At 42.9% G+C, this 60948-nt stretch overlaps 1 protein-coding gene across 1 annotated transcript; it reads right to left on the bottom strand.

Moving 5' to 3' along the window:
* Positions 1-2124: 2124 nt before the first annotated feature.
* Positions 2125-31260, bottom strand: LOC144941095 (ras-related protein Rab-3C-like). The gene is made up of 5 exons (XM_078867574.1): positions 31050-31260; positions 23434-23669; positions 10483-10601; positions 8351-8475; positions 2125-5224 (listed from the first exon to the last, which is right to left on the bottom strand). The coding sequence occupies exons 2-5, from the start codon at positions 23656-23658 to the stop codon at positions 5022-5024; spliced, it is 672 nt and encodes a 223-aa protein (XP_078723700.1). The 5' UTR covers positions 23659-23669; positions 31050-31260; the 3' UTR covers positions 2125-5021.
* Between the last annotated feature and the right edge of the window lie 29688 nt (positions 31261-60948).

Raw genomic sequence — 60948 nt, 5'->3', positions numbered from 1 at the left:
AAATGAAACTCTATCATTCAAAATGTAAACCCCCAACATGCCAGGAATCGATTCTTTGAATCGCACAAAGGACTAGTCGAAGGTTGTAAATTACTTTAGGATCGTGCTTCCTGTTTAATATAAGTTGCTTATAGAGTTGATATAAACTGCTACGAATGGGAAATATCCGGCCTTGACTGGGGCAAAAATATAATGGTGAGGGCGGTTGTGAGTGGCGATTGTGAGTGGTGATTAGTGAGTGGTGAGGGGAGGTTGAGTGGTGAGGGTGAGTGGTGAGGGTGAGTGTTGAGGGTGAGTGGTGATTGGTGAGGGTGTGATTGGTGAGGATGAGTGGTGAGGGAGAGTGGTGAGGGAGAGTGGTGAGGGTGAATGGTGAGGGTGAGTGTTGAGGGTGAGTGGTGATTGGTGAGCGTGTCATTGGTGAGGATGAGTGGTGAGGGAGAGTGGTGAGGGTGAGTGGTGAGGGTGAGTGTTGAGGGTGAGTGGTGATTGGTGAGGGTGTGATTGGTGAGGATGAGTGGTGAGGGAGAGTGGTGAGGGTGTGATTGGTGAGGATGAGTGGTGAGGGAGAGTGGTGAGGGTGAATGGTGAGGGTGAGTGGTGATTGGTGAGGGTGTGATTGGTGAGGATGAGTGGTGAGGGAGAGTGGTGAGGGTGAATGGTGAGGGTGTGTATATATGTAAGGTTATTAAGAAATATATTTTTCACCCGGGCAACGCCGGGTACTTATGCTAGTCATATAATATAACCACAATAAGGTGGGTCAGGCAATATCAACCATGGTCAATCCACTGCTGGATGACGCCCCCCCGCCCCCAAATCCACATCGTATCTCTCGATCCAGCGACGTAACATTCCACAGGAGCTTATTTCAGCGATCCAAATTATTGGTTGCGGGGGGCGAAAACCAATCTTCCAACGTTCCATTCCTTGGCATTCACTCCGTAATCATTTTCGACCATCGTCCATCAACACCGTTCAGTGACTGAGTCACTGCCCAAGCAACACCACCGATACTTTTCGCGAGTTTTAATATCATAAACCCGCGCTCTCATCCGCGTTCCTCTCTTTGTCTCTGAATGTAATTCCCAAGTGTGCTGCATATTTCCATGTTTTTGCTCTGTTTGTTAAGAAAATGTTTTTTTCTACGAATGATCATGTGTCGTTAGCAGGAGACAATTTCTAATCAGTGTGCACGACCGACTTGCTTACCTGTCGTGACGGCGGGTGATTTACCGGAGCGGTAGGGTCCATAATGTCTATTGATAACCTTTTTTTTAATTCAGCTTTATTGGGGGTAAGTTGAATTGCGGAAAGACTATACATGTACGCACTATTGCACATTAAACACTTGGCACCCACACATTACAGGCTGGATTGAAGACTTCAGAGAATTCAGAGGGGGGGCGTGAGGGGGTCCACACGGAATAACTGATCAGTAAAAGTAAGCAGCGGTACACGTTGAACTTGAACGCCGAACATGCCTAATACGACAACACCAAAACATTAAGGCAAATAAAGACCAATGCTAGGTCACAGTAAAAATACAATACATTTGGCTCATTTTTAATAAACATACATACACATATATACTAATGTCTAAATATTATTACTGTGTTTTTTTTTTTACAATCAGTAGGCAAACAAAACATAAAACCGTTGTAATTGTTTTATACTTTTAAATAAATAAGCAGACTTCACCGATACTGCATTTGGCTCTTTTATAACTTCTAACGTACTTATAACATTACTCGTTTTCTGAAATTCAATATATGTCTTAATTACAATATTTTGCTTTCTGTATATTCAAACATATATGCTCAATGACACTGTTTTCTGAGAATGCACTTTATAAGCTCCATGTCAAATTGCCTCCTACATAACCCATCTCTCTGACAACCGTTCAGGACACTAATTAGCAAGCAGGTAACAATACACCTCTCTGCGATTCGATGAATTGTCATTATTATTCATCATCGCAGTTCGATTTAAGGACCGATTATTTTCTCGTTTTTGCCATCTCTATTGTATTGTTTCACATTTCATGATCTCATTCATAAGTTACCTTTTGTCCTCGATGTAACATTAGCATATCGTTTGCATATCACGTCCATAAATTGTACATTCTTTTTTACAGTCCGATGGGTATATCGTGTGTCGGGTTGCCACCCGTCCTGATTTTTCGAGGATCGTGTTCTCATCGAGGTAGCGATCTTGGGAAATCTGTAAGTCTTCCCAGGCCATTTAAATTCCACGTATTTGTCAGTTGTGTAATGATCCACCTTTCGAGACAATGCATTTGCATGGAGTGATCCCCCTTGTGGTATTGCGCGATCGTACTCTTCCCATGGTTGTCCTGGTGTTTTGTACCTCAGAGGTGGCAACCCCGAATTGTGAGCATAAGAATCTATTTTGGTCCAAGGGCCAGAGCTGATATCGGTACCACTCATGACAGGAAAACTTTAGTAGTGCCAATTCTTTAATATGGCTCAAAGGAGTGGGTTATTTGTTCACCCAGTAATTTCAAGTGGTTATCATACGATTAACTCTTATTGGCCACATCAAAACATTCAAACCACTAAAGTACCGCCAAGTGAAACATTATATAGTATTTCAAACCCGGTTTTGAACCGGGTGACCTTTTGCGTGTTCGGGGAAAGGAAGGAATGACCGCGACGAATAACCATTACAAGGCAGTGAAATAACTGGTCGGGACTCATGGACTCATTTAATCGATACCATCGTTACATCACCGACCAGTTAATCAGTGGACTAGCGAGTGGGCAGCGAATACAACCACAAGTAAATTTGCCTCCGAGCGTTCTCTTTCCACCCTGAACAGTTCAGTGTCAGGGTTTAACCAAGCCAAGAGGTTATAATACCTGCTAACAGTGGGTCCGAGCGAAATACTAACGCGAATCTGGTCTGCACAAAGCACGTCACCTTTGCCAGTGAGCCACATGTGGTGGTGTGTGTGTATATATATATACTTTCTTCTGGGATCATTAAACTCGGAGCCAGTCGTAAAAATCCAGACAAAGTGATCCAGAGTGCGTTTTTTTCTACGTTGGACATGACAGGTGTTGCCAATTGAGGCAATTGCAAGGAACTAAGAGTGCTGTTTTTAGCTCAATTCAATCGGCTGTTCCTGGCACAATCAAACTTTGGGAAAGCCAGCCGTTCGATAATTCCATATTAAATATGGCCATCTGGATTTCATGCCTGGAAGCCTTGCAGTGCTGCGAATTACTGCTTGAGTCTATTAAACGGGGAGTGGCTCAACCCCACATCTCATGGACAAAGCAGTCCCATCTTTGCACGTGGACGATCACGTGCACACCTTTCCTCAATCCATTGCTGGATAAGGGCCTCCCCACGCCACCATGCGATCGGGTCATGGTAAAGTATGGTCACATATCTCCCATGCAGGTCAGTACATTTTGGTGAAGAGGTGGGAGGGGGGGCAAGATCGGTTCAGATACCACTCGGTACTGGGAATTGAACTTAGGTTGCCGGGTTCATAGTGCAGTGCTCTGGTCAGGACGAATTAAGGCAGGAAGGATATATGTGGGAGCAGAGTAGAGCACAACAGTGGAGTTGGCTGCACTGCCCTCTGCTGACTGCAACATCACCCCACAGCAGCCTATAACACCTGTGCGATGGAACAGGAACTAGCATCGACTATTAATCTGGGTGACGGTCATATTATATATTTGTTGATTTCCTGGCTTAAGAAAACGAACCGTGATTGGCCCCCAAAGTTTGCAATTTGTCCATCCCTGATATAAGCAACGCACATCACTTTAGGTCGAGTTTGGCAGTTGTATTAAGAGTTTACGAGGTTAAGTCTGTAATGGCAGGAGTATCTGAGTCACTGAGGTTAGATATGCTTTATGCACATATGCATTGTTTTTTGTATATAATGGTATGCATGTATGTATCTATCGCCTTGCACGCAACATGTGCTGATATCACAAGCCAAAAAAAGACATCAGCACACACCAGTAAGAAAACATCTTTCTGGTCTCATTAGACTCCAAAATGAGATTCAGCTTAACCTGACAGACAGCCGATGTGAGGTTCTAATTAAACTGGTAAAAGCACATTTTTGACTTTGTACGATTATAAATTTTACACATTCCGACTCGGCTGAAATGCTTTACAAACACCAATTAAATCTGTGCCCACCAGATCTCTCACCTATTATACCAAGCTATTTAAAAAGCTATAAATACGCACAGCTGACGCGAGTGACGAAATCTCACAATTATAAATTCACTCTAGAGTAATGATTTTAGACATTTCTTTTGGTGGCATGTGAGTCACAAGCCACCCCCCCCCCTCTACCCACCCCTTGCCACCAAATCATTTAAAACACAGTTACCATGATAAGGGCAAGGGTTTGGGGAAGGGACACATATCATCATTCTGAGCAGTCAGGGGAAGGTGAATCTCAGTATTGTTACAAGATGGGGTGTTTTTTTTTAATTAGGGTTGCCGCCATACCCTCACACTACGATGCATCGTACACGATACATGAGCCACGAGAGGGGCGTCGTCCATTTTGTAAAATATCGTGATTATCGTTGCTCATGTGACTTTAAAAAAAATATTTAATGTCCTGACAAGCACACATTTATGAAATAACAAGCACTGTAATTGAATTTCATCTAAATAAAATAGCTATTACCAATTCAGCATCAGAATCTTTATTTAGACTGGAGTAATCAATCTAAACGAAATTCGTGCTTTGCAAAATAATTTTCCGGTAGAAACTGACGACTCGGCGGTTACGAATGAACTTTTACGTACTCTTTATTCCTGCTGGAAGTGCAGCGAAGAAGAAAAGCAAGACAAGGTTCAATGCCGAGTACAATTACAAAGTTACAGGAAACTGATATCGCGACGACCGTCGTCATGTCGCTGAAATTGATACCGTCTCGTGAAAAAGTGATATCGCGGCAACCCCTAGCGTTCTCATTTTCCCGCTGGCATATCTGTGTGCACCCCCTGGAGGCTTCTCAACAGCCGCAGGCCTGGGAGGACTGCGGAAGGCTGTCTGTGAGGCGCGTGCCCTGCTTGCTTCCGGCGGCGCCAGCCCCCGCGGCGGCTCCGTCTCCGTCCAGACTCTCGGACATCTTCTCGCAGATCACGTCCACCAGCCGCTCGAACGTCTGCTTCACGTTGATGTTGTCCTTGGCGCTCGTCTCGAAAAACTCGAACCCTGCGTCATCACGGGGCACGTTTGAAGCAGTGTTAATTCAGCCAGAAATGTTTTTTTTCTTCATCAGTCTCGTCCAGTGGTTCCCAACCTCTTCAGACCCACACGGACCACTGTGAACCTTTCAAGGAACGTCTTTTTGAGGACCACCATACAACAGCAACAACATTTTTTTCCAAGTTAAAATAACTCTAAAAGCACTGTAAATGCCCGATTAAAAAGCGAAAAAAAACAATGAGTCATGAATGCAATCTCAACAATCGTGCAAGGGTCAGTAAAAAAAAGTGTTTTTGCGACAAAAATATAGTAGTACTCTATCAGTAACAGTCCTGCCGACCACTTCCCTGGATCAGGCGGCCAAGCCAGGGGTATGTGGTCCACAGCTTGGGAACCACTAATTTAGTCGAGGACAGCCTGTGGGAATTTTGACCAAGTCTCCGTCTGTGGATTCGGTCTAGTTGACTTAAAGCGGTTAAGCATTCAGTCCACCCTTCATTATTAAATGTCGGTGTGAGGGGTGTGCGATTTCACTACCACCTCCCCCACAATATTATTTGATCAGCCACTCAGTGAACTCAGTAAATGTGTTTTTATACACACTAGTAGAGGACCCCGTTGCATTCGAAAATAAGAGACAGCTGTCAATATCATAATCCTCTCACAATCCTGTACTCAGAGCACTGCAAGTAATCAGTAATGGCATACAATGCAATATTACGTCGTAAAATGCCAACATAACTTGTATTGTGATGTTCGTTCAAATTCTCTGAGATTTGCAGAATATTCTAGTTAAATAATTACATTAATAGGAGACAAAATTTAAACTTGAGTGATATTAAATTAGCCACGTCAGTCTTCTGTATTCGTTGCTCCCACATTTTCTGTGTCACTATCTATTTGTATTATTAGAGTATTATTATCACAGTATTATTATTACATCTTCCGAATTTCTTATGCTCTTTGAAATTCAACGATTAATTGTTACACGTAAAATCCCGTGTAGCCAGTTACCCAGCTAGTTCTGGTGGCAACAGCTCACAGCCAACGAACAACTACAAAGTTATTTGTTGGGGTGGAGAAGAGTCCAGCCAGCAGGCAAGCCAGGAAACTCGAGACAGATTATTTTTTATAATTATAGGGTTTTTCCCCTTTTTTCTGGCAACAAAACTGAAACCTTTTTACAAGGATTCATGTCTGCATTAACCACAATACTAGCAGTCAAAATGCAAACAAAAAACATACTATGATAATATATGCATTGTCCTTGAAACTGATTGGTAAAGAAAGCCATCCCTGGTGTGGACCAATCAGTTTCAAGGACAATGCATATATTATCATAGCATGTTTTTTGTTTGCATTTTAACTGCAAGTATTGTGGTTAATGCAGACATGAATCCTTGTAAAAAAGTTTCAATTTTGTTGCCAGAAAAAAGGGGAAAACCCCTATTATTATATTTTGGTACTGGCAAAGGAGGTCTAATGATGTAGATTATTTTTAATCGTAGTATGATAGAGCCAATTGATATCTTAGGTGTATTGCTGTCACTAATAATGTTACTAAATTATATTACCCCACATTTGCATTCAGTCAGTCATGCTTTGGACTTTGGTTGTAGTCTGTCATCATGCTCGATAATTTTGTGTCCACTAAGTCATTGTTGCCGAAAACATGAAAAAACCTCTTCATTTATGAATATTTTGGTCATAGTTTGCATCTTTTAAAAAAATACCACTTGTTTGAATGTCAAAATAAATAATAAAATCCCAAAAGGAATAACAAAAAAACCTACGAATTGAACTTCATCTATTATTCTTTAAGGCAAGAGTAAATATGAGGGATCAAATTGTGCATTCAATCAATATATACTGTATTTTATAAGCACACAACCGTTTTCCAAGAAGTGAAAATATAAAAGAATGATTACATTTTATTCTTGGAAGAAATCACATTTATCCTAAACCCAAAAATTATTTGCTGGAATGCTAACTGCAGCCGAAAATAAGTAAACTTTTATTTAACCACGAAAACTACTGGAAGCTGCGAAAATTTTAGAAGATGTTACAAGAGCTCACAATAAACAATTGTCTCACATAATACGCACACAATATCCACTTATTCTTCCTATATCATCTGCGCTCAGTACACATGGGGCACCTGAATTTCTGGCTAAATCTAGAACAGGGCACAGCTGGTGGTGGGGGCACTGTTGGACAGTTACCATGGGCTTCCGAATTTTTTTCCACAACAAAGAGCAGGTGAGCTGTTCGCCACCCTTCTCGGCGAACGCGTGCATTTTTCGCAGACTGATCACGTGCGTGTACGTATGCACGCAAGCCTCTTTTTTCTCTCTCTCTGGCGACTTGTTTTCTCTGCCTGTGTCCTCTCTTTAGATTGTTCACACTTAAATTCTAACTTAGCAATCTTTGAAATACGTAATCAACCAGGCTATGCGTTAATTGTGTGTTGACCGACCCTCTGTGTTGTATTACATTACATTTCGATATTTTACTAGGTTATTTAATTTTAGTGTGTCCTCCTGATTTTCAGGCTTGCTTGCCGTGCCATCGCATTCGCAGCACCACGTCTGTTGACCACTCATTGATATGCTAATTTTTTCTCTAACCCTCCTCCCTCTCTCTGTCTCCGCCCCCCCCCTCTGTCTATTTAAGGCCACCACACAGAGACGATCACCCCTCTCTGTTACCTGTGTTGCTCTCGCTATGTATCTTGGTGATATCTGTCTGCTAATATGTCTGTCTATAGTTTTCTGGTTAGATTTTATGTCGCTATTTCATTATACCTGATGATGATTGCTTGTGTTGCAATCGAAACGTCGTATTCTATTCTATTATTTAATTTAATTTATTATTTTATCTTTAGACGTGAATAACTCCAGCGGCGTCAAAATATCAGACGAGCGTCCCAGAGGGCCCGCAGAAACACATCTGAAAGTGCGAGATGCGGTAACCGTCTTTGTTCGATGGCTAACCAAAAAGCCGCCGCTGCAAGGATGACCGGAGTTCATGTCATGGTCAATGCTCCTTGACAAGATCAACAAAGTAGTGTGGTTCATGTGTGGCGAGCGCTTGTGCAAGAGGGGGCCACCATGAGCGAGAGCGTGTACGCACCCAGCTGCTCTGCGAGCTGTCGGCCCTGCTCGGTGGGAACCATGCGGTCGTCCTCCATGTCGCATTTGTTCCCCACGAGCACGACCTGGGCGTTGTCCCACGAGTAAGTCTTGATCTGCGTGGACCTGGGGTCAAGGGGGAGGGGGGGCAGCCAGATATCTCAGGAGTCATCCCCACTTCGCAATTCTGCTTAATATTATTGTCATCGTCATCACAATTTCAACTTGTAACGCGGCGCCCGCCGCACAATGTTTTCGCTCTCTCTCAAAGAGAGACAACGACTCGGAGGAGTGATGAACCACAGACGAGCGGGAAAGCGAGCCACGCCACCATGAGTCGGCGCCAAATTACCCACCCACCCCCAAGCTCTGCAGTAATCTTTAAATTAAGGGTGTCATCGGCCATTTCATGGGCGTTTACATGTGGAAGGAAACCACAGTACCGCGAAAAAATATGCACGTGCGCGGGGGCAATAGTCTATCCCATAGATGGAACAGGGAAAGTCTTTTTCCCTGCCACCTTCTCCTTGCAATCCAGGGAATATTAAGGATGAGGATTTGCATTTATTTGGTGCTCGAGTGCCTCGATGCTACCACGTTGTAATTTGTTAGCAACCCACACTCGTAATCCAGAAGTCGCCAGTTCGATTCCATTTTCCGGTTCAACAGTTGACACAATGGTTAAAGTTTCTCAAATCTCCCGCACCGCCACTATCCACCCAGCAGTATTAATGGGTACACGACAGTTAATTAGTAGGTCACACGTGGTGGGGCAAAGTGTAGGCACTCATACCTCTTCCAGTGTGGAAGAGTAGGCAGAAAACATTTCTAGTGCTAACAAGCAATTGCACGGCTAAGCATTTAACTAAACCATTCCAATATGTTGCTGTAGTCTGCTTAGCAAAGGTGACCCCCATGGCAGCTGTCTCTGTGCGAGTGTGTGGCTCAAAGTGAAAGTATCACCAGCCTACAAAAATGGCATTAGTCTGTCCATAGGGGAGGACATGTTTGCTATGTGGCTTTTTCCCAACTTAATAATTTTCAAGTGATTGATCAAATTTGGAAAATTTGGACCACAACACAGGCACGAAAGGCTTAGTATTTTCCGCTTAATGTCACTCACGGGATTGTTAACATCGCCACAATACACGTATAGAATCATGCATGCAGGGAGGATACCCAAGTGTCCATTTTTTTTGTCCCTTTTACCCGAATTTCATCCCGATTCTGCGATCGGTACCAATGGTACTAAACAAATAATCCATTGGGAATTCTTGCAGAGTAGAGAAACTATTTAAGTTGGCGAATGCCCCCTGGAAGCAGATATCACAAACTACTTCTAAGATCCCATCAAGTAACCTCTGGTCTACACAGCAGGGGCAGAAATTTCCCATCTCACCTTGCTACTGAGGGTAGTGTTCATCAGGGTAGTGTTCATCACTACCCTCTGTCAGAGTTGGAAGGTAGTCAAATTAAGTGCACAAACAAATTTAAAGTTAAGGTGTATTGTGCAGCGATTGGCGACTGAGCGGAGACCATCAGCGATGGCCCAACACATATTTCAAAACTACCCCAAACCTAACTATAAAGTAACATCTATTGCTACGCACGTATCCCTTGAACATATTGCAAGTGGACCAATCTCCATCTGTTTTCATCTGTACAGGGATTGAGTGTTGCTTCCTAGCACATGTGGGTTTTCTCCAGGTGCTCCGGTTTTCTCCCACGTGTACAAACACTCAAACTGAGCGCGTGCCCGCATGCGCGTATGTATCTTGAACTTTGTTTGTACCGTGCGTAGCCTCCTGCGCTAATCGGAGGTGCAAGGGGAGGACAACAAACTAAACACAAAAAAATCTATTCTAAAGAAATTAGTTTTCAATTTAGACTTAAAAGTGCATAGATCTAGTGGCTTACTCATGTCGGAAGAACATTCCAGACGGCCACAGAAGCGTTCCATGGCGAGCCAAAAGCGGGCACACATCTTTAATTTGAAAGCCAATGCATAACCCTCCTGAAAAAAAAGAGTCCATATACTCAGCGTGGCTTTCCTTAATAAATAGATCATTATTATTCGGGGTTCGGTTTTGCCACAAGCAACGCCAGCTGAGAATTGCCACCGATGGTACTCACCAGTCACTGACGGCGTTAAAGGAGTCCTCATTGGTGATGTCGTACATGAGGATGAACCCCATGGCACCACGGTAATATGCCGTGGTGATGGTGCGGTACCGTTCCTGTCCAGCTGTGTCCTACACACACACAAACACACGGAGACAATAGGAAAAGACACCTACCACCCCCTCACCAATACCGAGTCATATGGACCACATGTGCAAAAGCTGTGAAGCTAGCGAGCATCTACTTCGGCCAGTATAGTGCACGCAGTTATGGTTGCGGGGGGGCGGTGACCAGCGCCTTTGCCGGAAACCTCACACCGGATAATAATTTAAGTACGAAGTCAACCTACTGGAGGTGCTACACAGGTTTAGATGGCACCTGCCACTGGTGCTCATGAATGGGAACAGTACAAAGGTCACTGAGATCGCGGGGCTAATCACCACATCGCTACTTTATCCTCTCTCACCTACCACCCACACGCAGATTAAAAAGCCTCTCATCCCAATTAACCTAAAGGGGGAAAAAATGCCTTCTCCGAGCGATGATCTTTACTGAGGCTCTCTCGCTGCACAGGAAAATGCAGTGAGCCAGTATCATTGGCAGGTGCATTTCTTTCCGTGGGCGAGTGTACACACACACACACACCGCAAGAGTTGCTCATTTGTCATCCGAGTTGACCTAATGGACACCCAGGCCAACTTCAAACACCAAATGCATCATTGTATGGGGTCAGAAATTGAAGGCGAGAGTGAAAGCTCAACCACCGACACGTGAAGGGCTTTTCTCTCCGATACAAGTGTGGTGCAAACTATGTTCTGGCCGAGGAAAAAAAATATAAGTGCATCTGTCACTGTTTTATTTGCGATAAAAATACACCAGAGCTTCAGAGAATGACCCCGAGGGAGAAAGAGGAGATCACACAGCCACTTTTAATTCCATCCTCGTCTCGATCGTGAAAATGCTGTGTCATAACGTGTATTTTCCTCTTTATCCATCAACTAGCATTGACGTTTTACTACCGTGATAATTTGATACGTTCTGCATCTTTATAAACGCGCATTTATGAATAGGATAATGTGTTTTCCCCACCAAAAATATGATAGTAACATTTTACGCAGAGGACAAAGATAATAAGGAAATATCAAATGGAATTAATATACTTTATCTCTTGCAAAGTCATTCCAATTTATAATTTTGTCAAGCATTAAATTGGTTTACCGTTTGCATATTTACTGATCAAGGTAAACAGGAATATGACAACATGCTAACTAGGTCTTCCACATGGCTTAAAAAAAAATGGCTAAACAATCAGCATAGGTCACACATAACATACCATCTCACGTTTAGGCAGCGTTTTGTAACACACTGCACAAGATTTGCAAATTTGATTGCAAATAGCCATCACATGAAGGTATCCTGCGGCCAAATTGGAACGTTCACCATGGAGATGGAGCACTAAAATTAGCTCGTGCGCGAGAAGTATTGGACGAATTGCAACATCGCCGCACCGCGAGTGATTGTGATGACTCGGGGTGACATTCATCCACCAGTGGATTGATCGCGGCTGATAACAACAATTATGAAAGTAAAGTACTTCCAAAACTCAACGAACCGTGCACAGGAGAATATATGGGGCACTAAAGCGGTGGCAATAAAAGGTTAACATCGTCATACTGGAACATCTGTCCTGCTGCCTCGCAGATTTTTTTCAATGGGATGTGCATAGTTTAATAATGCAAGCTCAATTTTTCCAGTTGAGTGGGCTCTACCCTGGAAAATGACACAACACGCAGGTACACTGGCTGTGCATTCAGAATGCGCAGGGCTTAAACACTGGCATAGACAGTCTGCCGAGATGAAACGGAGGTAAGCGGGTGAAGTGGCATGCGACCGAAGGGAAGAGTTTGAACGGGTGATCGGGCCAGTGTTCACGTACGGTTCGGAGTGATGAACACGAAACAAACAGGTTGACGGAGATGAGGACGCAAAGATGGATTTGTCGAGGAGGAGTAAGCACAAAAGATCGTGTGAGAAACAATCAAGTGTTACGACGAGCTAAGGTGGCAGCATCGATGGAGAAGAAGTTGAGCGAATGTGTCCTCTCTCTGTGTCCTTGTGATGTCTGTCTGCTTGTATGTCTGTCTATAGTTTTCTAGTTAGATTTTTGTTGCTATTTCTTTTATGCCTGATGATGATTGCTTGTGTTGCAATCGAAACGTCGCTATTATTTTAATTTATTATTTTATCTTTAGACGTGACTTAACCGAAAGAACCAAAGAATAATTCCTGCAGTCACGAAAGCTCCAAAAATTAAGATATAACGAGATGGTTTCGACCTATGGCCAGAAGGTCGGAAGCCTATGTTGAAAAGAAAGAGTGGGGGGGAAGGGGGAGAATGAAAAGGATGTGGCGAACCGTTGTCAACAAGGACATGAGAGCACGCGGTGTTGCTGTGGAGATGGCCATGGATCAAAGAGTGGAGAGAGAAAGGGATCGGAAAGCAGACCCCACTAACACCGCTTTTCAACCGGACAACCGCGCCATGCCAGGGACACGCCAGAGCCAGTTTGGACTGGCTTGTTTTTTTCCCACTGCAGAAGCACAAGCCACGCTTACTGACGTCACACGCAATGAACGAGTTTAGACACGTGTAGATGAGGCGGTGAGTCGGTGATGCCATGTTTGAGTTTTAGTGACTGACGTTGCACGAAAGGAACGTGCTGTTAGGCCCAGCCCTGGTCCTGCCTGGTACCCCCTCCCGCCGTACCTCCCCACCCCGAGTAAGATTCAAATGTCCTGTGGGGCCATCGTGTCAGTTTGGTACGGTTTGGTGCCGGCTCGGCTCAAAAATAGCCAGCGGAAAACCACCCGTACTGTAAGAACCCCATGTTGGCTCGGCACAGGTGCGGTAGTGGAAAAGGGGTATTAATGGACAAACGATTATAGGACCAAGAAGCGTGCTGAGCGTACGACCGCAGGCAGCTAACAACGGGGGTGTTCGAGGATGTGAGAGCAAAATGGAATGCAGATAGAGGCAGAAATCCATACTTCGAGACCTGACAATCCACGAAAATGACGAACGATCGAGTCTCCGTATGAAATCACTCAGCCTCCCTCCAGGGATTAATTCCAGGAAGATGTCAGGTGAAAATTCACGAGCGTCAAATCGTAAGAGTGTAAAGTGTGCCTACTTGAGCCTCTGCTGTCACTTAGACAATCAAAAGAAGAGACAGAGAGTGTCTGTTCAATTTGTTTGTAAGGATATTAAAGCTAAAGAAGAGATCCGCCTGAGTGTTTGGTTTATATTGTCAAAAAAGAACACCGTGTATTTGTACAAAAGAAACTCAAAATAAGCAAGGGTGCACTAAAAACATTGTCAATTTAGAATGTAGCAGATGTCTGCTGGACACACAAAGCTGAGCAGTGTAAATTTCATCTATAATTAACATTCAGTGTCATAAGCCTTTTAAAATTGAAGCTAAAAACAGACACTGCTGCCCATGGCAAGCGTGATTGTATTAATATGCGCATCATTTGCCCGCTTGATCCTCGCGTAAAAGTGCAGTTGGAATACTTGCTCATGCCACTTCTGGAACACTGGAGGGAGCTCCCGTGAGCCCCTCAAAAGGATATTTGGCCTACTCTTCCATGCTGGACAAATATTTTTGGAGGAGGTGGGAGTACGCACACTTTTTTACTCCACCCGTATGCAATCTGCCGATCGACTAACTGTGGTGAAGCCATTTATACTGCTGGGTGGACAGAGGCAGTGGGGGTTTAAGAGACACTCCAATTATTTCAACCGCTGTGCCGCAAAATCAAACCGACGACCTCTGGATTGCAAGTCCAATGTGCTAACCATCACACCGTGGGCAGCAGCATCTCCAGTGGAGAGTGGCAGCATCACCAGGACTCAATGGCAGCCTCCCCAATGCCAAGCCTTACTTTCATTCATGTTCACATTACCTTCCTGCGCGGTCCTCTGAATTGCCTTCATTTAAATAGACCCTTAAATGGCATACTTACCAAGGTCATCATCACGACAAAGACACTTTTTGACACAAATGAATTGCAACTCTATAACTGCTATGGTACAGAAAATGCAGATACTTCATCTTGGCAGCTAAGTATGGCTAACAGCCCAATTGTATGGACAGCTGTCTCACTGCTAGTGAACTGAGAAGGATTTCAGGTAGGTAATTATTTTTTTGAAAATAAATTAAATCAGGGAATGATGTGTTCTCATCTAATTTGTTGAACGACATATGAATAAGAATTGTGGTCATAATTTACATCCCAATTTCAATCAATTGCTGGATGAAGCGCTTCCCATGCCGTATACATCATGGGCAGTATTGGACTATACTTCACCACGCTGGTCAGCATGTGTTCGTGAAATGGGAAGCCCCAGGACGAGTGCAGACGTCACATTCAGGTTTCCGGGTCCATTGTGCAGTGTGACAAAAACTCCGCCATGGATCTCCAAACATGGAATGTAAGAATACATTCTGTTTTTGTCACCATGCGTACTCGTATACAAAGTACGAAATTGATCATTTTACAGGCCGAGATGGAGGTGAAGTCACAGTGAAATTGTGCTTCTTGAAATCTATTCTATTCACGTCCACATTTTTAGTCCATTGAAGTCTGTTATGCAGGTGACGTGCACATGTTCTCATGCGTGCACCTTAATCCACTAAAGAGCGCTTTATAAAACCACATTACGCTGCTCTGCGTCAGCCAAAGGTTCCGACAGAGAGGGCCTGCACCCAATTGATTGATCGCAACATCAAATCATTAATGTATGCGTCTTTGGACCGATTGATTGGTGAATGCGGAGGGCCAGGCAACACACAATTAATGTATATGGTCCTTTTATGTTAATGTATTTTATCTTACAGAAGTAATTTACCTATAGTGCCATCCATGCAAGATTTACGCTCCGGTTTTTCATTAACCGATTGCACATCTTAATATATAAAGGCATTATCAGAAACATTAATTTTCTCATACGTTACTGTACATGCAGAGGTGACAAAAATGTTTGTAGTATTATCGTTAATCAATCTGTAATATTCATGTGTCAATTGTCAGTAATTACACAATGACTCTATGGAGGAACTGGGTCCCCAATTGCAAGCATGTATGAATAATTGCTATTTACATGTATGCATGTTGAACTTATTTCACACCATATGTAGCCAACCGTGCTAATCATAGGTGCAGGGGAAAAGTCAACAAACTAAACACAAAAGGAATTTATAAAGAAATTCGCTTTCAATGTAGAAAAATATCTATTGCCAGATGAAGGCTTCCCCATGCCTGTGTCAATCATGGGGGTTTTATTTAAGACAATTTTGTGCGAGTTCATGAAGGTGGGGAAGGGCAGGACACGTTCATGTCACCCGCCACCGATGCTGGTGCGACCGGAGGTCGAACTCGGATCAACGGGGTTGATAGCGCAGCATGCCAACCATTGCCGCAATCGCTCCACTCGATTAAATTATCAATTTATTAAGGTGACGATTTTGTCACAGAGGTCACAGAAATAGTGACCTTGAATAAATAAATGGCTCTTTGAACAATTGCAAATAAGTTGTATTATTTCTTTATTAAATAATATATGTTTTTTTTATATTCTGTGACCTTCTGGAGAATTGTTTTTTGTTTGTTCACAACTGAGCCATGAACTTTACAAAACGATACCGTAACAAGATTGGAGTCTCATCATTGCCTTTATTTATACCAGGAGAGTCAAAAAAAGCACCTACATATTTCTACCACCTTGACACGAAGGTTTTTGCAGCCAATATTACGATTCATAATCGATTTTGGTTTAGGCTACGTCATGATCTGACCAATATGCGTCATTAAGCTCTCCATCACCCAACAAATTAAATTGTAATGTCTACAAGCCTTTAAACACGCACAGATTATTATTGTTTCAGCTTTCCATTGCGTTGAACAATCCTTGGAACGGAATTGAGCAATTATTTTACGTTTCGTTGGAAATTATGCCAAAGAATAGAACATCTACATTTCCCTTAATCCTGTCAAGATCGGATATAGTTATCTACTTGGACACGGTTACATTTTTGTTTAAACTACGTCAAACATATTGACAAGACGCAGGAAATAATGCTTTGACTTAATTTCAAACAAAGCGTGCCACACAAAATCGTGGGCAAAAACCTCACGTGTATTTGCCTATACACATTTTTATATTTCAGTTAACGTGAGTATGAATGGCTGCAGGGGTCACTGGTTTGTTAAACCTAATATGACTGGTGTAATAAGAGGCCAACGCTCACAAATTCTAACCAAGAGAGTGTTCAATGCAAGAGGGCATTGAGCATGCAATTCTTCTCAACAAAGGGTAGGTCATTACTGGAATAGCCTGCCTGCATGTGTTTCTGTGGCAGATTCAATTACCTCATTTAAAACGCAGCTGTGTCCTCGTGGCACAGTGTCAGGACACGCACAAAGCGAAGCAGAGTGGAGGGAAATGTGTTTCGTGGGTTTTCAGTAACTGAATATCTATATGAATATGCAAAGAAGTAATTTAGCCGAATGCAATATCCGTTCCTTTAACGCAAACCTTATGTTCTATTCGGTAGGCTGAACATAACCTTTTGGCCTTGATTTTTGTTAAATAACACCAATGTGTTAATAAGTAAAACAATCATGAAAACACTGGTCATTTTATCTACAGCAAACCATTGTCGATACCACTCACAAATATATATTAGACAACAGTTGACAAGAGTTTCATCCTATTATCCACAATTTCCAGCAGATAACATGCACTTAAAGCTGAAATTCAGGCGCCCAGTGGAGGTTACATTTGCGATAATGATAATTATCATCAGCAGCATCATTATCCTATTACTGAAGCTGCTGTTGAGAATTGGAGACGGCATGAGGAGGCTCTCATCCAGCAAAGTCCATACGGTGGCTGATGATGATGGTGGTGGATGAAGAGACGATTATGATGACGAATATTAAAATCCATGACGATGTTTGTCCACTGCTGCCATATCCAGTCATTGCTAATGACACCACAGCCATGCGGCACGGCACACCACACTATGCCTCCCCACTAAACTGCACTGCTCCGCTACATTACAACACGACACTACACCACTTCCGTACATTTTCCTATCACTCAAACACTTTGAGGATAATAGTAGCTGGGTGGTAAATTCCTCCGGCTATCTGCGATTAGGTTTGTGAAGTAACATAATTTTTGCAGCTAATAACAACAAGAATCAACCATGATATATCCACCGATGGTTGCAGGCCTCCCGAAGCCGTTCCCATATATGTCACGGTCTCGCAATGCAGCAATACATACAGCTCATGCAAATGGACCAATTTCATTTGCTCCATCTCCGTGGTGGACTTCTTGAGCACATTCCCTCTTGTGGATGACAATACCCTTTGTAAGTCTCGACCACGAGCCACCATCCCTTCCCGCTATGTCCTGCCCAAGCCACTTTGCTTAATAGTCCAAATAATGCCATTAACTTGCCTACGTCCTCCAAGCCGTGTTGTTTCTATAAGCGCATGTTATCTACTAGTAATTGTGGATAATAGGATGAAACTCTTGTCAACTGTTGTCTAACATATATTTGTGAGTGGTATCGACAATGGTTTGCTGTCGATAAAATGACCAGTGTTTTCATGATTTTCTTTTTACTTAACATTTTAGCGTTATTTAACGAAAATCAAGGACCAAAGGTTACGTTCAGCCGCCAACCAAAAACAACGTAAGGCTTGCGTTAAAGAAACAAATATTGCATTTGGTTAAATTACTGCTTTACATATTCATATAGATATTCAGTTACTGAAAACCCACGGAACACATTTTCCTCCACTCTGCTTCCAGTCTCGCAGTGCAATTCCAGATAAGCAACTCTCGATGGTCCTTTGTTCACTTGTCAGAATTTATATTCTTGGTTCTTTCGGTAAAGTCACGTAGAAGGGAAATAATAAAATAATAAAAATATGAACCAATAAAAATTCTCACGACGTTTCGACTGCAACACAAGCCTGATGACGATTGCTTGTGTTGCAGTCGAAGCGTCGTGGGCATTTTATTGTTTTCTATTTTTATTATTTCATTATTTCCCTTCTACGTGACTTTACCGAAAGAACCAAGAATATGAATCCCTGCAGTCACGAAAGCTTTAAATCAAAATTTGACAGAATTTGTTCAATTTTCTTCATCAACGTCCACGTTTCTGATCCACGTGTCACAGAAGATTAAAAAAGGTCTTCTTTAGGTGGCATTGGTGTGTTGCCGTCTCATTACAAGTTCAGGTTTCAAAAAGGCACTTAAATATGTTAGTCTGCTTCTAATAGACGACATAAAAGCCCTTTCCGTGAATTTTCTTAGGTGCCAACAAACATCTCCTACTTCAACGTGGATAAGACGCGTTGCGTTTCACTAGGCCTGACAACTCCGCTTAATCACGGGAGGATGCCCAGATTAAAACCTGGGGTCTCAGCGGCAACGGCTCAGCCTCCTGCAATGGTATTAGGCCACCCAAATCCACCGCTCACCCTCTAAATATGCACTTTCAAGTTGTTGTTTTTACATTGATGCATTATACGGAGCACATAAAAAACAGTGTGTGGTCCATTCATCATGATCATCAGCAGCCATGATCAATCCACTCCTAGACAGAGGCCTCCCCCCCAAGCTGTCGATATTAACTCTCAACAATCCCATGATGTAATAAATCCACCTAAGCACCTGCACACGAGCAGATTCCATCGCTCCGTTTCCTCGGAAGACGTCCCGTGAGATGCATTCCATTCCTTGGCCGCCACTGCGTCATTATTCTTCACCATTGGCCATCATCTCTTCGTGGGACTTGTGCTGCCCAAGCCCACTTACTTTTCTTAAGTGTGAATCATGTCGTTAAAACGCACGTGTTCTCTAATCCATCCACACCGTGAAAAAATGTAGGCAGATTTATAGCTCACGCCTTGGCATGGCGGGATATTAAAAAGGTGGCTTACTCCAAATATAGAGATGACGCGGTGTAATGGTTCTCACACTGGACTTGAACGCAGAAGGTCACCGGTTCGATTACATCTTCCGGTATGGCAGTTGAAACAATGATGCAATTTTCTCAAAATCCCCTCAACCTCTGGCCACCCAGCGCTATAAATGGATACACCACAACTGTTCAATAGGCAGGTCAATCAGCAAATGTCTGGCCAACGAACGTGAAAGAGTAGACCAAATGCCCTCTAGTGTTTGCGCGAATGCGTAAATTGCAGGGCTGAACCTTCCCATTTTTATTTCAACCCCAATCGATGCCAAACTCCCCAGCGCCCGTAGAATCTGTAGCTTCAGGTGCATTTAAGTAAATCATCGGCTCTGGATAATCCTCATCAATAGCACTACAGTGTATATCCAAGACTGTTAATTATACAAAACAGCATCATACAAAGGATGCCATGTTATTTCGAGGCACCATTATGAAGCGGTGACTCGGTGACAGTGTGGTTAAAATTAACAAATTGATAATGCAATAGATTAGCTCACATTTACATATCTTACAAGACCATATGGGGGTTTGGAGTGTGGGGGGGGGGAGTCTAGGACCAAATCAGATATCCCTCTGCACCAATGTTACCAGCATCCAAAACTCACAGTGCCAGTACGCTAACCACCGTGTCACCGTTCCACCCACAATTGTCGTAATCCTCGCTTCTTAAACGTAGATGTTATTAAAATTACTGGCACTGTTCCGCCGTTCAGTAATTGCACGGTGTCACTTTGCGCGTCCACAAGCACGTACACATTAATTAGCAGGAGCAATTAAAGCGAGGCTCCTTGTTACTGTTAAACACAGTACTGCGGACTGCAGGTGGTCATGACACCAGTGGGCTGAAGATGAACACAAAGAAGTCAATTCGTGAGTTATGTTTATATTTAGGCACCGACTCAACCTTTCTCACTCGCAAAATGGCTCACGAGTGAAAATCTGTCCTTCGTGTGCGACAAAGGAAGCAATTTTAAATTAAATATGACTCATGGATGCATTTGTTAGGAAGCTCTTGGCGCCATTTTTGTAGCCTTGCAGTTACACAATAACATGTGCAGTAAATTATATATGTGTGCGCACTCTGGATTCAAATTTTATGCATACTATATTACAATGACATAATATAACATTATAATACATGTACATTTAACAGATCAAAATATTACATACTGCTCAATATAAATTTGTGATAGTGAGGAGCATAGTACAGTTCAATAATTGATATTCTGCACTGCCCTTCTGACAACATATACCCGAAAGTAGCCCTTGACACCTTTGCTATGCCTTGGCGGTCAATCATTAAAGCACTAACCAGGCTCGGCCTGCTTAGCTTCCAAGATCCGCTGAGACTGGGCACATTTCAGGCGATATGACCAGAGGCAACCTTTTCTATCATGCAGAACAAAACGTATTGACGTCATGCAAATGAGGCCGTGTTTAACCCCGCTATAAATGATCGATGCCACGTTTTAAAACGAATTGCCTCCAACAACTTAAAGCATTGCTTAATCACACTATAGAAAACCTATGCGGCATTCGCTTTGTTTTCTACGCTTTTCCTGCTGCGTGTAACGGAGCTGACCTTTGCTGTGCCATTTCAGTCAATAAAACGGAGCACATACACGCACTCCGTTTTGTTTTTTCACTGAATGACACTTGCTCTTGGGTGAGTGTCTGTGTGTGTGTGTTTGCTCCCCATCAGCTCCGGCCAGCTTCACCAAGGCCCCCAATTGCATTAGTGGGTAGAGACACACGAGAGAGTGCACAGCTGCCACGTTTCCATAGCGATAAGCGACAGGCCAGAAACACATAAAATGCATTTCACCATTTCTGCATACGTCTACAGTGCATGTAAGAGTATATATGCAGGCGATACAGAAGTGTGCATCTATATAAAATTATGTATAGACCCGTCTGTCAATCTACTGCTGAAGGCCACTGCAAACTGTGACAGTTAATTGTCAGTACTGCAATTACACAGTGGCTCAGCAGAGAAAGACTGGATACCCAATGTCATGAATAATTTCAGAATTTGCAAAGCTCTCCGTTAAACCACCCCTGGATGCAGTCCTCCCCATGCAATGCGAGTTCCAGACCAGCATGGTAAAGTATGGTCGCACGTAATTCACCATGTTCACCGGTGTGTATTGGGGAAATGGTAGAGACCCTGAGACCGGTTCAGACATCACTCACCGCTGACGTTAGCCATGCATGGTCTCAAATCAAACTCAGGTGGCCGAGTTCTTATCGCAGTACGGCACGAGAAGAATATGCTTTCATATGCAGGCATCATTCATTGGGTTTTAGAGGGTCCTCTTGCTAGGAGGGTCCTGAGTGGGATGATTGGATTTTTTTTTGCATTTTGTAGAGAAAACAGAAGGTCCATGCATTCAAGATGAGAGCTCTCGTATGCCGCTGCACAGATTGTCTGTCAACAACTACTCTGTGTTGTACTGAAGAATGATCAAATCATTCTAGATTTGAAGTTTTCGTGACTGCAAGGATCCATACTCTTTGATTCTTTCGGTAAAGTCACGTAGGTGAAAAAAAAGAATTTAAAAAAAGCACGACGTTTCGGGCGCTCGTCATTTGATGACGAGCGCTTGTGTTGCGCCCGAAACGTCGTGATTTTTTTTTACGTGACTTTACCGAAAGAACCAGAGAGTAATGATCAGATCCACAGTGAGTGTCAAAACAAAAAACGTACTCGAGCTTTTTGTACCGTCTACTTAAATGAATTTTGGAATACAAGCAACTTACAAATAAGGATTGGATTCATTAATCGCCTCCTTATTAATCAAACAAATCTCATTCCAAAATAATGTCCATGAACAAACATACCCCAAAGACATGTGGCACAAAATTTGTGATACTACATTGTTTGAACAATAATTTAAGAAATGTTGGTTTTTAGATGCATAGGATAACGTAATGAACATCTCATGGAAATTAAGGTTCCACCAGGCACAGATACTGCACTGGGTGTGGCCAGTTAATTGTTCAGGGCGGATAGTGGCAGTCGGATTAAGGTTACAATAATCTTAATAGATAGAGGACTGCAGAGCATGAGCAATTTTTGGCACAGGTTCAACCGCCTGGCTGCCTTCCAAGTGGTATTTCCTCAGCAATTGTGAAATCCAATCTGCATAAACGATGATGCTATTATGATATAGAACTAAACATTATTGTCCTGTAGCAAAAGCACAAGCAGTGCGGTATTTGTCACATTGCATGGTTTAAGTGACAATTATATAAAATCCGTGGCTTCTAAATACTATTGTACTCCGGAGTGCAGTAATTACATAATTGCAGTCATTAGAGTGCAATCTATTTTGTATGCAGGAGATATATATTGGAGTCAGGGCATGACAGCTATAGAAAATTGATTGAATTCACATTACAGCATTTTCCTTTCAGTGGATTTCATGTGAAAAATAACACATTTGTGGTCTTCCTCCATTAGACACGTGAAGACACAACATCTAATCACATTACGGCGAAAATGCAGCTCAATGTGAATTCATTTGTCCGTGTCACAATATCCCTTTTTCCAGGAACACATTCATTAAAACACAGCCTTAAAGGTGGGCTACAGTATTTTGTTGATGGGCACAATAAATCACCATCAGTGTGAAAAGCACAGCATAAATGTGTCCGAGAGTGATGATTGCGACGAGGATAACGATGACGCTTACAACGATGCATGTATGTTGAACTTCTTTCACACCGTACATAGCCAACCGGGCTAATAGGAGGTGATGATAATAATGAGGATTATGACAATAATGATTATGACAATGATGCTGATGATGACGGCAATGATGATGGTAACGATGGCGATGTGATGACGATGACCATGACGGTGCTACGAGGAGACGAATGACGGTTTCATAGCACGTACCCAGATCTGCAGCTTGATGCGCTTCTCGTTGCGATAGACGGTCTTCACTTTGAAGTCGATGCCCACCGTGCTCACGAAGGCCGAGGTAAACGACTCGTCGGCGTAACGGAAAAGGAAGGACGTCTTCCCCACGCTGCTGTTGCCGATGATGAGCAGCTTGAACATGTAGTCGAAATTCTGGTCCGCCGCGTCTTTGGGTCCGTAGCGCTCACTTGCCGACGCCATGATTGTACACCCTGTGGGTACGAATTAAGCAACTCGTATTGAGCATTCAGAAGCAACCAACGAGCGTGACGCTTAGGGCACCGGCAGCCACAAGAGAAAAAGATCCCCCGTATAGCCTTAACAGACTGCTGGGGCAAGTGCTGTTAACGAGCTGCTATGAAGGCTGGAAACGGCACACGAGGGGGTGGGTGGCCAAACACTATGCTAGCCACCTTTGTCTCCCTAGTAGCGATATTTACACACCGCACCAGGTACTCATTTAAGGCTAAGTCGACCTAGGGGAGGCCCAGAACCTATTAAAATGATCGTCACTGGCGTTGGCCGTTGTCGGGAATCGAACTCGGATCGGATTCGTAGCGCAGTGCGCTATCAGCTATACTGCTGCTCCACCGTAAGCCCCACACACACACACGCCCTATACTCGTGTGCCGAGAATTGAGAATGTTTCCGTTGGTTAATTCCCCAGAGAAAGACGACACACACAAATTTAACCCTCGCAGAGAATGCATATGGGCAGTTCCACAATTTCAGATGGTACATTTCAATTTCACATGCTACCAAGATGTGGGTCATCATTAGTATAATCATCAAGTGGCATTCTACTTGGGCACAGTTTATCAATGGATTGGGGCTGTAATTATTATTTTAAAAATATGCCTGCCTTTCTTCAAAAAGAAGAAATGCTCATAACATACCAGTGTTGGACACTCAGTCAAACTGGCTTTTTTTTTTATAAATGTTGGGGGATGGTGGGTGCATTACATTTTGTGTTCAGCCACTGAAATATTCCATGAATAAGCCGTATGTTCTAAAACTATCATTACCTTAAAATGACACCGTGTGTATTCTTTGGATAATAGTCAAATGATAACCGTGAGGTTGCCTAATTTGTGACTTTATCAATTAACTGAATTAAATTAACTTTGTTACCATTTTTTATGCAATTGGTGACTGAACTGAGCGCATTCGTGATGTAATAACATAGGCGTGGGGGATTCAAATGGATGGCAGCTTTGGAATCAAACCCAAGACCTTAAGTTTAGCATTCCAATGGGTTTTTGGGTTGTACCGCGTGTTGTCCGGCACGCTGTCTTCAGTTCACAGAGGTGCTCCCAGCACACGGAGCGAAACACCCTGAAAAATCTCCCAGCATGTGGAACGAAATGTCAGACATGCCGTACAACCTGAAAACACTTCAGGGAGAGCGCTATACAGCACAACTATCGGAAAACCCACGCAGTAATATTGGTTCAGTGTTCTGAGGACAAAAACCTTGAGCATTAGTTCTCCAAGCTACCCAGCCACCTCGATATTATTGTCACTTAAATTTTAAAACAAGGACCAGCTGTGTGTAGCTCATTCAGTATATGGCTATGCATGGCTGAGTAGCCCATAAACATGAATCACGAGTCCCATCAGTTTGATTTGCCTGTGTAGCCAAGGTTCCATTACAAAAATAATTTCACTTTCAAGACACTCACAAATCTACAGATGCATTGACTGTCGAAGGAGTTAAATAAATGAACACGTGAAAAATATATAAACATGCTGGGTTAGTGTACCCAGCAAGTGGCAATGTGAGTGTGTGATCTTTACAGCAGGGATGATTTATATTTTTTCGTCTTTTACTACTCCAATAAAATGTATTAAAATCCTCACCGTAAAATTACACAGTACAGCTTCTACTGTTATGTTTCCCCTCTATAACCTTCCCAGTTAGGTATGTTCAAGCTTCATTCTGTCATCGCCTTGGCAACTGTCACTATGGTCACCATTGGACTGCTGATACAGCTCCAGCGCAAAACCCACCACTCTATCACTGGTGCTATAAATAGCACAGAGTCTTCAAGCCGCAATGTGCACAGCACACATCATGCCAGAGGACATGCTGCAACGGGGACAATGTTAGGCCAGCGGTGGCGATTGGCGATCCAACGTCATCACCATTTGCAAAATGGCTTATGTCCTTCTTACGGTGGTCAAAATATTTTGAAAACAAGAAAAGGTGGTCAGAAAATATCCACAAACATGCAATATTGGACATAGATGTCGGTGCTACTGTACAATAATTTACATATACACAAAAGCAGGCGTTTTCGCTTACTTTCCATATTTCTGTGGAAATTGGTTTCAGAGTGAGCAGTGGCAGTGGTTAGCGAAGTGCGCTCTGAACGTGGTGACCTTCGTTTCAGTCCTGTCCACGGTTAACATCAGCGACGCGTGACATCTGAATTAGTACTGGGCCCTTCCCTTCAGCTCAAACTGATTAGCCAGGTGAAGTACACAATAGTCAAACCAGCCCGAGGACCAATATGACGCGGGTCGACTTTTAACCAGCAGCGGCTGTAAATATAAATGTGTATTACTAACATTCGTGCCCGTTCTGCCAAGGTGCTGGAGCAGCTTGGGTTATCAATGGAACTATGATTTCAATTCCCAGCTTCGGTCAAATCATGTGATGCAGTTGTAGTCCAGTGCTCTATACAGAACTCCTCTTATCTGTGACCATATTACCCACGATTCCTGCACCCCTATTTATCCTATTATCCGCGATAATCTGAGGTGGTCCCTTCCTATATTGCAAGACGCCTCTAGATTATCTGTGAATAATTATTGGCTAAAAGAAAATAAAATGTGCAGATTACATTGCAGAAAAGAGGGATTAATCTGTAATTACAATGTATAAGCACGTCTCCAAGGTCAATGAAATAAGCAGCAACCTGTGAGCCTCCACCATTTCGTGATATACCAACAGCGCCTGTCCTATGGGTAGATATGTGGCATTTCCACCATTGCTGCAGAACTGCCAACAGATGCAGCCTCATCAGTCACGATAAATGCACGGCTGGATGAAGGCCTGCCTTAGCCATCGCAATTTCACACGATCCTACCAAGAGATTAGCACCACAACTGCCAATTTTAATTTCTGCTTGCAGAAGTCCCTAATCAATTTTAGTATGCCTCCGGTTTATTTGAAATCGAATGTACCGTATAGTATTGTGTACGAATGATAAGATTTGGAAGTTTTCGCCAAAATTAATGTGATATTTTTAAGTGTAGGTGAAAGTGCAGATCTTTAAATGCCTTGAGTTAAGCCATCACATTAAAATGAGTAATAAAATACGCACTCAATTTTACACTCGGCATCCGTAACGGTGCGCATGCTAATTTATTGATGGATGGTCCATCACCATCCACCCAGCACACCCAGGGCTCATCCACTCTCCTTGCATCCGCATTTTAATGTTATTTACAAATGACTTCCGTTGTGTTCTAATTTAAGAACTGTGCATACATGTACACTCACAGCATATAAACACACTTTATCAATGCTCGTCACGTCTTCTAATGCATGCATGCCCGAAGCACTTGAAAACCACAGGAGCTTATATGTGACACTGTGGTACGGTATAACGTAATTTATATGAAGACAATAATATGACATGGCGCATCTCATAAGCCTATAATATCGATACATGGTATAACATTTGTCAACAGTGGTTATTATGAAAGCACGCAAACAATGTTTAAACATTGCAGGCATATTTTGGAAAACAAAATCCCAACTGCCACTTAATTAAAATAACGACGCGAACCACACTGCACATCGTAACTTTCTGACCCACCCCTACTGGACATCTGTGAAAAATGAGCCGTAAAGTTAATCGGGTTCCTCCAGTGTGAATATAGATTCTGATTCTGACATCTAAAAATAAGATAACTCCTCTTATCTGTAAAAAGATTTGAATCGGAAATCAATTTTCAATGCATTATGGGGAAAATACAGATAATCAAGAATAGGAATCAGAGAGGGATGGATATAGATTTTCCATGGACCGTTTTGTCGCCCCAAATAACAGGAATCACAGGCAAAACGTCCCATAACTGGTCTACTTTATTGTAGAGACCATATATGTATACATTTATATTCATTCCTTTGACATTGTGGTAGTTGATGACCAGAACAATATACCAGGTGTAGCCACTCATTCATTTGCAGTAGTTGTGGATATTAGCCTGCTTGAGGCTCATCTGCCTTTAGTTATTGACATTTACCCAGGGTCCCACTCCCCTATTGTGGGTGCTGTTGGCCTACTTTAGGCCCATCTGCCAGGGTCCCATTACTTATAATTAGACAAAAACGGATGCACTGGGTGGGACTATGTGCAGGAAGGGGAAGGGTCGATTCCCAAGACAGACAGTGGAGTGGTCTCCATGAATTCGGTAACCGAGGGAAAGAGTAGATGGTGGGATAATGTTATGGTAGATTTTAGAAGTCTCATATTTACTGTGTGGAAGATGTGGGATCTGGCAATGAATGAAAAGTGTTGGAGAGGTATGGACATGATGGCATTTTTTAATCTGGAGCTATTCATTTGTTGATGTGTAAAACAAGACATATGCCTCCACGTTGTTCATTCGCGCACAATTTAAATTGTCACATTAATTGGGCTACCTCTATGAATCCCCTTCCATCCGTAATCCACCTGCAGTTTATGCCCATTCATCATCATTGGTCAATCAAATGCTGAATGAATCCTTCTCCAAGCCGCCATCATCTCCGATAATCCTAAGATGTTCATCATCCAGCTAACAACTGCAGACGAGCTGCTTTCATGGCTCCATCTCTTCAGTAAACATGCTCCATCCAGAAGTGTTTTTTTTTTGGGGGTTAGACCCCCGCCACCACCCGACACAGCCAATTAGTAAAGTTTGTCACCTAAACAAAACACGCCAATTCGTTACTAAACCCACAACATTGACATCCCTTAGCCATTTTTATTTATTATATGCTCCTAGGCCAAGAAGACATATAATCATCGCCAAGGAGCACGGAGGACGCCGTGACATTGCAATCCACAATTATGCTGCACAACACACGAGCATCGGTGATTCCCCTGCCAACACTCGACAGCATAATTTTCAATGCCCTTGACCGAGATGATGTTGGGCAGCTTTCACATTAAAACACATCAACTACTGTACTACGCCCCATGTCATTTATATATTGCATATGGTGCACAGATAATATATAAAGGTCATTTAACAGGGCCGAATATATTGTAGCACGTGTGTATTCACACACGTCACATATTGCTTAATGAGCGTTATGTTTACACAAGTCAGCCCATCAACCCTCCGGTGTAAATACAACGAGCACCACTTTCTGGGGAAATCCACAGTGATTGTCCCATGGATATACTGCCGCCCTGCCATATGAATGTTGGAATTTCCACAACTGGCTCAGGGAAGGTTACGCCTAGGCACAAATGACCCAGAGTGCACCCGGTCTCGTCGGAGTTCGCAAGCTAAGCAGATCCGAGCCTGGATAGTGCTTAGATATGTTACCATAACATGCAGGTGTAATTGGCATTAAGGGCAATAGAGGGCAGAGTGCAGCAACACCAAACTGTTCTGCACTCAGTATGGTCAAGCCATCCACCATGGTCTTGTGATGTAACAATCCATTTCGCTCCTGTGCACGGGGATGATGTCCTCGCTCCATCTCCGCAATGGACGTCCTCTCGGGCCTCGTTTGCCTCCTTGTTCTGCCACTCCCTCCCGCCTTTCAGCCTCGATTAGCACGGTTGGTGACTATCCCCTCCAGCTATGTGCCCTGCCCAAATCTTACTCGACATTTCTTGTTGTTGTAAGCAGTCAATACGATGTTCGTCTTTAACCTTCGCACGTTTCTCCAATCTCCGTCGCCCCCCTCTCTCTGTCTTTCAATGCTACTCCTAGCAAAGTTCCTCTCCCACGATTATTTTTAGTTTTTGTTTGCAATTTTCTGGGTGTTATTTTTGCATTTTTTTCCCCATCAACGTCCAGGTTTCTGATGCATATCAGAGCAAGCGATATGCAAAGTTTAAAGACATCCTGGTACACGTTGCCTTTCGTTATTACACACAGCAAGGTGTGTATACTAAAATACATCGTAAGCATTACATATCAAAGCATCTCTTGTATGCATTAAGGGTACAGTTTTTATACCGTGGAGATTTATTGACGGTGGATCAAATAGGTGAAATGTATGTAAAAAATGTGCAGGTTACGAATATGATATGTACTAGTACAAACGTGAACTGTACGTGTTCTATATTGTATTTTATTATCAACATACACTAGTGCACATTTTTTAAATTACCATCATATCTAGAAACATGCTATCTATACAGGCAATAGGCTACACACACAATGCATGTTATACTGCACGCTGTTACCGTATGATAGAGCACAAGGCGGCTATTTTGCAACCTCGTGTCTTATCCACTGCTGGATGAGGGCTTCCCCACGACGGCTCTGTCCTGGAGGTTTGTCAGTGCCATACTTCACCGCTGTTGGTCAGTATACGAACGCCGGGGAGGCGTGGCGGACACAGATCCGGTTCAGACATCACTCGCCACTGACGTGATCCGTGGTCGGGAATTGAACTCGTAGGGCGCGGTGCGCTAACCGCTGCGCCACCACTCCGTGCCTATTCCATAGAAGCGGACAGGGCTGTAGGATAAGGGCTATTTAAATCGCCGATCATACGCCAACATTGGCTATGGAATAAACAACGGGTTATTTATACGCTCACAACCGTACCTATAACAAAATAAAACAAAGACCCCCCCCCCCCCCGTATAGAATGAACAGGATCGAAACCATTAAATTTAATTTCACACACAGGATGTGTACGGACACACACACACATCGAATGATCCCAGTCGCCCGAGTTCGATTCCCAGCCACGGCTAACATCAGTGTCGAGAAACATCCGAACCGACCATGTATCCCGCTATACAACATCACCCCTTCCTTTCGCCAGCGTGAAGACGTTCATCCAGCAGTAGATTTACAACGGGACTCTTACGTTTTATTTTATAAACGCACTGCCAAATTTGGCCTACACGCCACAGTATTGAATGCATCATTTACATTCACACCCCGTCTCATATACAATCGAGCAGATTGCTGCTACATCACAACGCCATGTACGTGCACAACCTCTATCTCGCACCAAGGGGGGGAGCGGTGGCGCAGTGGTTAGCGGCACTGCGCTTCGAAACCGGCCCAACCCCAGTTCGATCCCCGCTCACGGCCACCGACAACCGACAACGGGTGGGACGAATCATCCACCAGCGGTCCCGGACTCTCTCCTTCGGTCGGCTCATTATTAAACGAGCACCTGGCGCGACGTTTAAACATCGGCAGCAGTGGGGAGACAAAGGCGGCTGGGTGTGGGGTGTTTGTTGGTCACCCACGCAACCTCCCTTGTGTGCACGCACCGGCACCTTCATAGGTTTGCTGCTCGATAACAGACACCTCCCACCCAACCAGTCGTAAAGGCTTACAGGCTACAACACAAAGGGAGAGAGAGACGGGAGGGGGGGCATCTTCGTTCTTACCACGGGTGCTGCTTGTCCTTGAGCGCAGTGATGGTGGTGGTGGCTCCCCTTTGTCTCCGCGTTGGCTGCCGGTGGCGGCTGCTACTGCTGCTGCTGTGTTGGTGGCTTCAAGCGAGCTCCAGGAGTGATTCACGCAGCGCACGCACGGCACACCGCATCACATCGCCACCCCCCCCCACAAGCTCCCATTCCTGCGCGCGAACAAAGCCACACGGCTAAGACGCAGCCAATCGCTGGCCAGGGCACATCTCCCGGACATTTCGTTTTTTGCCCGGCAATGAGCCAATCACAAAGGGTGGAGGAGGAGGAATAGGCGAAGAAGAATAATACGAATATAATAATAAAGATTAAAACAATGAAGTATCATGGCTTTTGTTTCCACCTCTCTCGCGTTCACCGTGCCCATTTGCCACCTACTCTTGCTTGCAATGCTTGCTGCCTTGCCACGCACACACACGCACGCACCTGCACTCCGTGTGTGTTCTACATCACACTGATGTCGCATTGGCCACTCCACTGATGAGCAGTTCTTCAACAAGGACATCATCATCATCACACGATGATGAAGAAACGTGAATTTTGCCATCTATTTTTGAACGATTTTAATGCAGAGTAATACACAGACACAGTACTTGCACTCTGCAGTAAAATTTGAGCCTCTAATTGCAACTGTATCTCAATGTGCTATGAACAAGGGTCATTGCCCGAAACGTTGCGTATTATAAAAACTAATCCTTTGAAGGCCTCCGTGTAATTGACAAATGCATTGAGTTGTCTTTGCATCCCAATGAGTCACCGTCATAATCGTCTGGTCTGTCTACTGCTGGATGAATGGCTTCTCTTACCCCAGTTTAACACGTAGGCTTTTGCGACCAATATAATCCATAATACACGTGTTTTGGGTTAGATCGCGTAAATATATGAATCTGTCGTTAAACCCGTCAGAACCGGACAGCCAATTAGTAAGGTTTGTCACGTAAACAGAACATGGAAATTCGTTACTAGTACAGCACACCGGTGTATTGGAGAGCAAAGCAACAGCATTTACAATCTGAGTCAGATTGTAAATGTTGTGGCTTGGCTCTCCAACACATCGGTGCGCTGTGATAGTAACAAATTGGCAAGTTCTGTTTACGCGACAAACCTTAATAATTGGCTGTGTCGGGTGGTGGCGGGTTTCACGACACATTTATATATTTACGCGATATAACCCAAAAGACCTGTATTATGGATTATCTTACCCCGTTGCCATCTCTCACAGTCATGCGATTTCACAATTCATCTGCTCCAGCACATGAACTGATCTCAAGAAATATTCCATCAATACTGTGTTCACAATCCAACGAATATTCTGCCAATTATTGAATCGCGTTTAGGTAAAAACAATGAGGGCTACAATAATATTAAATCTAATATTGACTGCAAAAGGATACAAAATAAAAGAGCACACGGTGACAAGTTGTGGCGTATGTGACTGTGTATGCATAAACCCTGTAGCCAGGAAATAAACACTGTATTCACGATGTCTCGAGACTTTCAGTGGGCTTCTGCATTGGGAAGTTCGAATCAATTCCACGAATGGGTGTTTGGCATGTGGGAGGAAACGGGTACCTGGAGAAAACCCAACGAACACAAGGGGATATCCAATTGCTCTCTTGCCATCTGGTCACCTCCCAGCCAGGAAATGGCTGCAAGATAAAGTGTTGCTCATTAGGGGTGTGTTGATTTTTGTCTTATCTCCTCATATCCTTGGGTTTTCTCTGGGCACACCAATTTCCTCCCAGATGTAAAATACTCAACAACAGATCGGACAAATATCCCAAGCATGAGCCTCCTTAAAATAAGATTGAGACTTACATTATTATAGGCTTTCCTGTGTGTCTTCATTACATTACAGAACTGTATTGCTTCTTCCTTAGAACAGCCCGCAATGTATTAACTTTCAGTGATAATGCTGATCTTATTTAACACATGTCTATGGTTCCTTGGGCTACAATTAGGTCCTATATATCAGTTTATATTTCATGAAAACAGAGTATCATAGAGCAAATGGGTCTAACCTGAAAACTAAAAATACCTTTCTCACCAGATTCTCCTCTAATTGAGCGTGTTGAAAAACAGCTGACACAGCTGTGCTTGAGGGCACCATTATACAGTACAGTGTTCATTTAGGGTACACATGTGGGGGGGGGGGGCTTTTGTGCATGCTCTTATAGTATAATGATGTTTGATAAGTATACGAAGCACGTAACTATATTTGTAGATCTTCAAAAGGAATAACAACTCATACGTGGTGTTATCAGTTTCTTACAATGATGTTTAAATTAACACAACAATAAATCAAATACAGTGTTATGCAATGTATACTAAATTATAACGTCATTATGCGTTTTCTCCTAAGTGTGCGTTGTACCTATAGCATTCCATTAATATGATTTAAACAATGAACACAATGACAATTAGTCTAATTTTTACACGCGTTTATGCACATGTACCTTTGCAGAATGCTTCAGTGAACCATTATACTGTTTTACTGAAGTATTAGGGTATCACAAACATTATATATAATAGCTGGGCATTTTCAGTTCTCTTTTACTGCTGATTCAGTGGATTTATTTGCACCCTCAAGATATAAATACATTGTATAAAAGAAACTTCTTTGGAATGTGGATGCACAACATTTCAGCTTGATCACACCCTTCTAGGCTTAATTTATCTTCATGCCCTCACAATCACTGTAATAAACACACTGTTTTAATACTGCAATGCCCTTTGCCCTAATGGATGGCAAGGTGTGTTTACGGGTCAAGTACTGCACTGTGTAGAAAGATTGCTTCATGTTTGCTCAGTATTTCCGAGACAAATACCTTAAATAAATTGTATACACTTGACCCTGTTGAACAACGTAAGCTGTGTGTTATACATTGCTCAATGATCTTGAAATATATACCAAAAAAACGCGTCTTGAATATGCACATTTTGTTCTATGCATGGGCACACACGTATGCAAGAGAACATACATGCGCACGTTTGTGATCCGCGAAAGCAAGTGAGAACTTGTCTGAGTTTCCACAAGCCGAATACTACTTTGAGATGTTGAACCTACATCAACCACAAAAACGATATGGTTCTGTATAATTCACAGGTGTGGGCAGGGGCGGTTTAAGTTTGAGGTTCGCCCCAGGGGCTGTTATAGTTTTTGGGACCCTTCTTTATATTTTCAGTTCTTCCCCCTTAACAGTTGTCACACCACCCATGCCCAATGATGCCAAATGCCTCATTGTTATTCACCTTGGTTATTTCCTTTCAATATATTTGAAGATGCGCGAATTTTAAGGATGAACCAACGTTTGAACCGAACAAAACTATATCAATTCCGACACAAGTGTGTATTGGTAGCGATACACACTTGTGATACTCTGGCTTTAACCTATGTGTGGCACATTAGGAATGGACCACTCTTTTAATAAGTCTTTAGGTGCTGTGCAGTACATCAATGCACGTGTGTACACCAGCATGTAATGACTGAGTTGGGCCTGTGGGGGGCTGGCAGGGTTATTGATTAACCTGACTAGTCACGTGGTTAATGGCGACTCAGTGAAGATTGCTGTGTGATACAGTAAATTTGGCTGTGACGGTCCCACCTGAAGACGGAGACTTGTGTTGCCTCCGAAACGTCGTGATTTAATTGAGTTATTTTCTTTTATTATTATTATTATTATTATTTTCTTTTATTATTATTTTTTACCTACGTGACTTTACCGAAAAAACCTAAGAGTATTGCTGTGTGTGACACACGTGCTGTTTCATTTTACAGATTAACCACAATAAATGTATTTGACCTCGATTCGGAGCACCTGCCCACGTCCTTCATTTCGAGTGTGCAACATATGGGATCTATCAAAGTGCTACAGTAGTGCGTTTCATCCAAGATTATTCTGTACTAGCCTTTTGCCCGTCTAAGGACGGGTGTATTGCAGTAAATCTGAAACTTGCAAGCGAAAAGCAGACCGCGACATGATATTCATTGCATTAATGCGTGTGCAATTTGTAAGGGGCGCAGTGACACAGACCAATTTCATTTTAAGGTTATAATCCCTTGTTCATCATGACGTCCTTTTTACCTTGATGTCTCAATAGCGTTACAGAGATCACGTGACGTGAGGGTTCTGCCTTTGTAGTGAGGGTTGTGAGTCGACGCCGGGGAGGGGGGAGGAGGCGCCTCGGCCCCCCATGTGGAGTGACGTCAGCCGCTAATTATTATGAACGGGGGTGTCCATTTGCAGGACGTCACCTTATCATGATTATTAATGAGGGGGGCTGTTCGATGTGGAGTGACGTCACAAGCATTAAGGACAGACATTCCTGGGTGATTATAGGAGGTATATGTATTTTTGGGGGGTGGCTTTATAAATCTGAGGCGTAAGGCCTTTAATGTCTCTGTGCGCATGCGGCCAAAGGCATTGGAATAGCATTGGTGTGCGTTAAATGCTGACAGTGTATAAACATTGTGCAAATCGCCGTAGTGTGAAGGCTGTTCGGTGTTCTAAGGATCAGTCACTAGTGAAACTTGCTTGAAACTTAGCGTTTGCCAATTGCATTGTTAGGCCAAATAAGTTGAGCAACAATTTATAGTGTTCAATTTCCATGTGTTTTTTTAGGGAGGTTTAAAAGGTGTACTTTTGAAAAAAACACCAATTTCGTATTGATGGCTATGTTTTATACATAAGTCACAGCATAATTAAAAAAAAACTAATAATATACAGTGGTACCTCGGTATACGACCGCATTGGAATACGTCGAATTTGGTATACGTCGTGTTTTGATGAGAAAATAATGCCTTGGGATACGACATCTTGCTTGGGATATGACGTGCTTGGTAGAACTTGTATGGGTCGGGATGAGTCACCGCGTACCCGCGTATACCCTGTTCACGACTGAAACAAAGCGCCACTCCTCAGTCAACAAGCCGTAACAGTATTGTGTGGAATGACCAGACAATGTCACACTTCAGGAACATTCTTAGAAGAAGGCAAAAACAAACTTCAATGGACAGGTTTTTAGTAAACCTGAAACCTGGTGAGCCTCAACCAGGTCCAAGTCAAGAAAAAAGACAGAACTGAATAAATGCACGGAAATAATGCCGACTGTTTGACTTATGTCAATTACCTGCCCATTGTTATTCTCAAATGATAAAACACAGCAATTTTTTTCCCAGTGGTCTTCAAACACGTTGTGTTCCTGGTGCTTACGTACAGTGTTTACGTGCAGAAAACTGCACCATCCTATCTGGCCGATATGTGTAGGTTGACAGCCTCTGCCTATGTATTTACGTTGAACTTGTATCGCACTCTACGTAGCCAAACGTGCAAAATCTACTCCAATCAAAGCACACGGAGGCCTGATCATTGCACGAACGCACCCAATCACTCATCCAAAGATCCCCTATATATATCCTTAACAGACTGTTGGGGCAAGTGCTGTTCGCAAGCACCTATGAAGAAGACCGGCACGACACACGTGGCCAGCACTACGACAGGCCACCTATGTCTCCCGAGTAGCGATGTTTACACACCGCACCAGGTACTCATTTGAGACTGAGTCGACCTGGGGGAGGCCCAGGACCGGTTCAGATAATCGTCACTAGTGTTGACCATTTGCGGGAATCGAATTTGAGTCGCCAGGTTGATAGTGCAGCGCACAAACCGCTGCACTACTGCTCTACCCACTCATCCACTCACTTACCCACCCACTCATTTACCTACTCATCCCACCCAATCACTCATCCATTCACCGACCAACCCACTCATTTACCGACTCATCCACCCAATCACTCATCCACTCACTCACTCATCCACTCACTTACCTACTCATCCACCCACCCAAATCACTCATCCACTCAACTACTCACTCGCACACTTTTGCGGTGTCCATGTAATTAATCGCCGGTCACTGTCCGGGATTTGTCACTGTCAGCCAGTTCCGCAGTAGCCTCAGGCTGGATACATCCTGTAAAGCTTCCAAAGAATATACCTAGTGCTTTGGCGATAGCTGTGCTGTAACAATTAAGCAAATACTGAACGTACTCACTGTAATTGCCTCAAACTGGTGCCAAACTGTGCCCATTTTTATTATCCGTGTTTCTTTGTAAAATACGGCGCTATATTTGTTAAAAGGGGGACACAAAATAACACAGGAGGAACTGTGCACTTAAGTATGGTTGCTTAATCACAAATTTATTATCCAGGAAGCTTGATCTTGACATTTAAGTGCGTGTTGAACAAACAAATATGCTCATATTTCATACACAGTACTGCAGTTGGCGCTACCCCCACTTGTAATTGAATAGCAAACGTACAAGTGGCACATGTACGTATGCATGGTGAGTGTTGTGTACGATGAAGAACCAAGGCATTAGTGTGCCAATAAAATTCCATTTATTTACGAGGCCACCTATCGGAGTGGATATGACATCGGCACATTGTGAAATTTACGACATGTAGCGAGAAGAGATAACTGTCCTTTTCGTTGAATGTCACGCACATTAAATATGGGGCCGCTATAGAGGGCAGCCACAATAACATTTTCAGTAACCTGCTTCCGTTGCTCCGTTAAAACCCATCCATGTCTTCTCCCTACCCATCCTCATGTGACTCTCTGCCCCCACCAATGAAGCTATGACCAATCCTACCCCAACCCCTATCACCACCCCTACCCCTATCACCACCCCTAGCCCTATCACCACCCCTAACCCGATCACGATCCCAACCCCTATCAATAACCCTATCACCTCCCATATTCCTATTACTATCACAACCCCTATCACCACCCCTACCCCTATCACCACCCCTATCACCACCCATACCCCTATCACTATCCCAACCCCTATCACCACCCCTACCCATATCACTACCCCAACCCCTATCACCACCTCGACCCCTATCACTACCCCAACCCCTATCACCACCACTACCACTATCACCACCCCTACCCCTATCACCACCCCTACCACTATCTCCACCCCTATCACCACCCCGACCCCTATCACCACCCCTACTACTATCTCCACCCCTATCACCACCCCGACCCCTATCACCACCCATACCGCTACTCCCTGCCCCCGCCCCCTCAGCTACGACCAGCCGCACCCCAACCCCTCCTTTACCACTCCCGACCTGTCATCCTATCGCCACAACTACGCCACCACTTTTAATAGCACCAACTCTTAAATAACGACCGCTATAATTGTATGTACAATTTTATAGTTGTTGTAAAGAGTTTTGGAATTAAGGCGCTCTATAAATGTACGGTACATAAGATAAGAAGTCTGTAACGCCAGGGAGAGGCTGACAGTGGTGGCACGAGATATAAGCAAATCAAAGCAAAATTTTACGAATAATGAAAAATAGGGGTGCCAATTACTGTTTTCGCTTGAACTAAAATCCTAATCAATGTAACAAGCTAATTCACAAAAAGCCACATGGAATCGCTTCCATGCCTATTGCCTGCATCACTCTTCTCTGACCTCACGACAGTAAATCTCGATGTTTGTCTACATTTATCTGTTGGAAGACCTGATGCACGCAGTGATGAGAGAGAAACGGGCACTATTAGGATACATGTAGGATGGACAACAGGGACATAAAAAATTGCGTTCGCAAAATGGAAGGAACAGCAAAGAGAGGAAGATCTAACAGAGAATGGCTTAACGACATTAGAGATTGGTGACAAAAAGATGTGGCACTACTTGAGCATATTGGTACAAAATGGAAGAAAGTGGAAACAAATAACATGTGCAGTAGACACCTACGGGCCATTTGCCCATGGATCGTGATTGTGATGATGATTACTACTGCGTCTATATCTCACGTCTATAGTTCTCATTAGTCGGGGGGAAGGGGAGGGGGCACAAAAATAATCCCTGCCTAGGGCCACTAATGGGCCATCGCCACCACCGGGGATTTTAAAATATAACGGACAAATTTTTTTTTACAGGATTTTACTCATGCCGCACTCTTTGATGCTCGCCCATTGTACTCGGCGTGTTTGTAGAAGTTGCAGGAAACGGATATGGAAATGGGGCGAACTCTTGTGCCAAGTGCCATGGAGCATGACGTGCGTGGAGTGTGGCCCCGTTACTATGGCACGGGTTGTGAGTGTTTCGCATTGTGCGTGCTGCACTCCACGTAGAGAACAACAAAACAAGTATTGACATCAGAGATCCCTTGACATTTTTTTTCTTTATTAAAAAAAACGTAGATCCTTGTTTTCCTGGCAAAATGGATCAATTTGGAAAATCGGTTCGAATTGTATTAATTATTTTACCAGATACTGGACTTACTTTTTGAATGCTGATTGGGTCGAGGTACCTCTGGTCTGCAGTGGGCGAGTTACAAGTTCAAATGAACGAATTGACTTTTGACAAGGAAACAAACAATATGCACAACCAAAATAGAGTACCGCCATTTCGTTTGGATATAAAAATAACCCTTGATGTCCACTACTCTGTTTAATTATTGAAATTAACAATCAGCCCCTTTGTTCATGAAATGTTGGGTAAAATCGCCTCTCCACCTTTAATCGAATTTCTCGGATTAATGAAAACATCTGGATCACATCCCAATACTGCATACATGCACGACCAAATTTAAAATTTCAGATTCATTTCACCTGTGATGGTGCGATGGCAAAATATTATATTAATCATTAACAATGTTGCTTTGTACTGTTACATCGCTGGGCCACGAGAGATTTCGGCGGCTTGGTAGACCTTCATCTAGCAGTGGACTGATCATGGTCGATGATAACAATGATTACGATGTATGTTTTACTTCAATGGCCAACAGACCTGCATCTTTGTGAGGAGAAATACTTCTTGCAAAGCAAGGCAAATTGACTAAGTGCATTTTAATGGGAGTGTGGTTGAGGATTTTTGCAACTTAAATAATGTACTAATTGAGCAGAATTGCAGCAAAAACGTGGTAGCTGGCCAGCGAGCCCTGCCTAGGACTACACATGGGAAGAAAAATCAACTATATTGAATAACTGCCCGTTCAACGCTATCCCAGGAAAAACGACAATGCATGCACCGCAGCATGTGAAGCAAACTAAGTAACATTGTACAGTGTTACTTTGTTGTGTTGATAAATTTGCTCATCGAAAGGAATTCTCATAATAGAGCAAAGAAAAAAAGTTCGTGAAATTCCTTTAAAATAAATTCGTGGCTACACTGGATTTCCAATAAGAAGCAAGACAAATTACTTGGTTTTATTTGAAACAACATGCATTTATATAAGTTGAGTGGTTTTCTGTTGACTAGTGAAAAATTGTTTCTCGGAAACGGTTACTTTCGATACCATGTGTTATGATTTCCACTTTTTTTAATGTTAACATGTACAGACCCTTGTTAATCCACTACTGGATGAAGGCCTCCCCACACCGTGCGGGTCATGTGGGTTATTTGATCATACATCACCACGATGGTTAGTTCGTGTTGGTGTAGACGGGGCGCGTAGACATTATAATGGGTAGTTGCAATGCCCCTTTGCTATCCATGTCGCTCCACGCCCAGCAGGAGCAAACAAGATCTCTAGCATGCATGGTGGTCGCCCATCCGAGACCTATCCAGGCTCAACTCTGCTGAGATCTGATGAGGTCAGGCACATTCCGGGTGATTTGTTCACAGTCCTTTTTTTACTGTATGTTAAATATATCAGTCCGCTCTCTGTGTTTGCCCTTTGACGCCCCCTATAGAAGTCAACATTTCAACCTGTACATCAACCCAAATCTATCCCCAACCTGGATATCCGGAAAAAAACACCATTGCTGGGCCGTCTTCATAATAAATGACATCTTAAACTAATCCACCATTTACCTAAAGGGCCACTAATTAGTTCCTCAAACTCCCTCCCGTCGCCTCATAAGTGCCTCCTTATTCCTACTAAAAATTAAATTTGCTAAAACTTTGTTTGATAAAAAAAAGTTTTTTCTGCGTTGCTGCATGAAGCATGGACAGATGCGTATTTGGAACTACAATTGTAGATAGAAAGAATGACACGTGGGTTGAAGAATATACACAAATGAGAGGCAGAATATTAACCACTAAGAAAAGCAACGGGGCTTGGACAGGGTACGTCTCTATTAAGTACGATAGGCCCATGGTTGAGACTTTGAGGACTCAGTGGCGGCTGTAGGAGGCCTGAGAGGACCCGCCACTGCGGAGATGGAGTGAGGAGATTCGCTCATGTGCAGGAGCTAGATGGACTGTTTGCGTCGCGAGACTGAGCGCTGGTGACAACTTGTGGGAGGGGAGGCCTTCATTCAGCAGTGGCTAGAGCATGATTATCATCAATTCTACAAACAACTTTTAATCGAGTAAGCAGCACTTATTCGATCAAAAAACTAATGAATTAGAAACGCGAAAAGTGTTTATTAGACAAAATGGAGCTATTCGATAGATCATAGCAGATACCACTTAAAGTTATAATTTAGACTCTGCTCCAGGATGCAGGGTGGCACATTTACTGCTCTGACAAGTGCCAAGTGGCCACTCGACGAATGAGTTCCCTTGTTCCAATGAGTAGCCGTGTAGTTTATCTTGCTGCCTGGCTCGCCAGCAGCTGACGCACTTGTCTCTGACCCAAAAAAAAAACATTCACTCGGTTGGCACATACGCATCTGTTTTGAAGCACCGTGGCATGTCCAGCTCATTTAATAAATGTATTTATGAGCTAATGAATATTTTATTTATTAATATTTAATGACTTGCCTATCGTTTTCTCAAATTTTCACTCCTATCGATTTTTTTTTGTATTGTTTGCTGACCCCGTGCCCATTACTGGACATCTGTATTTTTCCCACCCGCAATTTAAAGCGTCTCATTCTGATTTGTGCTGCCTATACGTCGCGTTGTTCCTAACTATTCGCGTACGGATAAATTCCGCCTGGTTTTGTTGAGTTTTAACATTGTTTTGTCTGAGCTGTAGATCTGTGTGCTAAAAAAAAACCTCGTGAGCGTACGGAGCAGTGTTAACGATCGACGTGGCACCACTTCAAATGGCAACACACAGCGCGTACCATTTAATCCTGATGCCCAAGGGGCCAAAATATACTTTTTCACTTTCAAGAGCAGGGCAACTATTGCTGGGCAACATTTTTTATCTAAAATAGACTGGTAAACAAAAACACACATTTGAGCCGATTACTGTGGAATTTAAATAGATGATCACTGCTTTTCAGGCATGAATAGTGCTTTAATGTGACTAAAAAAGATGCCCCCTTATAACACACTGCTTGTATTATAAGCATAAAGAATGTAATACATCGTCTACACCACGATTCATTGAAGTGAAACGAATCGGGATTGCTATTTTATTGACAAATCAATGTTTTTTTTTACCATTGTAATGAATTTAGCACCTCTAATGGCTACATCATTTAAGTAAACCAATTATACAATATATAGCATATTTACATGATTCAATAGTGACACAACGTGCTCATATAGATACGATAAAGATGCAGCCCTGCAATTGCTCGCTCATGCCAATGTTGATGGTTGGACCTCCACTAGACAGACCTCTAGAGAGCCCCCCCCTCTGGAGATTATTTGGCCTCCTCCTTCACAATGACCAGGCGTCTTAAACGAGATTGGAGAACCACACTTTACCCCACCATATGCAACCTGCCTGTTTACTGAGGTCTACCCATTCATGCTGCTGGGTGAGCAGAGGCAGGGCTATTACTGGTAGGAACCTCCTGGTTACACGAACCCACAGGGGATTATTGTGTCCGTCCGTCCGTCGTGGAGGGAGGGGCTGGGTGGGGAGGGAGGGGATGGGTGGGGAGGGGCTGGGTGGGACGGGTGGGGCTGGTTGGGGAGGGGAGGGTGGGGAGGGGCTGGGTGGGAAGGGTGGGGAGGGGCTGGGTGGGGAGGGTGGGGCTGGGTGGGGGGTGGGAGGGGTGGGACTGGGTGGGGAGGGGCTGGTCACCCCGTGGTGCCCTTATAAAACTCAACGTTTAACCTATTCACGCCGGCTTGTGCCCGCCCTCACAGTCGAGGATATTTGCGGAATACACCACGCCTCCGTTAACCCTGGCCATTGACCGAGCAACCCAACGTTCCTACCAGCTCCCTCCGCAGGAATGTGTTTAAGGAGATTGAACGGACTATTTCTGGATTGTATGTCCAGTGTGATAACCATTACATCGTGGCAGCATCGTCAAAGAGACTGGCAGTGCGCTTCAATGAACAGTAATACAAGTAATGAATGAGGCTATTCATTAATAATACAGGAAGGTAATTTTTTATCCTTGGTTATGCCAAAGAAAGAGTGCTCAATATTTTATAACTCGTGTTTGTCATGAAATCTCATGTAAAAGAGACATTTATGTTAGCGGGCCCTCACCTTGTATGAAATGAATAATTTGATTGAATGCATGGGACTCATCTGGGGTATTGCCTCTAACCTTGGTTGTACAAAAGAAGACACGCGAACAGCGCGAGGTTCGTCTGGCACGTGACAAAGGGGATGGAAGAGAAAATGTGATTGCAATTTTCCTCCTCACGAAGGGCTTAGGTACGATTATCAGTTTAATTAACTTTGGGTGTTTTTTTTGGTCCTCTACAACGGTTATGAACAGCGTGTCTTAAGCGTGGAGCTGGAAAAAAATTACAGTCCCATGACCAATTAGTTTTGCGTCATAATGACACAATAAAAAATTGCATACTATCCTTGCACTACGAACGAGACAAAACAACCAATTACGGAGGGTCGGAGGGCTTACCGACCGATGCGTCGGACCGGAGCGTAATATCTACAGCAGTTGTGCAAATATTTTGGGACTGGCTTTTAAAATAAACAAAATAATGGACTGGTTTACACCGTAGTTATTGTTTTTTGTGTGTCACGGCAGTTTTCCCACAAGAGACATTGGTTACAAGTGAATGTCTTGCAAGGATCACGCAAACGCATTCGTTTGAAGGAATGTGATGTTGATGTGTGGTGAGTGGCAGTGCAGTGGTTGGTGCACCGCACTCTGAAGCTGGTGGCCTCAGTTTGAGTCTCAGTCATGGCTAATGTCATAGCAAGTGATATACTGTATACATATGAACAAGTCCTGCTCCTTTCCCGCTACTTTCATTAACCTGAACTGTCCAGCATGGTAAAATATTGTAAAATAGCTCCCATAGGCTATCACCACTCACCTGAAATGCTCCCAATCTCATCAGATCTTGGAATCTAATCAGGGTTTATTCTGGATAGTGATCGGATGAATGACCATCATGCACTAGAAGGTTCCCATCGGCCGCAACGTTATCTTGTGGAGAACAGAAATGTGTTGCGCAATGCATTGTTGTCCTGTACTTCTATGATCTCACATTTATGCTCCCAGCCTTAAACAACCCACTCTGACCAGCTTTGTGAATTATAGCAAAATAACCCGCATTTATCAGCACGACCCGGGGAGGTGAGGATTACTGTGAGTAGTACATCCTGTGTGGAAGCTTGTTTATCTTTGCACTATCACAGGTCCTCGAGGTTTTATGGCTAGCGATGCTTAACATCTGCAGTTATGCTGAGCAATCAAGTACATTCATAGACAGATGGCTTGGTGGCACACTTATACCAGGTTTCTATAGATAGGCAACTTGAGTCGACAAGTGTTCACTCAAGTTGGCCCGAAGTCGAGTTGAAGGGCAACTCAAGTTATTTAGGAAAAAAAGGCTTTTCCATGATTTGCCAAGTTGCTCGAGTTATCATGTGAGTTGCTCAGGTCTCCTGCAGAAATCCATTCCGAGTGTACGACTTTTCCAGAAAAACTTGCGGCCAAAATGTTGATTGTTAAGTTAAGTGTACGATTTTGATTTGAAGCTTTCGTGACTGCAGGAATCCATACTCTTTGCTTCTTTCTGTAAAGTCATGTAGTTATTTCTAACTACGTGACTTAAGCGTACGAGTGAATGTTCTCACCACCTCCGAGAGTTTTGATTGCGATACGCTCGGTGATGTGTTTCTGCTCGACTCAAATTCTTATGGAGGGAACCCCAGGGGACACAAGCCCTCTGGAGCGAAATCAGCCCCGGAGAATCTGGGCTCCAGCCTCAAACGGCAGCCAACTCGAGTTGACTCAAACATAACTAAACTTCGCATCTCGTCCGTGTACTCGTGTGTTGTATGCTCATAAAATGCGTTATTCCCACGTTTATAACAATTGTGTACGTACCCCCCCCCCCATCTGGCAGTTCACTAGCATTGGTTCAAGCAAGCCTGACACTGCTGATGAGACAATTAATATCGAACCCTGCTCAGATTTCGTTTGTGTTGAAGCAATGCTGCTAAAATGATGTACTCTCAGCAGATGGTGTAAATAAGATATGTTTTAAAGTGGAGGGACAGATATGTGAAGGAGGCGTATGCTCTGCTTATTTATTTCCCACTTCCATTTTCGGCCTTACAATCTTTGTGTTCAGAGTGGTTAAATAAATGTTTGACATATTGAACAAAACATCTGCACGTGTTTCAGCAAATGCCACCTGCCATGTCATAAAGACTGATGTCATTGTTCATTGTTGGCCTCAAAGGAGTGTCACTGGATGCTATGGATTTCATGGCCTGGAACCAACGTATGACCTTCCTACTTCAAACTGGATCGCATGGCTTCTATTGTCTTATTGCTTTGCCAATGGGGGCGCAGTCCTTGGATTATGACGCTCTACCATGACAGATGCACGTAGGTATGTAATTTCATGGGGATGTGCCAAGGGCCATCATAATTATGACGTAGAGAAACTATTAATATGTTTTAATTGGAGCCTAATAGCACAGTGCATACGCTGGATAATGTTTATTTTTTTACTGTTTATTTTTAGATAAAAGCATGTACCCGTACTGGCACCATGAGCAAAGGAGACTATCAACAACAGGATGCCTCTTGGCTGTTCTGAGAATGTATGAATCTAGTCCAATCTGTGCATGCTAGAGGTGAGTTTTGGATAATAAAAAATAAGGGAGATTTCAGATAATTTTCACTTAAATTACATAATTGATTGATATGCCGTCGAGCTCACGAAAGTCACATTACCCTATGCCACGTGACAAGATTATTGGTGGAAAATGGCGCCAATATTAGTGACGTCACTCTTGCAGATCAGCCTAAAAATAAATATTTATCCGGATCGTCCGATATTTTATATTAATGCCTGTTTTTTTTTTACTTTTTTTCCGGGTTAATTGAGAAGTTCAAATGCACATTCCCTCATACACTCAGTTTCGAAACCTGACACTGAAGACACTTCAGGCATTCGTAACATCTGGACAGCAGAGGGCAGGCTCACACTGCGTGCGGCCTATTCCGATTACTACGCTGTCGAACATTTCAAAAAAACTCACGTCATTTCCCTAGGCACGGGGAATATGATTTTACGTGGCACAGCCGTGTACATTCAGTGTGTGCTGGTGTGGTCACTTTTTATTCCATTGGGTTGTTATGTAATTGCAGCAGAAACTTGCAACGCACGTGTTTTGTTTTGGACAACTTGCGACTTGATGTTGCCCACCTCCTTTTGACAACGTATTAAGCATACGTATGTAACAGCTGTTGTGACGCTGGAATATGTATTTTCATTTTGTGAGAATTGGCTGTGTGGGAGGTAGGAGATCAGAGAAAAATGTGGCCGATTTTCAGTGGCTCATAGGTGATAACCCTCATTTCAAACCTCCACACCTCCATAACACCTTAAAACCCACCAACAAACCAACCAATTTCTCAAAAATGTCGAAGTGCACCACTAACCCTGAGGCGAATTTTATTTGTGCTCCTATACGGAAAGGTACGCCACGTGAATTATTTCTTTAAAAAGACAACACTGCGAATGCGCATTGATGCCTTTTGGTTGTGTTTTCGCTTGACACAATCATGCTGAACTATTGGCTCTTGAATAAAAATAAAATAGTGCTTCTCTAGCCTCAGTTTTCCTCGAACAATATGCCATAAATGTCTAGAAGTATATAATGGGGAGAAAACTCCACAGTATACCTTATCATGGGAAGAATAAAATATACTTATTGAATCTGGAGAGGCTGTGCCATAAGGTTGCTACCATGGTGTGATGGTTAGCACAGTGGACTTGCAATTTAATCCCTGGTTCGATTTTTCATGGCATTGTAGTTGAAACGGTAATGCAAGTTCGTTGTTGTTTTTATCCCAATGTCTCTGTCCGCCCAGCAGGATTAATGGGTTCAGCTCAAATAGAATATCGGCAGGTCACGTGTGGCGAGGAGAAAGTATGGATACTCCGACCTCTTCAAATATATCTTGCCAGCTTGGAAGAGTAGGCCAAACTCACTTCTGGAGAGGCTCTCTAAAACCACTCTCTCTTGTATACATTCCAGCAGTGGTGGAATATGTTAGCACGGTTGGCTACGTGCGGTGTAAAAGAAGTTCAACATACATACATACATGGATGGAATAACATCTTTCTGCCTAGAGATGAGCCAATTGGGTATAAAATACTCATATTTATATTCCCCTGTACATATGTTATTGTAAAAATAATGACAACGAGCTATGGAACGTCTATTCATTTAGAACAATAATAAAACATGTAAATAGCTTGGATTTTGCGCACAGTAGTAATGGCATAATTAGAGCAAAAGGTAAAATTTCATCTCTGCAATCGTTGCTCATGCCACTGCTGGCCGAAGGAGTTTGACCTACTCTTGCATGCTGACCAGACGTCTTCCAAGATCTGGGAGTACCCATTTTTTATCCCACCACAAGCAACCTGGTGCATCCCATTTATGCTGCTGGCTGGACAGAGGCTAGAGCGGGAGGGGAGTGGGGTTAAGTCATTTTCACCTTTTTCAATGTTCCTAGCAAACAAACAAAAAAGGTCACTGTGTGCATAATTCCAAAGCAAATGGAAAACACGTGCGTGATATTTTCCTGGATTCCTTTCAAATAAATGCCGAATCATTTTGCTAATAAATGTTCCTTTGTGAAACAGTACGACAAGAAGCAAATTAAGCAGCCGAATCAAAATAGTAATTTCTGGAATGTACGGACACATTTTTATTGTGTTAGTGGCTGCGCAGTGTTGCACTAACAAGCCCACGTCATTCGCGCTCTGCTCTGTGTCCTGCAGTCGTAGCTTGAGTTTTATTATTTTACACAGATGATTCGTGGAAATGACTGTCAGTCCGGTGACATTATGCACAGTATCGTTACGTATTTGTTTTGTAAGCTCATAAGAAAAGACATGCCAGACAATGAGAGAATGGACAATAGCCGAACACATTTCTACGAGCGAATGTTCCCTCCAAACTATTGCTCGGTCATTCATATGAGTCAGATTCCATTCAGGAGAAAGGCATTGGGTTTTTTTGTCTTTAAATACCACTTTGGTCTGATATTAGATAAGAAAAACATTTGTACCATACATGGACCAGTTGATATAACAAATGTTCAATACATGATAACATTGTACAGTTAAATTACAAAAGTCATCTCCTCTGCGATTCCATTGATGTAAATCGTATTTAAAACCCGTGGTCTTATTTTTCCTCTTATATAACAATGACTGCAAACTTTTCTCCTAGATAAGTATAGTAAATTTGTGGATTACCCAGAATAAAACTGGTATAAAGACATTATGACTGTGATATTACTCAGCTGAGCTGCCTGAAGTATTTTAACTAGCAATATTGAGTTCAATACGAATTTATCATATTTTCTGTTGAACACATGCGCTACCAATGTCATATTTTCATAAACAGACATCTATATTTGGATGATTTCTATTAAAAAAAACTGAATTTACTATTCGAGATCTTCAAGGGTTATGCAATAAAAATGTGATCTCGTTGTTTCTGGAAAGCAGGACACCAACAAATGTAAATTTCTCCCAGTATGCAGGCCTCAATGGGACAATAAATCTCAACTACTACCATGGTGGCATTTATGGATTAGCAGTGCAGCTGTCATTATTTTTCATGAACCGTATAAAATTGGAGAAATTGCTGCAGCTGGTAGCTACAGAACATTTATAATACTCCTGCAAAAATTTAACAAATTATTTGGTGATGCTGCTGCGTTGGTTGTGGTATACTCGTACACATGAGACAAAAAAAACACGTTAATAAATTACGCTGTGTGGACTTAAATTGAGATATATATAACAGGTGACGTTTTGGGCAATAGCCCTATTGCATAGTACATAACATATATGAATTAATATTCCGATAAGGTTGCAATATCTTGTTCACGAAACTGTTGACAGAAGGGTGACCCTACTAGAGTGAGCTCTTGAGAGCTCCGTCTAGTCGAGAGTAGAGAGCTCCCTCTCTAGAGAGTGTTTTGGCCTACTCTTCTACACTGGCCAGACGTAATGGAAGAGGAATATTCATAATAATTAAAATAATAGCGTCTGCCGAAACAAACAAAATACGTGGTGTTGCATCACAGATTGGCACTGTGAATATTCAATAAAAATGTAAAACAGAAAAATTCAACAATTGAAATATTATGCCAGTCACTAAAGAACAATTATAATACTCCTATAATGCTACAAGAATAATACTATATGCAGAACATACATTACGGCATTCACATAAAGATTCACATTGCAAACACTCAATACAATTTAAAATATGAAATTGAAATATTAAAATGATTTGAAATATTGTGCCAGTCATGATATACTATTTATAACACTTCTATGATACTACAATAATAACAAATGGCATCTGCAGGGAAAAAAAACAATTGTGAGGCCGTATTAACGTTTTACGTTGAGAACACCCAAGGTGAAACCGTGTTAAATCAAAATAATAAACATTAAAATGTCTCACAAGCTGAGTAAAAGCTTTTAAAAACGAGCTCAACGTCCCCATGCATTGCGGTTTCTCTCTGAGACCCACAAGGTTCAAGCCCTTGAAGCAGGCAGGCGAAAAATTAGCTCTGCGCCCCCTTCGGTTCAAAGAGGTCCCAACTCGTGGCGAGCTTTGATTGTGTCAGGGATTGGTCACCGCTGAGCACGCAAAAACATATCGCGAATTAATGTTAGCACGACCGTCAGTTTTGCTCCAATCTGAAATCGTCATCTAGAGACGGAAAGAGGAGAGAGAGAGAACAATGCAATGGACACAGCATTAAAGGGGATCTCGTGTGTAAAAAATGCTGGTTAAAAATTATAATTGGCAGCGACACTGGGGAAATCCCAGTGTGCTGGTTTGAGTTTTGTTTCCAATTTGATTACAAATCTACATAAACGACTCTGGTCTTGCAATTGGAAAATAAGGAGCTTGTTTATGATTTAATTAACACTTCAATAAAACATTGCAATATTTGATTGTGTTTTTTTACCAACAAACAAATATGTACATACGCACACCACGGATGTGTAGAATTTTTAAGTCTACAGCAGCATAAGGTGTGCGAGTGGGCTCAGAGGTCAGAGCACTGAGCTAACACTGCTGAGGACATGGGTTTGGATCCAGGTGACTGCCTGTGATTAAACTTCGTTTTTAAATTTATTGAGTTTATGGTCTCAGCCCCGTCACCAATGATACATTGTCTAAAACTTTGTTCGCAAAAAAAAGGATTCTCCTCGTTGCTTCTCCACGTTACTGGAATAAACTTGCTGATGAACTACAGCATGCTACTCTACCTCTTTACTTCCCAAACCAAAAACACAAAGCGTACTTGCACATGTGTTTGTATGTATGTCAAATCTATTTCGCACCGTACGTAGCCCACCGTGTGTTTTGTTTGTGATAGTTAAATACCAAGTGTGTTAGTTGTGTAATTTTCCTTCAGGACCCTGAACTCGTTGTCTTCACTATTGACTTTTTTTGTATTTTTTTTGCTGCTGTGCTCACGCACCACGGATCACCCTTGCAAAAATAGCCAGGTAACTGGCTAAACTTGATCATCCGTGTAACATATAAAATAAAGTTAATTACCACACCAGATTTGCTTCTGCTCGTAATTTGGATGAATTCCTGTTCTAATAATTAAAAACATTGGTTTGGCTGTCATACACTCAATGTCGATCTCAGTGGCAGAGGAGTGGGTGAGAAACTCCGAACCCCCTTACTGTGTGGAACAGATGTCGCTCCAAGGGATCTCAGAACTAGTTCTGCGATATCCATTTCCGTTGGCAATTCTGTAACAATGCCGACAGCACAATCGGGATACAATGTGGGATAAAAAAATTTATATTTTACAATCAGTAGGCCCGTGCTTTCTGGTGAAGTATGATGAGTTATACTAACGCTGTGCATAGCTCGCATTCAGGTACACATATATCTGCAGATGTACACCACTCGAAGCTGTAACACTCCCCACCCCCTCTCCCTGGCTCAGTGCTGAATGCATTCCATCAACATTGGCACAGCCAGAGGCTCATGCATTCACGGAGCAGGAATGAAGTCCAAAAAAATCAGATGAGACTAACCCTGTCACTCACTTGAAGGAAAGGTCACCTCTGAGTCATTACCTGACAAATAAAGTTTAATACAAAGGAGTTCATTTTGGTCCCGTGGGTACGTGTCTATCAAATTCAATGTCCACCTTGATACAGTGAGATTCTCCACAGCTGGGGATCGCCCACGACATTGCTTTTGCCTCAGTAGCCCGCTGTTGTTTCTTCCTTTAAAAGGCTTTCAGGAAGTGTAACTTTAATAGCTGAGCTTACCGGTGAGCTGACACAATGATATTTTTGGTGTGTTAAATGATTTTACAACGTGACAATTTTCATTTGTTTGCTTGTGTCGGGTGGTGGAGGGGCAGAAATTTTATTTTGAATGGTAATATTAGCTACGTAAACCTAGGTGGTAAGTTAAGTCACGGTGATTTTCTACTCAAATTAGCATTGAGACGGTGCTAATTTCCTGTTTACAGTCCCGAAGAGCGGTGGAAATTTCACGTTTCCATGGTGGGGTGTGGCTATCCATAGGACAACCTCTGTTGACTTCCCACAACATGATAGTTTTAACCACCCCAGATGGATGATGGGCTGAGTCGACCCCCCCCCTCCCCCCTGCAACCAGGATTTGCACTAGCAACCTTCAAATTACGAGCTGCTCACTCTACCACTGATCCACATCAATACCATCCACCAGAAGAACAATGTCCGTGATTGAGTGAAATTATTAACATTGTTATCACATATAATACAAATCACTCTTGGAGCTGTATGCTAAAACTATACATAGTATATAGCGAGAAGGGATTGATTATTGTGAATTATCATATGGATTGGGATGCTGCCATGGTGTCGTGGTTAGCAGGCCAGACTTGCAATCCAAGAGGTGGCCGGTTTAATCTTCCAGCTCATCAGTTGAGAATTTGATGCACCACAGTTAGTCGATCGGCAGGTCGCGTGTGGTGGGATGAAGTGTGGGAAATTCCTCCTCTTCGACATCGTCTGGTCAGCATGGAAGAGTAGGCCACATTTACTCTCCAGAGAAGCTCTCAAGAGCAGACTTTAAAGGTGGGCCCTTCCACCGACAGTGGTGTGAGAAAATGATTGCAAGGCTACACCTTTTAACCTTTCATGATATGGGTTGGTTGGTTTTTGGAAGATGAAAAAGCCTATTCGGACTATCCGGGGCATCTTTTTTCCGTATTTTTCAATTATGTTATCTTAATGAGATTTTTTTCGCGTTTGCCTTTGCCAAGGCGCTTTTCAGCAATACTATAATTGTACATAGCGTGATAATAATAATTAGAGATAAAAATTTGGAGTAAGTGGTGGTGTTGTTGTGATGCAGTAAAACAAGAAGGATTGACAAGTGCGATGGTCCTGGTTGTGGGCTTCCACCAATAAAAGGGCTGCCAGGTTTATAATGGAAACATTACAGCCAGTTATGACTTAAACTGGTTGATAACGTCCTTCCAGTGATTGCTGAGTTTGTACCCATCTTCTCGGTTGAAATTGTGTCTATGTCTGTATATATGGATGGCTTCATGAACGAATCGTTGTTGATAGCCAGTGGGTTTGCAAAGTACCTTCGTCTTAGAGAAATCAATTTCGTGTGAGCCAGCATCATTAAAAACAATTATCAGCAACAGCAGAAGTATTGGTCCTGCCCACTACTACCATCACCACTAGCAGTAGCCCTTTATTGGTGGAAGCCCACCACCAGGACCATCATTACCCACTACTACCCTCACCTCTCGCAGCAACCTCCACCGTCACCAGTGTGAGTGTGTAAATCGAGGTGCAATGATTACCTGGCAGCCCTTTAATTGGTGAAAACCCAACACAAGCTCCGTCGTTGCCCACTACTACCATCACTTACATTAACATTAGCTGCCCCGCCCATGCTGCTGACACTTGGGCTACACCTATTTCAAACCTTTATAAACAGTTTGTCTTTAGAGGCAAACCCCCCTTTTTCTGATGACGACCGCTTGTGTTGCGATCGAAACGTCGGGTTTTTTGTCATTATTTTTACTTGTAGTCACAAAATAAAATGAAATATTTATATATTTATTTATTTATATCTACGTGACTTTACCGAAAGAACCAAAGAATATGAATTCCTACAGTCACGAAAGTTTTAAGTCAAAATTTCTATATATGTTAGTTTTTTATTTGCCAAGTGGTGGGGATTTTGTTTTCGTATCATCTGTGTAAGGAATTGGCTCATTGATGTGCAGCGTTGTGGGATGCAATTGCATGAATGACGCTTTGTAAATTAAATTATTATTTTATAAAGGGGGGCGGCGAGGGGCTGCAAATATTAAAGAATGACAGACAGATCAACACAAATACATTCTCAATGACAAGTGGCAAAGCACTCGCCAAGGCAATGGAGTGGAGACGACAATTTTAACAACACAACTGTTTAGATCAAGTATTTTCGTCTCTCCGTGCCGTGTCATGAAGACTCGTCCAAAGAAGGCGATACAATTGCTTCAGAAATCTCTTTAAGTAACATGTTACCCACACTAGGGGGCAGTACTTTCTTACACACGCTTCTACAGAGAAATATACTCTCTGGTTTTTTCGGTAAAGTCACTTAGATGTAATTTTATTTTTTAAAGAGAAATGTTCATCACACGTGGTCGGGAACTGAACTCGAGTTATCGAGTTTGAAGTGCATTGCGCTAACCACTGCGCCACCACTCTTCCTTTGGATTGAAGTTATACAAAAACAACCTAAATATTGTACATTTAAGTTGGCGTTAAATAATGCCATTGATGAATAAAAATGGGAACAATCATGCGAATATAATCCAAATGGACGCATATCAGTGTCAGGTAAATGTACCGAGCTTTTACAATGTATGTTCTGTCGTCTAGATGTATATATATGTGTGTGCGCGTATGATAACGAGACATATACACAAATAAACCAGAGGTGACTTTGGCCCCGGTGAAGATATTACAGTCCGTTGAATCGTTGACCTCTGGGCGTCAAGGGTCTTGCTGAATTTCAACATCTTATCGCATTTCATTTTACAGCCATGCAATCTCACCAACAAATTAATTTCCACCACGGTCAAAATCTCAAAAACAATGGCCAACCCTGCTTGCCGTATAATCTTTTCTCATAACAACAAGGATAATTTCGTACATTTGGTTTTCTCGCCATTCTTATTATAGCTTGCGATGTCATTGCATTGGTTTCGCACATCATCCACGAACACCTGGTCTTTATTCAGAGTCATTGGATATGCAATGAACAATGATACAGTGCCTTTAAGGCTACTTTGTAACAAGATAACCCAAGATTGCTATTCTGCAGAGATGCTTGGATATCAAAATCCATCTGCGTGTAAATGTTTGGCAGCATCACTTCCCACGCCTCGTCATCAGTGCAGAGCTCAGAGCGAATTTTAGTTAGATCCATCAGAGAGATCTGCCAAGGGGCTTTTACTTTAATTAATACACCGTTTAAAAATATCGCAACAGATAATATTGGAACATTTTGAGTGATTATCAGTAATAATCACCATCATTAGCCACGTCCAATTCACTGATGGATAAAGGCCGAACAGTGATCTGCCAAAATGTTTGTTTTTATACGTACAGTTTTCAAGATTATTTAAGAAATTTGAAATAGTAGTATTATCTTATTTTGAATGATAAGTATCAGTAATTATGATTGTTCAGTCACATAGTAATGTTATACTACATCTGGGGCAATGGTGTCGCAGTGGTTAACGAACTAGGCTATGAACCCAGCCATTGAATCCTACTCATGGCTAACATCAGTGTCAAATAATATCTGAACTAGTCATAGGCCCCCACCCTATCTTCACCAACCTACACTGACCATGGTGGTGAAGTATGGTCAACAAAAACAAACGCCTATCACCACCAAGTGCCGGTGACATCACAAGGGATATTGTGCCAGGCTAGGTGCACCTTGAGAACATGTTAAGTGTCGAAGGCTCGCTGGCAAGATGCCACAGGACAAACTCAGGTGTTATGGGTTGACTGACGGTGATGGCTGGCAGATGCACCACCTTTACTACCCACTGTGGCAACTTGCTGCATTTTGGCAGGTTGGTGCTCCACTCATTGATTGTGAGCATCGCTGCTCCGCCTTCCGTTGTTGCTGGAGGGCAACTGCCTCCAACTGCCCAGTCACGTCCTTCGCGAGCCTTCTCCAGAGGCCGGTCTTGACATCGCTGGTACCAGTCAGCGGCAAGTCCAATCAGCTCCACAACCTTCTGTGCCACATCAGCCCATCTCTTCTGGAGCCTATGTCGTGCCCGTTTAGCCCCCTCTATCCGGCCGAACAGAAGAAGCTTCACCATGCGGAGGCTGGGTATACAAGCTACAACCTCCATGCCCAACATGAGGTGGGGAGGCCTCATAACAGCAATGTATTAACAAAGGAATATGCAAAAGTTGTAGATATGTACACTATGATTAGATATTTACATCATTAATAATTTACACAGTTTACTAGCAATTGTTGTTCTGGCACTCGGGTACAATAAACGACGGGGAAATTAAATTTAAACAAACACGTATTGTTTACCGCAAGACCAAAAGAGTACATATTGTTTGTTTCGCTGATGAAATAAGGTGATATTTGTATTTTGGCTGACTGGCCTTTTCCAGGAAAAATATCCTGACTGCACGGTATATTACGTGTCCTTTATTGATTTATGGGTATGAAGCAACTGGAAAATATATTTTTTGCCTAAGTCACTTTTTATTCCAGGAGTCAAGTCACGGCCCCCCGTGTTATATTTCCAGGCACGTTCTCCCGTTGAGCCGCATTTCCTGTCAACGCCAAGCCCTCTCCCAGATCCATCCCTCACAATTCCCACATTCGCCTTGAAGGGAGAAATATATATAGAGAAAAAAAAGATAACAGGGGGAGGGGGGAAGGAAGAGAAAAAAAACTCACACACACACGGACGGACCTTCAAGAGCAAAGACGAACAAATAAATCAATAAACAATAAAACCTCCTTAATGTCTTCGTGTGTTTTTTTACCCCCCCCCCCCTTCAGTTTTCATCACATTCCACTTATTGTGGAACTATAACGGTGACATGTGAACATATTAAAGCGCTCCTGATATGCCCCATTTGCTGCCGCGTGTGTCTGTTTGCTGTCCCAATGTGCGGAGCTCCCAAGGGCCCCCCCCCAACAAATGGAGGCTCGCGCGATATTTTTTGGTATAAAAGTAAAGTGCTTACCGATATAAGCCGCTTGGGCCGCTCGACAATCTGAAGGTTTGCGAGTTCCAATCGTGATTGGGGGAGTTGACTCAGCCCATCATCTATCCGGGGCCGATAAAGTGAGTACCATTGGAAGTCAACAGTGGTTGTCTTACGGAGAGACTAAGCCCCCTTCAGTGTCTCAGGGCTGCAACAGCAGATGAGCACTTTCTCAACCCTCATTTAAGCAAGAAGGCGATTTTTTTTGCACACCGATATGGAATTAATGGGGAAATGTGGGGATATTGAATAGCATGCTTCACTAAAATAAAGCGGTCTGTGTCTATTTAGTTGAGAATGTGAAATGACAAGTCATCTTTCATGCATTTTTTTAAAATACACTACTGTACATTATTTTGTAACTGGGTGTCAGATAATTTACGCGAGCCGTTCAGTCGTAGGATGAGGCGATAAGGAAAATAAACTCGCCATTTTTGTTCAGAATTCAATTATACCTGGTAAACAAGCATTTAATGGATTATGAGAAAAATGTAATTCCGTATTAAACCACAAGTTGCATTTCGGAAAAATAATAACCATAACAACCTCAGGTGCACGTCACCAGAAGGTTGATGGCTGGCGGTCGAGCATATCAAAGGAGTTGCAAACAAAAGAGGGAACACGCCCAAGAGGTCGTTTACAATGGAGATGGAGCAATGAATACAGCTCATTCGCCGGAGCAGAGTGGATTTATGTCTCGCAAGGCTGTAACAGAGGGCAACGGCTGGGGAAGACCTGCATCCAGCAGTGGATTGATGGTGGCTGATGCAGTTATTTTCAATTTACATCTGTTGGCTACTTCATTGGAACGCATAAATGTATCGTTATTTTGTTAAAAATTTCAAGGAGAAAGCGGAGACAATCCTATTGTGGTAACCCTGAATGCTAAATCGCTGCTTCCCACCTCAGATCCACACCTCTTCTCTTAAATTCTTTCTTCGCACACTCCGCACGCCTTTCTCTTCTCTATCCCCGGCAGCCTATTTCTATTTCTCACCTGACTTATAGATCCCCAGGGATGGCAGAGGCGCCATGGGACGCCTGTGTAATGTTGCTTGCTATTGGCCTAACCGACCAATCCTTTAGCGCTGATCTGCAGCTGAGATGAGCCATCTTTTTAATGTTTTCTCTTCTATCGATTCTCCAAAGGAAAGGGTGAAAATTGCCGGCTGGCCTGGTAGAAACAAGCGCCGAGAACTCTGGCGAGATGCATTAGTATCAGGATCTCCGCATTTGTTCATCATCCACACTCTAGACGATGTTGCAAAATGGATTTATAATAGAAATCAAAACATTTAATTATCCAGAATTCAAGCTCCTCGCGACCGCCATCATTAAACTAGATTATCATTGCATTCACAAGAAAATGTGCACGTAAGGTTCTAAGTGGCTCTTCGATGTGTGTTCGAGTCGTGGCACGTGTTGTCGGTTGACACGATGTCCGACGTTTCGTTCCACGCGCTTGGAGCTTCTTTGCCTCGAGCGAAACGTCGTACGATACGCGTTACAATTCCAACACGCATCAGAGGGATATGCAGTGCCACCGCCAACATCTACGTAGAAGACAAGCAATGAAGAACACAGAGATGTGCGCATCAATATACACTGTATATACATATACAGAAAATAGCAGTATCATTTTCACACTTCTAATGGGGAAAATAACTTGTAAAAACAACATTGGAATTGGTTGATCGCTGATCAATATTTCTCATTTTGCTCTCTGCTCACAAGCCATGTCTAATCATACAACTTGCTATCCCATAAGAAGTGTCCTAGACTTGTGAAAGGGATTCTATTATTTCTAGATTTGAAACTTTCGTGACTGCAATGATTCATGTTCTTAGGTTTTTTCTGTAAAGTCACGTAGGTAAAAACATTAAAAAGTAAAATAAAATAAAAATCACGACGTTTCGGAGGCAACACAAGCTTCCGTCTTCAGGTGGAACCGTCACAGCCACGACAGCTGTATCATGGCCACCTCCAGTGCTCTGCAAGATTCTCAAAAGTCGTAGCTCAGTGACGAGATACGATGGATTGGCCTTATTGAGTTGCCTTGCTACCTTAGTGCCCGTTAAATAATGCATCACATTGCCTGAAATAGATATTGATGAAATCAGGCATTTTGTGTAATTGAGCACACGTGCACATTTTTTTCAGCTTTTTTTTTTATAAATAGCATTGATCTTTCTCCTTGTTCGCGGTCACTCCTTCTCCTCTAATGCTACTTCTGTTCGGGAAAGTTCTGGTTGTCTGCTGATTCCCCGTCCCTCTTTAAGGCCAGACTCAACCCAACATTTTCACCTCCCCCATTGACTAATTGCATCCTAACAACGCTCTCCCGAAATGTTCCCCTCACCTCTGCCCATCCATCTCCAGCATAATCGTTACCGCTCCCGTTCTTCCCTCGGTTGCATACATGAAAGGTGTCATTACCTCAATCAGTACACATTATACGAACCCATTATGCATTGGATAATAGCATCCATAAGAAGAACTCCGTTCAGTGTCTCCACATTTACATATTTAAATGTGAACATCTTTTCGTCCATTCGTCCATTGGCTTCCCAGACCAACATTATCCAGCAGCATTCCTTTAAGCAAGCAAACTCTGCACCGATATCAACCTTCTGGGTCTCATCAGCAGTGTCAAGGATATGACGGTATTCCACACTGACACTTCTCCGAACACCAAAGGTGCATACCATTTCGGACACCTCCTATTCCTAGACCACGATGTTTCCACAGAGGGGAAACCGCTGTTAACACGGCCTTTTAAACTTCCATTTCGACCACTGGATATAACTCGTGAATGTGCAGAGTCAAGCCCGGCTCTGCTGACGAGACCCAGAAGATCTAAATTGGTGAAGAGTTTGCTTTTTTAAACAAGTTCTACTGGAAAATATTGATCTGGAACGCCAATAGGCCTGTGGACTGAAACAATCGTTACATTGATACGTTAAAACACAGAAGAGAGCCTACGTGTTAAACGGACACAGAAGATAAATCTGCTTATATGAGATATCACTCACTCTAGCACAGGTCGTCGTCTACGTGGGATGAGATGAGGTGACGGTGGTTGAGACAGCTGTGCCGGATATGTCATGCCACTGCTCAGCTTTCCTGACTCAAGTTTTGCTTTCGTTTTGTGATTCTGTCCGAATGTCCGCTTATGTATATACTTGCCCTGCGCCGTGTCTTGAGATGCTTAGCTGTTTGGAAATTCAAAACACATTATTACGATATACAATTCTTCTTGTTGTACACATACAGCCCCTTTGTCAATGCATAACATGGGGGATGTTTAACCATACTCGACCACACTGGTCAGGGCAGGTTAGTGAAGGCAATGATCATCGTTGAGAAAGCAAATAAGTTACATGACAATGGTGGATTTGGCCACACCGTCCTCTACTGCCCACCGTGTAAATCGACGCTCGCCTCACTATGCACCAGGGGCGGTTTCTTCATTAGGGCGATTGGGCGACGCACCACCAATGTGTGAAAGGGACTTTTTCAATCACACAATCTCATTCAACCACAGAGCTATGCTAGCCGTTACTGTGCCTCTGGATATAGTCCAATCAGCGTCATGTCACGTTCTGTGGAGTACCGTCTCTTTTTGAGCGATTTCACTCCGGCTGAGAATCGCCCAGAGTGGTCCCATAGACTTACATTCTAAGATGATTTTTTTCGAAAGGCGGGCGCTGCAATGCATTCTCTATGGCTTCCGGGAGGGCTCGCACTAACGTGCTTACGTCATCATACGTCAGCACGTTTCAGTCAACAATTTTATTTGTCGCCACCTAGTGGAATTTCGATTTAAAGCTTTCGTGACTGCAGGAATTCATCTTCTTGGTTCTTTCGGTAAAGTCACGTAGAAGGGAAGTAATAAAATAATAAAAATAAAACATAATAAAATAATTCTCACGACGTTTCGGCCACAACGCAAGTAGCCGTCATCAGGTGAAAACCAGGTCTGTCGAGGCGACAGCGTCTGAATGAAACAGCACAAGTGCTTGGAGCATGTATATAAGCTGGGTTGGAAGGGGGGAAGAAAGGGGGAGCCTGAACAAAAGAATATTAAATATCAAGAGGAATTTAGCATATTTATGGGAAATGCAGGTATGTGACTAGTACTGCATATGCCCGTGCATTATGCAGGATTAGCAGCATCAAAGGGAGGGGATAAGGGTAGCATTAATG

The sequence above is a fragment of the Lampetra fluviatilis genome, chromosome 24, assembly GCF_964198595.1.
Source record: "Lampetra fluviatilis chromosome 24, kcLamFluv1.1, whole genome shotgun sequence".
NCBI classification, from domain to species: domain Eukaryota; kingdom Metazoa; phylum Chordata; class Hyperoartia; order Petromyzontiformes; family Petromyzontidae; genus Lampetra; species Lampetra fluviatilis.
The sequence above is the reverse complement of the archived record's forward strand: the minus strand, read 5'-3'. Positions and strand labels throughout refer to the sequence as shown.

What these genes read in the sequence shown, in the direction of transcription:
- LOC144941095 (XM_078867574.1), bottom strand. Translation starts at nt 23,658, where the DNA reads ATGGCGTCGGCAAGTGAGCGCTACGGACCCAAAGACGCGGCGGACCAG. An exon ending in GCATCAAGCTGCAGATCTGG is followed by an intron (nt 10,602 to 23,433) that starts GTACGTGCTATG and finishes GTGTGTGTGTAG; the next exon opens with GACACAGCTGGACAGGAACG. An exon ending in TTTAACGCCGTCAGTGACTG is followed by an intron (nt 8,476 to 10,482) that starts GTGAGTACCATC and finishes CCTTGACCCCAG; the next exon opens with GTCCACGCAGATCAAGACTT.